Raw genomic sequence first — 71,610 nt, forward strand, 5'->3', positions numbered from 1 at the left:
CTTTTACATATGCCAAAACAAATTTACAAACACTGGGTACCCAAGCACTTGTAAATTTGTTTTTGCTTTCGTTGTAAATTTGTTTTTGTTTTTTTGTAATTTTGTTTTCTGAAATGTAAATTTGTTTTGCACTTCTTGGCCACCGTACTATAGTGTTGTCCCATGAAAAGATATAATGAAATATTTGCAGAAATGTGAGGGGTGTACTCACTTTTGTGATACACTGTAACATTAAAACCACCTCCTTATTTCTACACTCACTGTTCATTTTATCAGCTCCACTTACCATACAGAAGCACTTAAAAGTTCTACTATTATTGACTGTAGTCCATCTGTTTCTCTACATACTGTTTTAGCCTGCTTTCACCCTGTTCTTCAATGGTCAGGACCCCCACAGGACCACCACAGAGCAGGTATTATTTAGGTGGTGGATCATTCTCAGCACTGCAGTGACAATGACATGGTGGTGTGTTAGTGTGTGTTGTGCTGGTATGAGTAGATCAGACACAGCAGCACTGCTGGAGTTTTTAAACACTGTGTCCACTCACTGTCCACTCTATTAGACACTCCTACCTAGTTGGTCCACCTTGTAGATGTAAAGTCAGAGACGATCGCTCATCTATTGCTGCTGTTTGAGTTGGTCATCTTCTAGACCTTCATCTGTGGTCACAGGACGCTGCCCACGGGGCGCTGTTGGCTGAATATAGTTTTGGTTGGTAGACTATTCTCAGTCCAGCAGTAACAGTGGCAAGTTGTAGCCTGGTGGTTAAGGTACTGGACTAGTAAGCAGAAGGTTGCTGGTTCAAACCTTACCACTGCCAGATTGCCACTGTTGTGCCCTTGAGCAAGGCCCTTAACCCTCAATTGCTTAGACTGTGTAAGTCGCTTTGGATAAAAGCGTCTGCTAAATGCTGAAAATGTAAATGTAATGTGTTTAAAAAAACTCCATCAGCATTGCTGTGTCTTATCCACTCATACGAGCACAACACACTAACACACCACCACCATGTCAGTGTCACTACAGTGCTGAGAATGACCCACCACCCTAATAATATCTACTCTGTACTGGTTCTGGGAGAGTCCTGACCATTAAAGAACAGTATGAAAGGGGGCTAACAAAGCATGCAGAGAAACAGATGGACTACAGTCAGTAATTGTAGAACTACAAAATGCTTCTATGTGGTAAGTGGAGCTGATAAAATGGACAGAGTGTAGAAACAAGGAGGTGGGTTTTAATGTTATGGGTGATCGGTGTATTATACAAAAGCAGTTGCATGAGACAAGTATTAAGAGAAGTATGTTATGGGGGTAGGAGATATGGACCTCGAAGTTTGATGCTACTCTATAGCGCCACTGTCAGGCCAATCAGGCTGAGCTCGAGTGCCTGAGTAGCGTGGAGGACTACTACCTGTTAACCAAGGCTCATGTCCGTACAGCTGGGTCTGTCCGCTACGTTTTATCTAATAATAATAATAATAATAATAATATCAGGAAGAAGAAGAAAAAGAACCCTAACGAAAACAATAGGATTCCAGCACTTTCGTTGCTTGGTCCCCTAATAATAATAATAATAATAATAATAGTAAAAAGCTTTACTTACAGAAGAGAATCCGGAAACTGGACGGAACTCACAGAGCTGAACAAAGCCAGCGCTATAAATATAACTGCTTGGAGTTTGTGCGCCTCCATAACGTCCTCAAGTTAAAAACCTTTCTCCCCTGATCAAGCCCACAGATCGTCCTGTGTGGTACTAATGAAAGCCACCCATCGCCATCAGGAGTTTAGAAAGCAGTTACCGATGTTTAGTCCTTTGTGGTAAGTTGTTGTTCTGTAGTTCCGACTGATAAATATTATCCGAATGCAGTTGGTGTGGAGATTGAGACGGTGTTGGGGGTGTGTTAATGAAACGCTACACTAGTCCGACAGTATGAGGGGAGCGACTATGCGAGCGCACCCTGCTCTCACATCACATCAGATCGCTTATCTGAAGTCAACCCCCCGCCTCCATCTGCCACACATCACCAGCTCTGCTCTGCCCTGATCTGCTCTTCCACCATACAAGGAGCTCTGAGACCTCTCTCACACACACACACACACAAATACACTAGGCTTGATTTGTCCCCTAGTGTGTATGTGATGAATCAGCTGGATTGTCTTTTTTTATTTCCATATTAGATATTGTTTTTAAGAGCCACACATAAATTATGCTCTTAATCGTTGACTGTAGTTGTCTGGGGTGAGTTGTCTTGTAGTGGACTGTGGTGATAAATTAAGCTCTGTTATCTATTCATAGAAACTTGTGGTGATCAGGGATGTTGGGTTGCTGTCGTTCTGCCTCTCCTGTCCGATCACAGTTTGGGTAGGGGAGGTGGGCGCTGATGTCCTGTGAAAGCCTTCATGACCTTGTTACCTGCTCGCTCTCCCGTTTAGTTATGCTGTAATAATTAGGGCTGCCGGAGTCTAAAACTCTCTGTAAAACTGTTTTACTTAACTAGCATTGTACATTATTAACTACATTCTCTATTGTTTTACCACAAGGGCATTCTGATGGAAACCTCTTTACCCGCCAAGGTTAAGGATTAAAGTCGAGACTGCAGTGCCAACGATGCTGCTTCTGCCAGATGTGACGGGTTGGGAATAACTGCACCAAGATTGACAAGAACTAACTACAGACTTTATTAAAGACTAGACCGAATAATAACTCTATTATTATTTATTTCTTTATTTATTGCCAGTTATAACTTTTAGTTCATTTAATTCTGTGTTTGTATGATTTGTGTAAATCCTATTTATTTAAACTTTCCTCCAGACCACCCAAGAAGGATAGGCCCTGCTAAGTCTGGTTCCTCTCAAGGTTTCTTCCTGTAATTTTCAGGGAGTTTTTCCTTGCCACAGTCGCCCTCGGCTTGCTCAACAGGAGGTTTTGTATCTGTTGGTCCTGGATTTTGTAACGTTGCTTTGAGACAATGTCTATTGTAAAAAGCGATATATAAATAAAGTTGACTTGACTTGACTATTCATTCATTGTCTGTTTTAGATAGAAAGATAGATAGATAGATAGATAGATAGATAGATAGATAGATAGATAGATAGATAGATAGATAGATGGATGGATGGATGGATGGATGGATGGATGGATGGGTGGGTGGGTTTGTGGGTGGATGGATGGATGGATGGATGGATGGATGGATGGATGGATGGATAGATAGATAGATAGATAGATAGATAGATAGATAGATAGATAGATAGATAGATAGATAGATGGATGGATGGATGGATGGATGGATGGATGGATGGATGGATGGATGGATGGATGGATGGATGGATGGATGGATGGATAGATAGATAGATAGATAGATAGATAGATAGATAGATAGATAGATAGATAGATAGATAGATAGATACTTTATTGATCCTGAAGGAAATTAAAGCCCCAGTAGCATTATATAACAAAGAATTAACAGTACAGTACAAAACAAAAGCAAACAGAAAAACTAGAACTCAGTAGTTCTTGTACTTTACATATAATGGATAACTGGTAACTCTAATGACTATGCAGGAGGTATAGTTTCAGTATAAAGTTAAGACTTAATAGTAATTAAATTAAATTATTAAATAGTAAAGTGACATGTGACAAACATTGCACAATGAGTTGGGCCAATATAGTCATATACACGATCAGCCATTACATTAAAACCACCTACATTAAAAACACCTCCACCTTGTAGATGTAAAGTCAGAGACAATCACTCATCTATTGCTGCTGTTTGAGTTGGTCATCTTCTAGACCGTCATCAGTGGTCACAGGACTCTCACAAGGCGCTGTTGGCTGGATATATTTTTGGTTGGCGGACTATTCTCAGTCCAGCAGTGACAGTGAGGTGTTTAAAAACTCCATCAGTGCTGCTGTGTCTTTTAGAGAGCCGGTTCTTTTGGCTCGGCTCACTAAAAAGAGCCGGCTCTTTCGGCTCCCAAATGGCTCCTTAGATTTTTTTGTTGCTTAAATTAATTTATTACCAAATTACATGTAAAATGAATTACTAATGTAAAAAAAAACATTGTATTAAATGTTTATTATTTAAATTGCTTTATTTATATACTCAACATGGAACAGAGACCTCCAACAATAAATTATAAAATACAAAAACAAAGACCCATCTCAATTAGACAAAAAGATCAGATTGTGTATATTATTTGTACATTTGCATCTAGAGTGGGACGGCATGGTGGCTAAGTGGGTAGCACTGTCGCCTGACGGCAAGAAGGTCCTGGGTTCGATCCCCAGGTGAAGAGCCTGGGTCCTTTCTGTGTGGAGTTTGCATGTCTTTCCCATGTCCGTGTGGGTTTCCTCCGGGTGCTCCGGTTTCCTCCCACAGTCCAAAGACATGCAAGTGAGGTGAATGTTCCTGTCATGAATGTAACCAAAGTGTAAAACGTGACGTTAAAATCCTAATAAACAAACAAAACAATAAACAAGCATCTAGAGTGAAACAACACAACATCAACGAAGCATCACTCACACTCAACAAAATATAAATGAAAATGTGCAAAACAAAAAGAAGATAGTTTAGTTAAGATTAGCATTCAGAAAAACCAAGGAGCTCATCTTTGATGGGTTGAACCTGTTTCTCTTTTCTGTTATGATCTGCCCTGTTAAAATAGATTCTCTCTGAGGGGACAGATACACAGTCTATGTGCCATCACATGTATAAGATGTGGGTAGACTGAACACTTGGTCTCCCACCAGTGGGCCTGCACTTCTCTGTAAAAGGGGCTCCTCGAGTCCAAACTTTACTATGTTTCCTCTCACTCATTTTCCTCACCTTTCCAGCGTGTAATGTCTGGCTGTGTAAGTTAATGTGTATATTTTTTGTAATTAATGTGTATTGGAACTGTGAGAGACTGAGCACCTAAGCATTTCACTCACCTTTCACACCTGTGTTAATGTGACGTGACAATAAAGTGATTTGATTTGATTTGTGTAAAGCGCTGAGTTCTCTCTCTCTCTCTCTCTCTCTCTCTCTCTCTCTCCCTCCTGTTCATGTGCACGCTGTCTGTGTGTGTGTGTAACCCCGCCCCTCCTGTTCAGTGTAAACACACAAACGCCACCACGCATCTTGACCAATCACGTGCGGCTTTGACAGAAAAAAAAAATGGAAAAAAACGAATCGGCTCCCAATCAGGAGCCGGATCCCGTCGTTCACTTTAAAGAGCCGGCTCTTAGAGCCTATTGTCTAGGGCAAGAAAGGTGAGGCTTATGACCAGAAATATCTATCCCCTTGGTCAAGCATGGAGGTGGGTCAGTGAGATTGTGGAAAAGACACTGATCCCAAGCACACTTTCAAATCAACAAAAACTTGGTCAAAGAATCAGTCCTGGAATAACCTGGCGTATCTTTCTCAGTGTCCAGATTTAAGTCTCGTAGAAAATCTTCTTTGAAAGCAATTTCAACATGATAGCCATTCAACCTCATTCATCTGAGGGATATTGCTCAAGATGAATGGGAGAAGATTCCACAAGTGAGGTGTCAGAAGCTTGTTAGCACTTAATAATCGCTTATTATTGGTGATTAAGGCAATAGGACGTTCCACCAGATACTGAGGCTTGGGTTTTAATATATAGTAAATCAGTGGCCTAATCCTATGCCATTTGTTCTATCCTTATCCTCATACTATTTGTCCTTATCCTTGTAGCCATAAAGTGGGCAACATGCTTTATAGGAGGCATTTCACACAGCACACCAGCTCAATTGGTTGCAGCTGTCATACCTTCGAGAGCCAAAATAGGCTTCAGCACATTTTAAGCACGACAAAACTGTCTGGAGTTTAATTTCCTCTTTAAATGCCTTTTTTAATTAGTTTTTTTTATTATTATTATTATTTTTCTTCTTAAGAAAATACAGAACTATTCAGAGGTAAACACCACAGTTATGACAGTAAACATTAAAAGCACATATTGTGCTTTTTAGAAAGTGCCTGATGATGTGCTATGGTACTTACAGTGGGGCCAAAAAGTATTTAGTCAACCACTGATTGTGCAAGTTCTCCTACTTAGAAAGATAAGAGAGGTCTGTAATTTTCATCATAGGTACACTTCAACTATGAGAGACAAAATGAGAAAAAAAAAATCCAGGAAATCACATTGTAGGATTTTTAAAGAATTTATTTGTAAATTATGGTGGAAAATAAGTATTTGGTCACCCACAAACAAGCAAGATTTCTGGCTCTCACAGACCTGTAACTTCTTCTTTAAGAAGCTCTTCTGTCCTCCACTCATTACCTGTATTAATGGCACCTGTTTGACCTCGTTATCTGTATAAAAGACACCTGTCCACAGCCTCAAACAGTCAGACTCCAAACTCAACCATGGCCAAGACCAAAGAGCTGTCGAAGGACACCAGGAAGAAAATTGTAGACCTGCACCAGGCTGGGAAGAGTGAATCTACAATAGGCAAGCAGGTTGGTGTGAATAAATCAACTGTGGGAGCAATTGTAAGAAAATGGAAGACATACAAGACCATTGATAATCTCCCTCGATCTAGGGCCCCACGCAAGATCTCATCCCGTGGGGTCAAAATGATCATGAGAACGGTGAGCAAAAATCCCAGAACTACACGGAGGGACCTGATGAATGACCTGCAGAGAGCTGGGACCAAAGTAACAAAGGCTACCATCAGTAACACACTACGCCGAGAGGGACTCAAATCCTGCAGTGCCAGGCGTGTCCCCCTGCTTAAGCCAGTACATGTCCAGGCCCGTCTGAAGTTTGCCAGAGAGCATATGGATGATCCAGAAGAGGATTGGGAGAATATCATGTGGTCAGATGAAACCAAAATGGAACTTTTTGGTAAAAACTCAACTCGTCATGTTTGGAGGAAGAAGAATGCTGAGTTGCATCCCAAGAACACCATACCTACTGTGAAGCATGGGGGTGGAAACATCATGCTTTGGGGCTGTTTTTCTGCAAAGGGGACAGGACTACTGATCCGTGTTAAGGGAATAATGAACGGGGCCATGTATCGTGAGATTTTAAGCCAAAACCTCCTTCCATTAGTGAGAGCATTGAAGATGGAACGTGGCTGGGTCTTCCAGCATGATAATGATCCCAAACACACCGCTCGGGCAATGACGGAGTGGCTCCGTAAAAAGCATTTCAAGGTCCTGGAGTGGCCTAGCCAGTCTCCAGACCTCAACCCCATAGAAAATTTGTGGAGGGAGTTGAAAGTCCGTGTTGCCCAGCGACAGCCCCAAAACATCACTGCTCTAGAGGAGATCTGCATGGAGGAATGGGCCAAAATACCAGCTACAGTGTGTGCAAACCTGGTGAAGACTTACAGGAAACGTTTGACCTCTGTCATTGCCAACAAAGGTTATGTTACAAAGTATTGAGTTGAACTTTTGTTATTGACCAATAGTTGAAATCTCATAGTTGAAGTGTACCTATGATGAAAATTACAGACCTCTCTCATCTTTCTAAGTAGGAAAACTTGCACAATCAGTGGCTGACTAAATACTTTTTGGCCCCACTGTATATATTTTCAGAGGGCCAAGTAATAAAAAATTTCTGGAGGGGCTTTGATGCTTACTTATTCAAAGCAAAATGGTTAGTGTACATGCAATAGTGATTTATTTCATATAAAATTTGGCAAGATTAACACACTGTGCTTGGGAAAAGAAAATAGCTCTAGTCTCTAGCTGTACACTTAAAGTTCACACAATAGGCCATTAAGTTTAAACAGTATTTCAAAATCATAATAACACTGCTGCACCTGATACACTTACAACAAATACAACACACACCACCATGTCATTACTACATTAGTTTCATTGCAGTGCCCTGGTTTACTGTTACCTCCCGAAAACTATAGGAAATGGTTTGGTTAATTTACAGTATTTAATAGTGTTATTTTTTAACAGCCCTTGGTGTTAAGAGTGTCTTGCACTGTGATGGACTGGTGTCCTAGCAAGGGAATATAATTGCGCCATGTGTGTCTGGGACATGCTTCAGCTATTAAAAATGGAATGCTAGCTCTTTAGCAAGAATATAATATACACAAGGATTACCTGATAATCTATCTTAGAACCCGCTTGTGTATCATGGAAATTGTATGCCCATTACTATACTACTTTTTCACTAGGGGTTAAACATACAAAGAAAGCTCGTTCGGAAATGATGTGGCAGTTTAGACTGTAAAACAGTAAGCCAGCACTCAAATAAGAGAGATAATCCTTTATCAGTCCCAAAATAAATGAGCAGACTTAAAGAATCCATCTTTTCTCATTGCCATCAAGTTTGTGGTCTGCTGAGCATGTTCAAGGGTAAGTGGGACTTTACGTGTCTGCTGTTTGGGGATTTGCTGCTTTCAGCTGTCGCCTAGCAACACTTGAGCAACTCCTCACAACTGCATGAACCGCCCATGTGTCAGTTGTCACACACAAAGGCACACACAACCACACACAGACACATGCACCCACACCAGAGGTTTGAAGATGTAATTAAGCAAAAACAAGCAGTACAGAGAAGCAACATGTTATTTCTGTTTTTTTAATCATGGAGAGGAAATGTCAATAATACTATAATAATTATCACTGCAACTAAGCCAGCATGAACTCTTAATAGAACTGGTATACTCAAGTTACACCGTGTTACCTTATCTGAACTGACAGCCATGCAGGTGTGGTGTAGGTGCATTAGGCAAAAATGAGTAAAGAGTGTACTACAATAGCATAATTGGTAGAGATGAGAGCAGGTTCACACTAAGCACATGAGACAGAAGTGAAAGAGTCTGGAGACAACATGGTGAATGGTATGCTGCCTGCAACATCATTCAACATGACCAGTTTGGCTGTGAGTCAGGGGAGGTATATCCTTGGTGGGTCACACAAACCTCTATGTGATAGCCAACAGAACCCCAAACTTTGCAATTCCAGTTTACCAAACCAATTGTACTGACAATGATGTTTAAACAGGTTGCTACATACACTCACTGTCTTAACCGCTTGGGGGGATGGGGGGACTGGTCCATGGTGTTGTTGTGTGCCTTGCGCCCATTGCGCCTTTCAATGGGTGCAAGGCACACAGCAACACCCTGGACCACTCCATCGCAGGACAGACACACACACATACACACACCCATTCACCTACAGGGCAATTCAGTGTCTCCAATTAACTTGACTGTATGTTTTTGGACTGTGGGAGGAAACCGGAGCTCCCGGAGGAAACCCACGCAGACATGCAAACTCCGCACAGAAAGGACCCGGACTGCCCCCATGGGGATCGAACCCAGCACCTTCTTGCTGTGAGGCGACAGTGCTACCCAACTGCGTTTCACTGTGTAGAGTTATTATGTGTGGATACATGCACTGGAAGTGCACTGGCATAAAATAACTAAGCTAAAAGTGGTTAACTACTTGCTTACACACACTGTAGATTCTACGTATACTACAGCTAACACTGTACTTCAGAAGACAGTGAACAAAACTATTGACCCAAGATTCTTTTAGGACTAAACTTTTCTATCTTGTGTTATGAATAAGCTTGTGTGATGGTGACAGATGGTCGAGGGCTTCAGTAATAGCTGCTAGAAATAAACTGGTGGGGATTTCAGGGTCTCTGCAGGTGGAAATCGAGATGTGATCTATCATGTTGGACTGCCAAGCTGCTAAAAAGAGACACTAACACATTAATACATATGTCATGGTACAGCAAAGCCACAGCGAGACAAGAGTCCAAGCAGTCCCCTAATTCTCTAAAATTAACTGCCTGTAATTTTGTACTATGATCAAACTAAAGCTCTTATTTTGGCCACATTATGTGTAACAGGCCCACTTGCCTTGAAGATCAAGATCTATTGAAACACTTGAACTACCAGTCTACAGAATATTATCCCAAAAGTCTTGGAGGTCCGTGTTTTGGCAAGTACCTGCCAAAGTCTTTGTGTTCTTTTTGATCAGCAGTGGACTGCCCCTCTCAACTCTCCCATGAATGCTGTTTTTGCTTAGTTCTTTTCTTATGGTGAAATTGTGTAAATTGACTGTAACTGTTGCAAGTGAGGCCTGCAGTTCATTAAAAGTAGTTTGATGATCAGAAACATGAAATATGATAGATATGCAAAAATACAAGGAATTGGAAAGGGGGAATACTTTTTACAGCACTGTATATGTATAATATATGGCATTTGTGTGGACATTGTCTGGCAAGTGAAATCTGTATTACTTCTGTAAACATGTTGTGTCTATGGTGTGAATAAGATTGCCACAGGCAACATTTCAGTGTTACTATAAGAGGTTGTAGCACCAAAAACAGATACAATATATGCAAATTAATAATACACTGATATGGGGCAGCACGGTGGCACAGCTGGTGGACTGAGTGCCAAACAGCAACATGGGTCCTGAGAACCCGGGTTTAATTCTTACCACTGTCTATATATAGTTTGATTCTCATCCCCTGTCAATATGTGACACCTGTAAAACTTACAGATGACTTAGGTGTAAGTCAAGGAGAGTTTGGTGCATAACCACCCCAAATGCTAATGACTGGTCAAGACGGGAAGTGGTATCTCAAAAGAGCAGACCCAAGACATCGGCCAGAGCAGCACTGATAAAACTCCCTATTGCTCCAGAGTCCATGAAAGCCTGTAGGGTCATCTCTTGCTGGGCAAACAAGAACCACCCTTGAGAAAAATACCTAATGTGTAACTTTTTTCTTCTGACTGAGTGATCAAATGTCAGCCGTAACTTAGTGGCAAACCAACTAAGGCACAGACGTAGGTCCAGCCAGTTTGCCCATATATTTGTGGCACATTTCTGGGCCCGACCGTAAACAGTACAACAATATGGGCAACCTTCAGGGGTTCCTTGATTGAAGCAGCTGAACGATTCTAAGGAGTTGATTGATTCCAAGGAACCCTTGAAGGTTGGCCATATTGCTTTACTTGTTTCCATAAAAATATTATTATCCATGCGTAAATAAATTACGCTTGTACACAGTGAAAATTCATGTGTATTCATGTGCTGGCATCTTATGGCTAATCATAAAACTCATACCTGAAAATATCTGCCTGCCATTAATGGACCTGGACAAAATGTGATATGGTATTCCATAATAATTAGATTCTTTTACTGCTCGCAATGCAGTGTCAATGCACCTTGACATACCGGCCTATGTTGCCATACATCATTTGAACAAAATGATATGTACTGATTTCAGAACTACAACATCATAATCATGTGACCGTGACCTACGCTCTGTGTCATGGTCTATTTTTCACATGAACTTGTCTAATATTGTATGAAAGTATAATGCTGAATGATATGCATAAATCCAGTGAAAACCAGGTCTGCTACGTCTAAGAGCAGTTCTTCAAGATATTCTAAGAACTACATTTTTACCAAATTAATATGACCAAGCTTTGTCTGAAGGATAGGTATTAGACAAGCCATAAATAAGTAAAATATTCTCTAGCACTGTCCTGAAAATCTATTTGCATAGTTTTTGCAACCCCAGTTTGTGTTGAAAGAATTTAAGAGGCTTTACTATCATTTCAGCTATATAGGAGTGCACAAAGTCAAAATGTTCCTTTAGGACCACGGTTCAACACAAAACGCACGAATATTCCAGTTTGTACACAGAAAAGAGACTTGTTAGTAAACATTGCCACCTAATGGTGACATACTGCCGCTACACCTTTTTACAGCGTAGAATCTACAGCGAGCACAGGTCAAAATCTGTACACGCAAAAACAACGTATTTTATGTGTTAACACATTTTATAGTATTTTTACATTTCCAAGCAAACGCTTCTGAAACGTTTTGGTCCCGATATTGTACCAAACATCATGAAAATGTTGCCTTAAGCACACAAACTATTATGGAGAGGATGAGTGCATCGTCTCAGGTTTATTGATGATAAGTCACTTGTCTGTCTGTCTGTCTGTCTGTCTGTCTGTGTTTATTAGCGGTTGGCAGATCAGCTTAAGGGTGCTTTACCATCACCCGGCTGAATTGGAGTGTGGAACAGGAGATTCATTGCCTGTTTTTACACAGATTTATCTTATTTAGGGTCACGGTGTGTCCGGTTAATTGGGCGAAAGTTAGGAAGCACCCTGAACAGGTCGCCAGTCCATCACAGGCCCAACACACATGCACATCTAGATCTAACCTGACTGCATGTCTTTGGCTGTGGGAGGAAAGTGGAGCATCCGGAGGAAACCTACGCAGACACGAGGAGAACATGCAAACTCCACAAGGAAAGAAGAACCCAGACTGCTCCACCTGGGAATTGAACCCACACACACTCACTCACATCTAGATCTAATCTGACTGCATGTCTTTGGGCTGTGGGAGGAAACGGGAGCATCCGGAGAAAACCTACGCAGACACAAGGAGAACATGCAAACTCCACAAGGAAAGAAGGACCCAGACTGCTCCACCTGGGAATCGAACCCAGGACCTTTTTGCTGTGAGGTGACAGTGCTACTCACTGAGCCACCATGCTACCCAGAATATGAAATCATGCAGGAAAGCTAAGCCCATTTATATTAAGAATTCTTTAACAGTATAATATTGTATCTTACCTACTGCTTTTCCTAAGAGCCCTGACAAAAGGTCAGTTCTGTTAATACTATATCCTTTACAATAAAGTATTATGTGCTTAACTGTTTCTGGCTGGTTACAGGGTATTTATATTCCAGTTGGTTGCCTGCCTATTTTGCATAATAGCCCTGTGTGGCCTATGTTAAATGGGTGATGATCATTTCCTCCATCTGTTTAAAATGTGGTACCCTTTCAGCATTGTAAGTCACATTTACCTCACCACCTTCTTTTAATGACCACCTGTGTGTGAATATATTGGTGATACTGTGTTGCAGAGTGTATTTTTTTAACACATGCACACTTGCATTGAAGGTGCATTGACTTAAAAAACACTAAACAACTAAAACAATGTATGCCATTAAGATAGTAAGATGTGTACATTTCTAAAAACAGTTACACTCTTGTTAAACACACAACCACCCCATTATCAAATAACAACCACAAAAATAACAACAAAATAACCACAAAATAAAATAAAAATAAAATAAATATAAAAAATAAAATACAAAAATAACATCCACCCCATTAAATAACAACCACAAAATAACAACCACAAAATAACAACCACAAAATAACAACCACAAAATAAAATAAAAAAAATTTAATTAAATAAAAATAAAAAACAAAATAACAACCACAAAACAACAATAAAACAACCACAAATAATAACTGAATAAAATAAAGAAAAATAATAATAACAACCACAAAATAACAACCACCCCATTATCAAACAACAACCACAAAATAACAACCACAAAAATAACAACAAAATAACCACAAAATAACAACCACAAAATAACAACCACCCCATCACCAAATAACAACCACAAAAATAACGACAAAATAACCACAAAATAACAACCACACCATCATCAAATAACAACCACAAAAATAACCACAAAAGAAAATAAAAATAATCAAATAAAATAAATATAAAAAAATAAAATAAAAAACAAAATAACAACCACCCCATCATCAAATAACAAGCACAGAATAACAACCACAAAATAAAATAAAAATAATAAAATAAAATAAAAATAAAAAACAAAATAACAACCATCCAATCATCAAATAACAATTACAAAACAACAACAAAATAACCACAAAAAATAATTAAATTAAATCAAATAAAATTAAAAAACAAAATAACAACCACCCACTCATCAAATAACAACCACAAAATAACAACCACAAAATAAAATAAAAATAATTAAATAAAATAAAATAAAACAAAATAACAACCACCCAATCATCAAATAACAACCACAATACAACAACAAAATAACCACAAAAAATAATTAAATTAAATAAAATTAAAAAACAACAAAATAACAACCACCCCAACATCAAATAACGTTACGAGTTATCAAATGCCGCTACGAATTTTTTCCCTCTGAAATCTTAAAAAGTAAATTTTTTTACAGGTCATGCGGTATAGCTTTATATAGTTTAAATAGCTTTACAAAAAAATCCAGTAAAAACTACAACTAAAACCACAAAAACTACAACAGGGCGTTGAAAGGGCGGAAAGTGGGTGGTTTGTTTAAAAAAGTATTCTTGGCTGTACTCTGTTCGCTGAGGATTTTAACTGTTCACTTCTGATTGGATTTGATTCGCGTCAGGAATGTTTACTGGACTCTAATTGGCTGCCTTTTCTGTCAGTCTTACGTATTCTCGTCCTACACGTCAGAGCTTTTCTGGTTTGTGCTAAAGGTCCGGACAGACGTCTGTGTTTATTTAAGAAATAGTTTTGATACAGTTCAGCTCCATTGTAAAATAATAACTATAGTTATATTACTATAAATGTGTGAAACAATAGCGTGTGTGAATTAGGATACAGCTAAAATATTAGAAAACGCTTGTTTAAATTCAGACAAACTTTTAACACTATTTCCCCACCCCCAAATTCCTCGTTGTTTGAGAAAAGAAGGCGTCATAAACTTGAGTTAAAAAAAAAAGTAAATCTCGAGTTCAACTACGTGTTAAACGCCATTGCTGAACAGTAGCTTTTTTAGTGCTTATTATTAACACAAAGTTACTGACAGGAATTTTTAATCCGGCGGCGGATTTTCCGAAGGAGTAGCCTTCATTGGCTACAGTACTGTCAGTCCTGTTTATCGAGGTTCTGGTGAGAATAAGGCGGTCCGTACAGCCAAGGCACAAAGTTTTCCTCTTATTCAGGTTATTGGGATTTATTTTGTGAAATAAACTGCTTTGGAGACGACATGGAGATAATGGATAGCAGTGAAACGTTTTTACATTGGGACCGAAGTCTCAGCGAAATGTCGTGCGATAACGATAATGTTCTGTACAGCACGGTGAGTACAATATTAAGTGACTAGCCAATGTATCTAGCTAATGCATTCATGTATATATGTAATGTTCTCTATCTGCCAACAACATAAAGCTAACATTTCTACAGCAGGATTGTTTATAGGCTACAAATGTCTGACATTATCAGGAAATTGTTTAAGGTGCTTGTACAAATCTCTTGGCTTTAGGACAGTATAGTTAAACTGGTGCAGGAGGTGCTGGTTGGCAGAGCTGGTAATAAGGGCTCAGCATGGAGCTCACACACACATGCTTATTTTTTCTTGATGATGGTCTCAGTTATCCTCTTTATTTAGGAGAAGTATAATCTTTATAAGTAAAAACGTTCCAAATAATATGTGAAAATAGTACTAATCCATTATTTCATAATGACCTCTTGTGTAGTGTTTAAAGTATGCACTAGCCTGAAAAAAACTAATGTTCAAGCAATATAAGTTAATCCTGTAATACAATTTACAAGACAGACCTATTCATTATTATCCTTGCATTTGTAATGATGTTACAACATGATTTTAAATAAGCTATGCTGTATTAAAAAGACCTACACACATATCTCTACATGTATGGGACTGTTGTGGCCTAGTGGTTAAGATACTGGACTAGTAATCCAAAGGTTGCTGGTTCAAGCCCCACTAATGCCAGTTTGCCACTGTAGGGCCCTTAAGCAAGGCCCTTAACCCTCAATTGCTTAGAATGTATACTGCCACAGTACTGTAAGTCACTTTTCTGCTAAATGCAGAAATTGTAAATTGAAATGTATGGCCACTGTTTTATTCCAACACAGGCACACTTCATTCTCCTGATTAAACCACTTGTATCAAATTGTATTTTAAGAACAGTATTAAAAAAACACGACCCTCTTGCAATAAGACAAGCAAAAGATAAAAATGACTCTCCACTTACAGAGATGGCCAGCAATTCATTTGAATGTCACTCAACAACCATAGGATTACACTCTTGTTAACACACAGTTACACTCTTGTTAAACACACAACCACCCCACAAAATAACATCCACCTCATCAACAAATAACAACCACAAAATAAAATAAAAATAATAAAATAAAATAAAAAAACAAAATAACAACCACAAAATAACAACCACAAAAATAACAACAAAATAACCACAAAAAACAACCACAAAATAACAACCACCCTATCACCAAATAACAACCACAAAATAGGATGACATAAAATGATCTACAAATAGAGCATAGTGAGGACATTTCGAAACGGTCCAGATTACATGGCCCAAAACTTGTTTTGTTTAATGGTTAGATGTTTGTTTGTTCATAAGGGTTTTAATATCATGTTTTGCACTTTGGTCACATTCATGACAGGACATGTAGTTTAGGGCTGCAACTAACGATTATTTTAGTAGTCGACTAATCTGACGATTATTTTTCCGATTAGTCGACTAGTCAACGATTATTTATGTCATACCCTCCATCTCTGCCTTAACATAACAAAACTCTGTTATGTTATTTAAATTCCAATATCAAATTAAAATAATGACCCATGAAACATGAATATGAAACTTAAGCTTGATAGTTTAATTAAATATATTTGAAACATTAATACACAATCACAATAAAAAAATTCTATTAAATAAGAAAGCTTTGGACAGCATTACAAACTGTTATGTTTCAGAAGTTATCACTCTGGAAGTCAAAAACATATATAACATGTCATTGAGAAACATGTGAATGCTGTCTGTGAAGACCTCAGCCATTTGAGGGGTGCATGAACCTCTTCTCTTCTCATCCACACTCCATTGCTTAGTTCTATTAATAGAAAGAGCAAAAGAGAAAGCTGTATTAACTATCACAAACTGAAGGCTATGTATCATAGTTTATTACAAGTAGTGTACTGGCTATGCCAACTAAACCATAACAGGTTAAATATCTTAACTGAATTATCTGCTGAGCTAACCAGCTATCATTAAGTGGAGGAGGCTTATTATTTAGAATGAATGCTCTCATTAACGAGAGCAAAAAATATGGAAGATGAGACAGGGTAACGTTAGGCTATAATGTTAAGTTATATAACGTTACTTCTATAAATTACTGATTACCTATTGCATTTAATGCGTTAGCTAGCTAACAAACCTGAAAAAGAGCGATCTCTTAGGAAGTTTTCCGACAGGTACTCTAGCATTAACAAACATTAACTACGTTGGTTAAAGCACAAAGCGGTGTAAAAACTTACCTGTCCGGAATAATGCTGGTCATCACGGCTGCAGGGTGCTTGCGTTTCACCGTAGTGCTGGTGTGAAACCACAACTCTGCTTTGTAGTGTCTGCGTTCAGCTCGTTTCTTTGGGTTATTTTGGCTGAAATGCTCCTGAAATACTTTACAAAGTTTCGGCCTCTCTATCTTTGCCTCTCTGTCTTCATAAACTCCCCGCTGCGCCATGGAGGCGATGCTGCGCCCTTTGCAGTTCCTTTAGTGCGTTGCAAAAATAACGACGCGTCGACAATGAAATTCCACGTCGACAAATTTTTATAGTCGACGTTATCGATTATGTCGACTAATCGTTGCAGCCCTAATGTAGTTACAGGTTACTTATGATTCATCCCTTCAAGTTCAGTGTCAAACACAGTCACAGGCAATTTTGTATCTCCAGTTCACCTCACTTGAACAAAATGGCTTGAGGACAGCAGAAGGTAAAGGAATAGCCCTCACAAAGTCCTGAACTCAGACCCATGTAAAATGTATGGGCAAAACTGAAATAGTACATGTGAGCAAGGAGGCCTATATAAACCTGACTTGGCCAAAAAATAGGCCAGAATTACATCTACTTGTTGTGAGAAGCTTGTGGAAGGCTACCCAAACGATTGACCCAAAATATGTACAAAATAATAAAATATAAGAGAAAAATATTAAGATAGAATAAAGTTTAACCAGATAACCACATGTAAAATATAAAACTATATAAAGAGACATAAAAAATTATAAAATACAGCACAAACAATATGATGCAAGTTAATACAATGAAATCAAAGAACATACACTAGTCACAACAATTCTTATTTCAGCCACACTCGTATGCCAAGAGAAAAAAGATTAGCTTTAAGACCAGATGTAAATTGTGTGATGTTAGAGCGGCCCTCTTTGATTGGTAGATCGTTCCACAGTCTGGGAGTTAATATTGAGTTTTAATTGAGACCTTGGGACTGTAAGCAGTAATTTGTTTAAGGATCTAAGGGATCTCCCAAAAGAGTATGGGCAGAGCAAGTCGCAGATGTACTGTGGTGCCAGACCAGTGTTGAAATTCGCCTCAGCTGATTAAAATTACTCTTTACTACCCTGTTGAAATTACTACCCTGATATTGTACACACTCTTATATTTAGGAATGTGGCTGTGTCCAGAATAAACCAATTATATTCAAACTCATGGTAAATAGTATTTAGTATCTCAGAGTATTTAGACTCTGATTCATCCAATGCAAAGTTCATCTGTTCTAGTTGGATTTTCCTGACATATAGATGGATATTAGAGTATACAACGTGTCAAAAAGATCTCAGTGTTGAATGCTATCAGTCACTAGAAGGGTACAAAAAAAATTCAGTACATTACATGCGCAGTCATGAGAAAGTGGATAAAATATGGAACATCACTAACATTACCAAGAACTTTACATTCCTTCAAAAAAAGACAAGACTGAAAGGGTTGGTGTGGGAGGCTGCCAAGAAGCCTACAGAAGCATTAAATGAGCTGCAGGAATTTCTTGCAAGTACTGCTTGTGTGCTACAAGTGACAACAATGTTCTGTATTCATCATATGTCTGGGCTTTGGGGTGGGGTGGGGTGGGGTGGCAAGAAAAACAGCCAAGCCCGGCTACATTTTGCAGAAACCTACATCAAGTCTGCTAAAGCATGTCTGAATATGTAGTCTGATTAGACTGAGGTTTAACTTTTTGGCCATAATTCCAAAAGGTACATTTGGTGCATCACCAAAGTTCGCCATATCCACAGGTAAGCATGGTGGTGGCAGCATTATGATATAGGTCTGTTTTCAGAACTAGGGCAACTTTAGTCAAGGAACAGCTTTAAATATCACTCAGTCATATCAGAAGAATTTCTTCTTTCAGCATGGCAGCAACTCATAGCATACCTCCACCTCAACGAAAGAATGGCTTCACCAGAAGTTCAAAGGTTTGGAATTAGCCCACACAGAGCCCAGACCTGAATATAATTGAAAATGTGCCGGGTGGTCTTTGGTGACCTGTAGAGGCCTGTGTAAAGGAGATGTACTCACAATCTGATAGATTTGGAGTGCTTTTTCAAAAGGGAGGGTTCAGATAATGCCAAATTAAGATGTACCATGCTGCTAGACCCTTACCCAAAAAGTCATTAAATCAAAAGGTGATTGACAAAGTGTTAGTTTAAGGGTGAGCATAGTTGATCAAGTTCTGAAATACTTCATCTTGGTCTTACTTTCGCACATCACAGAAACCTGGCAATGTAACAGGAATTTCTTTCATGTCAGTTAATAACTTCTTGCACTGATCACACACTGAAAGCTTCCATTTTTCTGGTGTGTGACACTAAACTTCTTAAATGATGCAGTAGTCCACAGAGCTTTGGGATTGTCTAACTTAAGTAATGAGTCTGTGATTACTGCACTCATTCTTTTTTACCCATTTGGCCCTGCTAAGAAGGGTAGCCAGATAATAATATCATAATAAATGATCTCATATGCTTTTGGATAAGAAATGAATGGTTGGCTGTTGCTTTGTTGCTCAGTAGTGTAAATGTAGGGTTAGCCTACGATATCATTGCATATCTTCAATTAAACGATGATGTAATGACACTGATGATTAATGAGACAGTGTCTCCAAAGGATTTCAGTGGTAAATGGGTAGTGTAACTATTTCCATACAGCATGCCCTCTACATTTGTTGCTGGATACACGAAAGACTGATTCACTATTAAAAAATGTCTATTCACTTTTGTTTTTTCCTTTAATTTACTTTTATTTTTCCAAAAAAGATGGAAATGCATCATTGTACAAACAATGCTGTTGGTTTTAACAGCTGTTAATGTAATATAACAACTGGTTAGTAAACTAACAACTGATTAGTTTTATTAGAGATGGAAAGTGTTGATGTCTACAGAGTAAAAGTGCTGACTGGACACAGCCGCATTGTGACCCTAACTTTCTATGCATTTTTATTATTTAAATAGGATTTATTATTATATTATTCTTTTGTTTTTATCAATGTAGAACTCTGCTTATTATCTAACTGCACTAATGTTGTCAGAAAGAACTTAACAGCTGCATTTCTATTTTTATTAGAATGCTACTTAGCGCTTGTAATGAACTTTGTTCACTCACTCACTTTCTTAACCGCTTATCCAATTACGGTCGCTGGGGGTGGGGGTTGGGTTGAGGCACACACAGTAACACCCTGGATGGGGTGCCAGTCCATCGTAGGGCAGATACACACACACACACCCATACACCCATTCAGTGTCTCCAATTAACCTGACTCCATGTTTTTAGACTGTGGGAGGAAACCGGAGCTCCCGGAGGAAACCCATGCAGACACAGGGAGAACATGCAAACTCAAATGCACAGTAAGGACCCGGACCACCCCACTTGGGGATCCAACAAAGGACCTTTCTGTGAGGCGACAGTGCTACCCACCGAGCCACTGTGCCGCCCCATGAACTTTATCATCTCTCTTTAAAATCTTTATTAAGAATGCTGAACTGTTTCTTTATACTGGGTGCGTTCATTTTACTGTTCTACTGTGCTCCCACATTTACTACTTTACTTTGTGTTTCAATTAATTAATAAAGCAAAAAGACTTGTTGATATGAAACTCTATGATGTGTTTAATATTTTAATCGGACACTATATGCCAGTTGGTTATTGGATAACCATTGACTAATTATTGTTAGTTGTTTGCTTAAAGACCACTAGTTGTATTTTGTTGTCATAATAGGGGTATTTTACATAATTTATTCAACTCCATCTTTTTCCCTGTAGCACTTCACTGAGTTCCTTGATGACCTGTCTCAGGAGGCCCTGCTGGGCCAACTTCTCAGCGATCCTTTCCTTTCAGAGAGGAGAGAGGTTATGGATGAAGACGAGGAGCTTAGCTTGTCCTCTTCACCACATCCACACATCCAGGCTGAGCACAGTTACTCTCTGAGCGGAGACTCTCAGCCTCAGCCCCCAATCTCCCACTTGGCCGCAAAGACGACCACTGACCAGGGTGAGTGTAGGAAAATCTGACTGACTCACATCCTCTGCTGCTACATTGCTTAATCAGCAGTTTGTCATAGTCTACTGTTGGTTTGGATTTGTTTTAGTTTGTAGCCTTTCTAAAGTTCTTTTTTAGATTGGATATGTTTAGCTATCTGTTTTGAATGGACTCTCTTATTACATACTGGTGGACATTTACTGGTAATTATCATACTTTGTGACATTCTTGGATTGCACAGATTTACTAAGTAAGCCTAATTACACACAGTGCTGTTAACATGTAAACTGGATTTGATAAACCTGTGTCCTCTCTTCATGCAACAGTCTCTAAGTCAGGGGTCACCAACCTTTTCGAGACCGAGAGCTACTTCAAGGCTACTGAATAATACGAAGGGCTACTTGGTGATACAAACTTCCTGAATAACAGTTGCACGGTTCACCTTTAATGATATTATTATTATTAATATTATTATTATTATCAATATTCATATATTTGAAGAGACTGTTTGATCATATGTTAATGTTAATGATTCCTCAGAATAATTATTAACAACAACTTACCATGGTAGGAAACATATATTGTTATATGTAACATTATTTATCTCTATTAACCTAAATCTGTCAGAGCTATCACATCTTTGATATTTTTGTAAATATCTTTCTTGACAGTTTTGTATGAATGAGCACATATGTAGCATTTTGATCAAAATCACACAATTTTTTTTTTTTACAAATGATCATCACACTTATTATGGATTTACTGATCTTTTTATTATTTAAAACAAGGTTTGTAGGAGGTAAGGGACATTAATTTTGTATATAAAAAATAGTTTGACTTTAATTCATGAAATGATACAAGATTTTAATAGATTTATTTATTTGCACAATAAAATTATTATAAAATAAATATAAAAATTTATTTGAAAACAAGGTTTTTAGTAGGTGAGGAAGATTGTATATAAAAATGCTAAAAAATTTCTTGAAAACTTTATAGATTTATTAATCTTCATTATAAATGATATAAATTTATGATTATATATAAATATGATTATAAATTTTTTTTCATACTTTATTGATACTTTAATGAAAAATAAATACAAACATTATTTTTTTTTAAATATGGTTTGTAGTATTTAATGTGTTTGTATAAAAAATAGTTTGACATTAATCCATCAAATCATTACAAGACTTTAATGGATTTATTTGTCTGTAATAAGTGCAGAGTAAATGTTTCTCTGTAAGTTTGATGATGCTCCCTAACTCGTTAGATGACGAGAGAGCTCGTTCAGCGGTTTCATTATAACCTTTCTGTAAATAAATACATGTAATCCTAAAATTACCATAAACTAGTTTTTGTAGTATGTTGCCAAATTTATCTGTGTAAGAAATCATAAATAAAGTGAGTGTTAGGTGTTTTTTCAACCATTTATATAGATCAAAATGATCGAATGTCAAACGAATGTTGAATATTAAACTAACTTTACCGCAGTCAAATACCATCCTGTTTGTACTTATCACTACCTTTGCAACATTTTACAACAAATCATGTTTTATCAGTTATGTACGATTTAAAAAAAAAAAATCTGCAATGTACAGGAAAGTTTTAGTTACACGTACTGAAGTGTCTCTCCACATTTCTCCCAATCATTGTAAAAAAAAAAAAAAAAAAAAAGGTTTTTTTCGCTTTTCTTGTGTTTTTTTTTATTATTATTTTTTCATGGTAAAACCCGCATCTCGCAACGCAGCTGCGCATGCGTAGCTCGCTTGTCTCAGCTTTATGCGCACGTTTTAAAACTCCGCGACCAGATCAGAGCTCATATAAACATCAAACATTGTTTTTTAAATGTTATATTCATTATTGTCATTTTCAAATCTACATCAATGCAAGTGTTATTGATTCAAAAAGAACAGCAACACAAATCAAATTTTTAGATGGAGCTCTATAGTCACTAGTGCTATTTTGGAACATGCCCTGCGGGCGACTCACGTGGTCCCTGCGGGCGACCAGGTGCCCGCGGGCACCGTGTTGGTGACCCCTGCTCTAAGTTATGAGTGGTTGATTGGCTGCTAATAAGTAAATTATTTGAAGAAAAAGTTTAGGATTTGTTTATATTGCTGGTCATACATACCCAACTATCCCCATGCTGCAAAGTCTCTATATGAGCCCCGACAGCCTCCAAAATTGCAATTCAACTGCTAAGGTCAGTAAATATCATGCCTGCCAGATCAGTGAACCAGCCTACACGGAGACTTGCAGTATCCTGACATTACACAGCCATTTGATTAAACTGTGACACATCCCAGGATGGATTGGGATGTAAAAATGAAGGTGATAGTCTATGGTTCCCGCACACCTAAAAAGAATTAACATATGCATTCAGGAAAAGTTTTTGTCATTAAAGTGGGCAATTTGTGAACACTTTCGTGACTATCTTTTCTTTGCTTCATTTTGTGTTGTACTGACAACAGTCCTCTGATGTTCATTTTCATCTTTGCAAAATTCACTGCCTTGGGGCACATGTGGCTAGCCCAAATAGCAGACTTAATTTTTCGTCATTAGATATTGCCCTGGGAAAAGCAATGCAGAGGGAGACATGTAGAGACATGCAAACAAGGATATGAAAACACCCAAGTCATAATGAGTAATTTCACCCATTTGCACAGGACTGCACAACCAAAAACAAATCTGCAAAAAACTGTGGCTGACAATATTTTCAATTATTTTTGCACTGAAATTTGGGTTCACCAGCAAGCTACAACATGAACTTGGCAAGGAATTTGAAAACAAACTAGTTGCCATGCTGAAGTAAATAGGTGGTGTTTGTGGTTTACACACAATGCCTTACCACCCATTGGGAACGGGCAAGTTGAAAGATTTAATGGAACATTACTGTTCATGATTCGCACCCAAATCATGGAAGTACTCAGCAAAGTGGAAGTACTCAGTGGCAAAGGTTATGCATTCATACAACTGCATTTGGAGCGAGACAACTAGGTTTTCACCCTATTACCTTCTATTTGGTAAATCTCATCACCTCCCTATTGATCTTCTCTTCAACCCAAAAACAGATGAGACAAATGTCACATACCGAGACTGTGACTGGCTGGTTGGAGAGAATGCTAGAGGCTTATTGAATTGGCTCAGTGGTTAGCACTGTCGCCTCACAGCAAGAAGGTCCAGGGTTCAATCCCCAGATGGGGCGGTCCGGGTCCCTTCTGTGTGGAGTTTGTATGTTCTCCCTGTGTCTGCGTGTTTTTTCTCCGGGAGCGCCGGTTTCCTCCCACAATCCAAAGACATGCAAGTGAGGTGAATTGGAGATACAAAATTGTCCAGGACTGTGTTCGATATAACCTTGTGAACTGATGAACCTTGTGTAATGAGTAACTACCGTTCCTGTCATGAGTGTAACCAAAGTGTAAAACATGATGTTAAAATCCTAATAAACAAATAATCTTACTCCAAGAGGTGGTCCTGTTTTTACTGGAAGTATAGTGTACTTTGTGAGAGAAAGAAAAAGTAATAATGGTCCTGTGTACAGGATCATACAAGACAATGGAACAATAAAGCAGCACATTATCCACAGAAAACTTCTCCTTAAATGCTATTTTCTTTCTCTTGAGATGCCAGCTGATTCTGCACCCTAGCCGAAGACTCACCTGACGGTTCACGAAAAAAAAGTTCAGGGCAAGTTTATGAAAAGTCCAAAGTCTCTGAGTGGCTCAAACAAAACCCAGTTTTAAACACTTATCCAACATCTGTGCAGAGACGTTAAGATAGCAGTTCAGACTGTCTCTATTTAATCTAAAGGAGCTTGAGAGTATCTGCTTTACAGAATGGGGTAAACTCGAGTCGAATAAACATACTGATTGTCTGTAAGGTTAAGGTGAAGACCTGATTACTTTTGTTTGGTTTAGTAATGAAATTGTAGTTTTATTTGATTGATGTATTAGGTCTTCCTTTCCTCTATTGGTGGTGATACCAAGGGCATGATACTAATGCAAAGTTTGAGGAAAAAGTGGCAGGGTTTAAATAAACTTCTATAATAGTGTTCCAGAAGTGTTCAACCCCTTACAAACGTAACTAATATAGGGCTTAGATAATCATAATAATGATTCTGAATAATAATGATTGTAATGACACTGCAGGGTAGAATACTAATGGGACTGATGTTTTGGTTCTTTCAGCAAAAGAATCAGACAGTGAGAACTGGCCTATTGAACTGGAGGAAAAGCACCTAAAAATTACAGCCGAGCCACTTCTCTGTGATTCTCCAGTCCTGCTTCCTACACTGACTCTTTCTCTAACTGCTGAGCAAGTGACCACAGATGCCCTCTCGCACACCACACAGGTCAGCATTTTCTGTTGGGGCGCACAAACCTTTTTTTTGTATACATTTTTTATTAATAAAATGCCTTAATTCATTAAATGACTTCATTTAATGAATTTATGTAATCATTTATTTTACCATAACATTTTGTTGTTTCTAAAAACAGTGAATTAAAATTTAAAGCTTTTGTTAATTAATTGACCATTTATTGATACTTTCACCCTGTGTCCAGTTGCTTGCCCTCTGGAGAATGAACATGCATGTATTTTGATTTTATGTGTTTCATCCAATCATTATTGTTTGTTTTGTACTGATATGTGGTCTTTATGCTGTCTTTGCAGATAGAAAAGGATGAAAGTTTTAGCCCACAGATTAAGCTGGAGCCACATGAGGTTGATCAGTTCCTGAATCTTTCTCCTAAAGGTAATTTGATCACTAGGGCATGCTGTAAGCAATTCATTTATAAAAGCCTTGTTTAGTGTATAGTTTTAACAGTGTAAGTAAATATATTTTTCCTATGAAAAAGAGTATTTGTATATGGGCCCCCAAGGGGACTCTGTTAGAATAGGTCCCCAGCACTTTCCCCCTTTGCTGATAGTAAGAGGCTACAAATGGGGGCATTTCATTTGCTGTGAACTGCGAGTTGTAATAGGGAAGAAAGAGATCCTGGTGCTACTGGTATGGGATAGACTTATGGCTATCTCAGTTCCAATACAGTATTTTGGCTTCTGTTTCCATAAGGCAGGCAGAAAATCCCAGTAAATATACCAAACCCACTCAGGTACTGTGCCAAAAATACTGCTTTATTTGCCAAAAATATGTCTCAGCCAACTGGAGTAACTGATAATATTGATCGTCAGTGTATGCCATAAAGAAAGCCTACGTAGCTTATATGGCAGTAAAAGCAAATAACTAACTAGGTATTTGTAAATGTCTGTTTCATAAGCTTTACATAACCTTTTGTGTGTTTGTTCAGAGTCTGAGGCTCTTCAGATGCCCCCCACTCCTCCTAGCTCACATGGTAGTGACACAGAGGGCAGCCAGAGCCCTGTGCATGCTTGTAACCCTGCCAGTCCTATGCAGAGCCCAGCAGTCCTTAAGATGGCCTCACGAACGCCTACCGTACTTTCCAGTTCACTCTCTAACTCACCACTGCTTACTGCTCCCCACGTAAGTATAAGGAATCACATGTACTTCGTTAATCAGGCAGCGTAATGTGATTTTAATATTATTTTCTTACTATTTCCATCTCTTTCCAAAAACACAGATTAGCCTCAACATTAAAACCATTGACTATTGGTTAACTGAATAAAACTGACTGTCATTACATCTCATTACAACAGCAACTGTCAGTGTGCTGATATTCCTTCTTTCTTTTCAAGTCAAGTCAAATGAATCTGTATAATGCTATTTACAATAAACATTGTTTGGCAAGGAAAAACTCTCTTAAAATTACAGGAAGAAGCCTTGAGAGGAACCAGAATTAGCAGGGAAGCATCCTTCTTGGGTGGCCTGGAGAATAATTTGAATGAATTGGAGCTAAACAAACCATACATACACTAAAATATGTGAACTAAAAAAAATAGTCATTTATTATTTAGTCCAGTCTGTGTTAAAGTTTAATAGTGAGTTCTGGACTTTTTGAGTGCAGACACGGCAGATTTCCATCATATCCAGCTGAAGCGACATTGTTCGTTGGCATGGCAGTCTCAAACATTGCAGGCTTCAAATGGGTTCCTGTCAAAATCACCTTGAAGTAAAAAAACAGAAGATGTTCAAATGTAATATGAAATTACTAATAGTAAGATGTTAGTTTTGCAAAGAAAAACATGAGATTTTGACACCCCTTATTATTATAGCATAACTAAAAGAGAAAGCTAGGAGGTAAAACAGCTATAAGGGCTTTCACAGGACATTCACGCCCACCTTCCGAGTGATCATACAAGAGAAGCAGAACAGCAACCCAACATCCCTGATCACTGCAGATCTCTATGACCTAGAACCCCTAAGCTCTGCACCTTTGTCTGTAGTTGGGGTGGGCAGTTGTGCTCCTTGGGGTCAGCACAGCCAGAAGCCAAAACTTTGTATCGGCCAGCAAAAGCAACAAGGCATTAGAGCACCAGACTGTCTACACCCCCAGGATCAGAGACATACATCCCTTGTTTTTTTTTTTTTATTCTAGGAACTATAAGTAACACTGTACCCTGGGAACGAAGTAAACATGCTCGGTTTTAGTGTTCAATAAGTTCACTCAAATACTGTGGAGCCAGACCATGTTGCTCTTTATAGATTAGTAAAAGTATTTTCTAATTAATGCAGAGCTTAATATGCAGCAAGTACAGAGATAATAGAACGGGACTAATATGATCAAACTTTCTAGTTCTAGGTAGCACTTAGTATGAAGAGCATTGCAACAATCTAACCTTAAAGTTTTAAATGCGTGATCTTTTCTCTCCTCAACCTTTGCTTCTTTTTACTTCATCTTAATCTTTGCTATATATATAACTTTTCTAACTTCTACTCTGACAGAAACTGCAAGGCTCAGGACCACTCATGTTGACTGAAGAGGAAAGGCGCACCCTGATTGCAGAAGGATACCCTGTTCCCACTAAGCTTCCTCTGTCAAAATCTGAGGAAAAAGCCCTAAAAAAGATCCGCAGGAAGATCAAGAACAAAGTACGTGTGCCTAAAGCTTTAATAATGCATGCATGTTTACCCTGACATTAACTATCAATTTACTAAATAGGCATTATGTGTGAGAGCACCCCAGAGATTAAATTGAACGCAAATTTAGGAATTGAAACCTACATTAAATGGTAGTATTTACCAGGCTGGATTATGTGTAAACAATAGCTGATGCCTCACCACTTACCAAGTACTATTATTTATTTGAATTAAAACATTAGGATAGTAAGAATACAGGAACACTAATTTAAATTGGCACAAATCTGGGCTTGATTATATTTATTTTTCGGTTTTCTCTATTAGAATAGAAATAGATTTGGATTGTTACAATGCTAAAAAATAAAACCATTCCCAATCAGGCACTTTTCATAGGGAACGGCATGATGAAATAAAACCTGTAAGAGAGCCAGGTTCCTGCTATTGCTCAAGTGTAAGGGAAGGTTACACTAAATACTTACCACTGTTGCAACAAATACAGTTTTTATTGTTTATTTAATATTTACTTCACTGTACAACTTGACCACAGGTCTGTTGTAGAAAAGTGAATGATTTTAAATATCTCTGCTACCAGTTCGCTTATAACAGTGGTTTAGTAAGTGACCTAAAGTATTCTCGCCCTGCAAGACATACCTGGAATCCATCGTTTTAATTATCGACTGTATATAGAGGGTTATATAATTTGCTGCCTACTGAAGTCTACAGCTGTTGTATTAACTGTGCTACGGTATGGCGGTATTTGAAAAATCCATACGGTATGAGGAATCAAAGACGGTATACCGAATGCATCATCATACCGCCCAGTCGTAATTTGCACAGTACTGTATGGTAAAACCTTTTAAGGAATGCTAACTAGGGGCATATTAAAGGCTTGTTCTTTGCTCAATAAAGTATGATTTAGACATGTATTCATGATTTATTCACTATGCATTCAACTTTATTCAGTATCACCTTTATTAGTACATAATTGGGGGTCTAATAATAACTACAACAATTGCATAGTTAAGACGGTATACAAATTATTAATTATAAATGAAAGCATTTATAAATTTGATGCACCTGGCCACAGTATGTGCCATAAGACAGGGTCTGAACTTTCATGAAATTTTAACTTTTATTAGTTTTTGACAGTATCTAAAAACGTGTTCACGAGTGTAAATTAATTTGCAAAAAATCCAGTTATAACACTTTATATCCCAAAGATAATACAGTATTAGGGGTCTAAATATGTTCCGAATCCACTTTGGAGGGTCATACTTTTAAGGATAGCACTGTTTCAAAATAGGTAAATTTCAGCAGCTGATAAAATATAAATTAAACTATGTGGTGTTGTAATATGCTTAATTTTGTGTTTGTTTTTTGGTTGCATATGTGCATGCTTATTTGTCAAGAAAACAGCCCTTTGTGTTGATAATAGAATTACATTGGTAAAATTATCTTGCTAAGCTTTGTATTATCTTTCTCAGATTTCTGCTCAGGAAAGTCGCAGAAAGAAGAAAGAGTACATGGATGCCCTTGAGAAAAAGTATGTAGTTTTATTTGCAGTAGAATATTGTAATTTGGCCTTTAAAAGATGTAATGCATATGTATTGAAAAAGAAGACATGATGGACAGATTTATATTTTAGCATGCTACACAGACACTACAAGATTAAACATTTTTTTTTTGCTGCATAGTCCCTTTCTGTTTTAGTTTCCAGTTTTCCAAAGTTTGTCATTTTTGTATTCTTAAATTATCAGCAAGTTAGTGTGATTGGTCAGTCAGTTAGATTGTTTAAAACGTATATGTTTATCTTTGTATGAATTGTCTGTCTTGGTATTTTATTGGTCTTGGTCTGTTATTTTAATAAATGCTACTGATAAACTAATAAGACAATGTTTTGATGTTTTGATCTGATGCCACAGTCTAAGTATTCCTTTTATAGAATCTTGCTCAATCCATTATCTCTATACCAATGTATCCAGCTAAAATAATCTGATTTCTTGAAAAATATGTTAAGTTAAACTGAATTAGCAGACCTTTCAGTGTGCATTTGTTTATTTTCTCACCACAGGGTGGAAACATGTTTCACTGAGAACAGTGAGTTGCGTAAAAAAGTGGAGACCCTTGAAGGTACCAACAAGTAAGGCAACCAAATTCTTTATCTTCTCTCCAAATAAACATGACAAATTTAGAATTCAGGTGGTCAAAATTGCCTTGTAGTTGTTGATTATTATTAGGTCTTTATCTCAAGTCATTGCAAATTGTACACATCTCTCTTCTTTTTAGAACTTTGCTGCAGCAGCTGCACTCATTGCAGGTGATGGTGACTGGAAAGGTCCCTCATTCATGCAAAATAGCCACCACTCAGACCTCCACATGCCTTATGGTAGGTACACTATCCTTACTTGGTTACTTGTGGATGTGTGTGATATAACACTTTTTCCATTTGTATGTTCTAGCTATTGTAAAATGTTTTTGAGCTGTATTAAAAAATAATAATAATAAAATGTTTTATCTCATCAAAACTTTAAAATCTATGATGTGCTCTGAAAGTGTTGCCCCCTCCTTATTTCTTTTATTTTTGTTTAAAATATATTTTTTGCCATCTATTACTTAGGTAAGAAGTAAATGTTTCTCTAAACTTTCTTAAGTCTGGTCTTTACATGGGCAACTTTAAAACCTTAATACTGCTTATGTTAAGCCATTTAGAGGTATACTTGCTCTTTATGCTTCAGGGTGTTTTTTCCTGTTGCATTACCCAGTTGCTCTTGAGCTTTAGATAGTGCTTTCCCCAAAATTTTCCATTGGAGAGCAGAGTTCATGGTTTTGCCAACTGAAGTAATTTGCCCAGGCCCTAAAGCAGTAATGCATTTCACACCAGCATATCACCTCCACCTTGTTGGACTGTTGGTATGATGTTCTTACTATGCAAAGCTATGTTTTTTTTTTTTGCCAGATGCAACAGAAGCCATGTCTTCCAAAAAGTTCCACTTTTTAGTTTAGTCCACAGATATTCATTCAAAAAGGCTTAAGGTCGGTCTTTATTTGCAGATAATGTGGTCCTAGAGAACCCAATTATTGATAAATGTGGTTTATCCAGGTATCACATCAAGGGTTGTACTCTGTTGTAGCCACATGCTAATATCTGGTTGTACAGTACCCCAATATTTAACACTCACATTAGCTCACATTAGTTCGTGTAGAATGCCAAATCACTCCCATGGTTACATTTATTTAGCTTTGATAAGACACATTATTTAGCTAACTATGGTATATTTTGGTACAACAGAATAGAATGGGTCTTTGTCTTAATATATTACTTAATATCAGCTCATCTAGTCTTTTTTTCCTCAACAGGTGGTGATGCTGTGCTTTGCTGTGTTCCTGGGTAGTTTCTACCAGGGGCTCAGCCCCTGCACCTCCATCACAAAGACAGAGATATCCAAAGATCTTACAATACAGGAATCTTACACTGCAACAGGTATCACACACATATGCACACACATACACATACACTAAATAAAATGAAATAACTAGTTGTAATTAAACACATGTTGATGAATTCTGTTCACCAGTAAAATCAAGGAACCTGCTTAACTTTGGGGGAAATGGGGGAGGTGAAGAGTCCCGCCCTTCCGGTCTAGGGGGGGAATATCCAGAGTGGAACACACAGACCACCATCATGGCCACGTGGCCTCAAGAGCAGCAGCAGCACAGGCACAAACAGGCAGAGTCTCAACCCTCTGAACCCCATTCACCTGCTTTTCAAAACAACGGAACAGACACACAAAAATCCCTCACTGATCAGCAAGCACACAGGTAATGTGCCTACTACTGGTAAAAAGATTGTTTTTATGTTATAGTGAATAAACCATTGAATATATATTAGCAAGATTTAATATTTGAAGTTTTTTCTGTTGCTAAAAGGATCAGGGGTTGTTTAACTGGTTTACATTTGGTCAGCAAGTTTAGTTCAAGTTGTCATTATATTTATATATATATATAAATATATATATATATATATATATAAAATTTTTAATCTAACTTTTTATTTGGCATATACATGTGTGTCTCTGTGGTAATTATCTGTATTTCAGATGAATTAGGATGTAAAGCACATGAACTGTCCGATGATAAACTACTTTTAGCGGTTTTCACTTTTTTTACGTGTTGATGAAAAGATGAATGAAACCACGCGATCTCTGTAACGAGTATTTCCATTGGCTGCTAGAGCTGTCCATCAAAACCGCGTAGCTCCGCCTCCTCCCCCTCCGGTAAAAAGTGAAACTCTGCGTGATGTTTCATCTCTACAGTTTATTCAGCTTATTCTATCACATGGTTATAAACATGATTTATATTTGTGATGTTTGTAGTTTTCTAAAAACACATTCGTATCTGATATTTATATGGACTAAGCGTTTACATGGACTGTTTTAATTAACACTTTTTTTTATATAGCTACAGTCAATTACTTATAGATAATGTCTGCTTCAGGTATTTATAGATGTTTAAATGGTAATTTAGAACAGTATTTCCCAGTATTCTTTCTGCACAAACACCGTATTAAAGGGTTTTCTTAATAGATCTATGAAATAATCATATCTGTGCTTTGATGCTTTATTAGATCAAAACATTATGATTGGTGCACCTGTTTTCAGTGTCAGGGTCATGAACAGGAAAAGATCCTCACTTTTGTCAGATAATGTGCTTTCTACAATGAATTTAGATTTAATAATTCTATCAAAAGTTCAAAAAAATAAAGTTCATTATTTTCCATAATGTAATGATAAAAATTAAACTTTCATATATTTTAGATTCATTGCACACCAACTGAAATATTTCAGGTCTTTTATTGTTTTAATACTGATGATTTTGGCATACAGCTCATGAAAACCCAAAAAATCTCAAAAAATTAGCATATTTCATCCGACCAATAAAAGAAAAGTGTTTTTAATACAAAAAAAGTCAACCTTCAAATAATTATGTTCAGTTATGCACTCAATACTTGGTCGGGAATCCTTTTGCAGAAATGACTGCTTCAATGCGGCGTGGCATGGAGGCAATCAGCCTGTGGCACTGCTGAGGTGTTATGGAGGCCCAGGATGCTTCGATAGCGGCCTTAAGCTCATCCAGAGTGTTGGGTCTTGTGTCTCTCAACTTTCTCTTCACAATATCCCACAGATTCTCTATGGGGTTCAGGTCAGGAGAGTTGGCAGGCCAATTGAGCACAGTAATACCATGGTCAGTAAACCATTCACCAGTGGTTTTGGCACTGTGAGCAGGTGCCAGGTCGTGCTGAAAAATGAAATCTTCATCTCCATAAAGCTTTTCAGCAGATGGAAGCATGAAGTGCTCCAAAATCTCCTGATAGCTAGCTGCATTGACCCTGCCCTTGATAAAACACAGTGGACCAACACCAGCAGCTGACATGGCACCCCAGACCATCACTGACTGTGGGTACTTGACACTGGACTTCAGGCATTTTGGCATTTCCTTCTCCCCAGTCTTCCTCCAGACTCTGGCACCTTGATTTCCGAAAACAGTACTTTGGACCACTGAGCAACAGTCCAGTGCTGCTTCTCTGTAGCCCAGGTCAGGCGCTTCTGCCGCTGTTTCTGGTTCAAAAGTGGCTTGACCTGGGGAATGCGGCACCTGTAGCCCATTTCCTGCACACGCCTGTGCACGGTGGCTCTGGATGTTTCTACTCCAGACTCAGTCCACTGCTTCCGCAGGTCCCCCAAGGTCTGGAATCGGCCCTTCTCCACAATCTTCCTCAGGGTCCGGTCACCTCTTCTCGTTGTGCAGCGTTTTCTGCCACACTTTTTCCTTCCCACAGACTTCCCACTGAGGTGCCTTGATACAGCACTCTGGGAACAGCCTATTCGTTCAGAAATTTCTTTCTGTGTCTTACCCTCTTGCTTGAGGGTGTCAATGATGGCCTTCTGGACAGCAGTCAGGTCGGCAGTCTTACCCATGATTGCAGTTTTGAGTAATGAACCAGGCTGGGAGTTTTTAAAAGCCTCAGGAATCTTTTGCAGGTGTTTAGAGTTAATTCGTTGATTCAGATGATTAGGTTAATAGCTCGTTTAGAGAACCTTTTCATGATATGCTAATTTTTTGAGATAGGAATTTTGGGTTTTCATGAGCTGTATGCCAAAATCATCAGTATTAAAACAATAAAAGACCTGAAATATTTCAGTTGGTGTGCAATGAATCTAAAATATATGAAAGTTTAATTTTTATCATTACATTATGGAAAATAATGAACTTTATCACAATATGCTAATTTTTTGAGAAGGACCTGTATATATATATATATATATATATATATATATATATATACATACTGTATATATATACTGTATATATACAGGGTGGGCCATTTATATGGATGCACCTAAATAAAATGGGAATGGTTGGTGATATTAACTTCCTGTTTGTGGCACATTAGTATATGGGAGGGGGAAAACTTTTCAAGATGGGTGGTGACCATGGTGGCCATTTTGAAGTCGGCCATTTTGGATCCAACTTTAGTTTTTTCAATGGGAAGAGGGTCATGTGACACAACTTATTGAGAATTTCACAAGAAAAACAATGGTGTGCTTGGTTTTAACGTAACTTTATTCTTTCATGAGTTATTTACAAGCTTCTCTTTGTTTACAGCCATTGACATGTCGCAGAGGTTAACACGTGAGGAGCGGATAGAAATTGTGTTGATGTCTGGTGAACGCAGTACCCGGGTCATTGCAGCAGATTTCAATGCAAGACACCCTACGAGACCACCCATCTCCCATGCTACAGTTAGCAAACTGCTTGCCAAGTTTCGTGAAACTGGTTCAGTGTTGGATTTGCCAAAATGTGGACGCATGAAAACTGTCACTAATGAAGAAACATTAGTGGCTGTCCTAGCTTCATTCAGCAAGAGCCCACAGCGTAGCACTCGCCGCATGTCACTGGAGAGTGGCATCAGTCGAACATCCCTTCGGCGGATATTAGCTACTCACAAATGGCACCCTTACAAACTCCAGCTGCTGCAGCATCTCAACGAGGATGACCCAGATCGGCGCACTGAATTTGCAGAATGGGCAAAACAAAAATTGGAACAGGACCCTCAGTTTACACAGAACATTTTGTTCAGTGATGAGGCAAACTTTTATGTGAATGGTGAAGTTAACAAACAAAACCACCGCTATTGGTCTGACACTAACCCACATTGGATAGATCCCTCCAAGACTGTTGGAACACAAAAATTGATGGTATGGTTTGGTATATGGGGTACAAAGATAGTGGGGCCATTCTTCAGCAATGGAAACCTCAAGGCCACTGGATATTTGAAATTGCTACATGATGATGTGTTTCCCTCTTTATGCACTGAAGCTGGCACGTTCCCTGAGTTTTTCCAGCAAGATGGTGCACCACCACATTATGGGTGTCAGGTCCGAGCATTCCTAGATGAACAGTTTCCTGGAAAGTGGATTGGTCGTCGTGGGCCAGTTGAATGGCCCCCAAGGTCTCCCGATCTGACCCCCTTAGACTTTTATCTTTGGGGTCATCTGAAGGCAATTGTCTATGCTGTGAAGATACGAGATGTGCAGCACCTGAAACTACGGATACTGGAAGCCTGTGCTAGCATTTCTTCTGCGGTGTTGCTATCAGTGTGTGAAGAGTGGGAGAAGAGGGTTGCATTGACAATCCAACACAATGGGCAGCACTTTGAACACATTTTATAAGTGGTCAGAAACTTGTAAATAACTCATGAAAGAATAAAGTTACGTTAAAACCAAGCACATTGTTTTTTTTGTGAAATTCTCAATAAGTTTGATGTGTCACATGACCCTCTTCCCATTGAAAAAACTAAAGTTGGATCCAAAATGGCCGACTTCAAAATGGCCACCATGGTCACCACCCATCTTGAAAAGTTTTCCCCCTCCCATATACTAATGTGCCACAAACAGGAAGTTAATATCACCAACCATTCCCATTTTATTTAGGTGTATCCATATAAATGGCCCACCCTGTATATATAGTATATATACAGTGCCTTGCAAAAGTATTCAGCCCCCTTGAACTTTTCAACCTTTTGCCACATTTCAGGCTTCAAACATAACGATATGAAATTGTAATTTTTTGTGAAGAATCAACAACAAGTGGGACACAATCGTGAAGTGGAACGAAATTTATTGGATATTTTAAACTTTTTTTAGAAATAAAAAACTGAAAAGTGGGGCGTGCAATATTATTCAGCCCCCTTGCGTTAATACTTTGTAGCGCCACCTTTTGCTGCGATTACAGCTGCAAGTCGCTTGGGGTATGTCTCTATCAATTTTGCACATCGAGAGACAGAAATTTTTGCCCATTCTTTCTTGCAAAACAGCTCGAGCTCAGTGAGGTTGGATGGAGAGCGTTTGTGAACAGCAGTTTTCAGCTCTTTCCACAGATTCTCGATGGGATTCAGGTCTGGACTTTGACTTGGCCATTCTAACACCTGGATACGTTTATTTGTGAACCATTCCATTGTAGATTTTGCTTTATGTTTTGGATCATTGTCTTGTTGGAAGATAAATCTCCATCCCAGTCTCAGGTCTTTTGCAGACTGCAACAGGTTTTCTTCCAGAATGGTCCTGTATTTGGCTCCATCCATCTTCCCATCAATTTTAACCATCTTCCCTGTCCCTGCTGAAGAAAAGCAGGCCCAAACCATGATGCTGCCACCACCATGTTTGACAGTGGGGATGGTGTGTTCAGGGTGATGAGCTGTGTTGCTTTTACGCCAAACATAACGTTTTGCATTGTGGCCAAAAAGTTCGATTTTGGTTTCATCTGACCAGATCACCTTCTTCCACATGTTTGGTGTGTCTCCCAGGTGACTTTTTATAGATATCTTTGAGAAATGGCTTTCTTCTTGCCACTCTTCCATAAAGGCCAGATTTGTGCAGTGTACGACTGATTGTGTCCTATGGACAGAGTCTCCCACCTCAGCTGTAGATCTCTGCAGTTCATTCAGAGTGATCATGGGCCTCTTGGCTGCATCTCTGATCAGTCTTCTCCTTGTTTGAGCTGAAAGTTTAGAGGGACGGCCGGGTCTTGGTAGATTTGCAGTGGTCTGATACTCCTTCCATTTCAATATGATCGCTTGCACAGTGCTCCTTGAGATGTTTAAAGCTTGGGAAATCTTTTTGTATCCAAATCCGGCTTTAAACTTCTCCACAACAGTATCTCGGACCTGCCTGGTGTGTTTCTTGGTCTTCATGATGCTCTCTGCGCTTTAAACAGAACTCTGAGACTGTCACAGAGCAGGTGCATTTATACGGAGACTTGATTACACACAGGTGGATTCTATTTATCACCATCAGTCATTTAGGTCAACATTGGATCATTCAGAGATCCTCACTGAACTTCTGGAGTGAGTTTGCTGCACTGAAAGTAAAGGGGCTGAATAATATTGCACGCCCCACTTTTTAGTTTTTTATTTCTAAAAAAAGTTTAAAATATCCAATAAATTTCGTTCTACTTCACGATTGTGTCCCACTTGTTGTTGATTCTTCACAAAAAATTACAATTTCATATCGTTATGTTTGAAGCCTGAAATGTGGCAAAAGGTTGAAAAGTTCAAGGGGGCTGAATACTTTTGCAAGGCACTGTATACAGTGTATCACAAAAGTGAGTACACCCCTCAAATTTCTGCAGATATTTAAGTATATCTTTTCATGGGACAACACTGACAAAATGACACTTTGACACAATGAAAAGTAGTCTGTGTGCAGCTTATATAACAGTGTAAATTTATTCTTCCCTCAAAATAACTCAATATACAGCCATTAATGTCTAAACCACCGGCAACAAAAGTGAGTACACCCCTAAGAGACTACACCCCTAAATGTCCAAATTGAGCACTGCTTGTCATTTTCCCTCCAAAATGTCATGTGATTTGTTAGTGTTACTAGGTCTCAGGTGTGCATAGGGAGCAGGTGTGTTCAATTTAGTAGTACAGTTCTCACACTCTCATACTGGTCACTGAAAGTTCCAACATGGCACCTCATGGCAAAGAACTCTCTGAGGATCTTAAAAGACGAATTGTTGCGCTACATGAAGATGGCCAAGGCTACAAGAAGATTGCCAACACCCTGAAACTGAGCTGCAGCACAGTGGCCAAGATCATCCAGCGTTTTAAAAGAGCAGGGTCCACTCAGAACAGACCTCGCGTTGGTCGTCCAAAGAAGCTGAGTGCACGTGCTCAGCGTCACATCCAACTGCTGTCTTTGAAAGATAGGCGCAGGAGTGCTGTCAGCATTGCTGCAGAGATTGAAAAGGTGGGGGGTCAGCCTGTCAGTGCTCAGACCATACGCCGCACACTACATCAAATTGGTCTGCATGGCTGTCACCCCAGAAGGAAGCCTCTTCTGAAGTCTCTACACAAGAAAGCCCACAAACAGTTTGCTGAAGACATGTCAACAAAGGACATGGATTACTGGAACCATGTCCTATGGTCTGATGAGACCAAGATTAATTTGTTTGGTTCAGATGGTCTCAAGCATGTGTGGCGGCAATCAGGTGAGGAGTACAAAGATAAGTGTGTCATGCCTACAGTCAAGCATGGTGGTGGGAATGCCATGGTCTGGGGCTGCATGAGTGCAGCAGGTGTTGGGGAGTTACATTTCATTGAGGGACACATGAACTCCAATATGTACTGTGAAATACTGAAGCAGAGCATGATCCCCCTCCCTCCGGAAACTGGGACGCAGGGCAGTGTTCCAGCATGATAATGACCCCAAACACACCTCTAAGACGACCACTGCTTTATTGAAGAGGCTGAGGGTAAAGGTGATGGACTGGCCAAGCATGTCTCCAGACCTAAACCCAATAGAACATCTTTGGGGCTTCCTCAAGCGGAAGGTGGAGGAGCGCAAAGTCTTGAATATCCGCCAGCTCCGTGATGTCGTCATGGAGGAGTGGAAAAGCATTCCAGTGGCAACCTGTGAAGCTCTGGTAAACTCCATGCCCAGGAGAGTTAAGGCAGTTCTGTGAAATAATGGTGGCCACATAAAATATTGACACTTCAGGAACTTTCACTAAGGGGTGTACTCACTTTTGTTGCCGGTGGTTTAGACATTAATGGCTGTATATTGAGTTATTTTGAGGAAAGAATAAATTTACACTGTTATATAAGCTGCACACAGACTACTTTTCATTGGTGCCAAAGTGTCATTTTATCAGTGTTGTCCCATGAAAAGATATACTTAAATATCTGCAGAAATGTGAGGGGTGTACTCACTTTTGTGATACACTGTGTGTATATATATATATATATATATATATATATATATATATATATATATATATATATATATATATATATATAGGGAGGGTGGGGGATAAGGGACAACCCAACCTCACTCCTCTGCTCTGGGGTGATGCTGTATTTCGCAGTAGTATTAAGGACAGGCGACCAAGTTTTATGAAAAGTTTGTAGTGAACCCAACCTGTAAGCATGCAGCTTCACCAGTTTGATGTTGCCCAAAAGTTTCTGGAGCCACCAGTTGTGTGTAGGCGGAGAGGGGAGCTTCCATCTCAGAAGAATGGCATGTCTGGCCAGTAGGGTGTTAAAAGCTATTACCCGCTGTTTCGTAGCTGGAAACTGACGATCCAAAGAAACCCCGAACAGTGCAGCAACAGGACACAGGTCTAAAGTAATCTCTAGGGCCTGGTTAAGCGTTCATTATATATTTTTAATATCTTTAGTGATTACTTTATTCCAGGTAGAATATTTGAAGGCTTTGTCAGTGGTTTAAACAAAAGACCAGCACTCCCCAGATAAAGCTGTTGTCAATTTTTTAGAAGAGTTTTATTATGTTAGCAATGTTGAGCTAAACAATGTGTGTCAAGTAGCTCACTAATGCCTACGCGATTCTTGCCCTGATTTTCGCTCACCGACTGTTCAGCTCTAGATTTGCCGGCTCTGGAGCAACTCGCCGTTCGCTCTGCAATCGAAACTCGGCTCTCAATCGCTGTGTGAACTACTCAACAACTTGATCCAAGCGGCTCGCTGAGCATTGAAGCAAAAATTCTAACTTGCCAGATATCTGAATCTGAGTTGCCTGACTGGCAATGAGTGCTATGTCGAACAGCCAATGACAACGCAAGATACGGGGTGAGGGGAAACGCAGGCGAGGAGTGTAAAAAGGTGGGACAGGGGCATAATATAGTTTAAATCAGAATACATCGGCAAACATGTTTTACAGTATTGTTGACTCTATCTTTCTCTACAAAACACCAACGTTGCATTGCAAAAATATTTATTAACCTCCAACTCACTATAGAACAATCCATGCTGCTTGCGTAGCCCAATCCACAAACTTTGATCGCTCGCTACTTGTTGACGTGCATTTTTGGACATGGTATCATTAAACCCCTCGTCACTTCTTGCGTTTGTTTTTGTGACAAAACGTAGTTTGGGAGACCAGAGAAGCTCACCTTCGATTTCAGTTGGTGATAGATCGTGTAGTGTGAAAGCCACACCGACTTGAAAGACTCCCGATTACAAGAGATCCAGTCATGTAGTGTGAACTGTACAGCGACCTGACGACTTGGAAAGTCGTGTAGTGTGAACTTGGCATAAAGCAACTGCTAATAAGAGAGAAAAGTGGTTGATATAATAGGATTGTATTATGTCTCATTTTGCTACAATCAGAAGTCAATTCTTTGTTTGTTTTTGTTCTTTAGGTCAGTAAAGTCGTCATCACATGAAAGCCCAAAAGTCATTTAACTGGAGGGAACACTGAACAGGCTGTTGTGAGAGGGTTGAAGAACAGTCAGTCATGCTTTGTATTTAATGAACTCAAGTATCATTTCCTTTACAGTTTCCTTTCTTTTTAAGGAAAAAACTAAATAAACAAAAAAAGAAATATTTTTTATTTTAGTGCTATATATATTAGATTTTTATACTATATTTTATGCATCTATATTACTCGTTCGTGTTCTCTAAACTGTACATGGCTGTTCTAATGCAACTTTTCTTTTGCATTGTTTACCCCATGCTACTAAAATGTGTTTTTTTTTTTTTTTTTATACTCTGCACCAATCTGTCTTGTAATTATAAATATGATGTCAACATTTTAAATAACTAAACTTTTAAGCTTAGTGCACAATACATCTGACCAGACTTATTTTTAAGCAATTGTGTAGTGGGAGTTGTTTAACACACTCCCAATCCATTTGTCTTAGCATAAAGTGACAGTATGGGAGACCAATTTCATGAAGAATTTAGTAGGCGAGTTACACAGTCAAGTCACATTATTATGACCGCTTTCTACTTTCGACAACAGCAGTGCATAGCTCATGAAGGAAGTCATGTTTCGTGAGCTGGCTTGGTGGGTATTTTAGTTGTGCGATAGACTGTCTGCACATATATCTCTCATTGCTGTAATGGGTAAAAGTACCATGAGTAAAATTGTCTTCTTTAGAGTGTATGGGATCTTCCAGAAATGTCACACGGCTAGAAATGTCCAACATTGGTTGGAAGAGCATGACCAAGACTTCCAGGTACTACCCTGGCCCCCTAATTCCCCAGACTTGAACTCAATTGAGCATCTGTGGGACCACCTCGATCATCATGTTTGCTCCAGGAGCTGTGGGATGCACTGCAGTCAGCATGGCTCCAGATACCTGTGACAACTACCCGGACCTTATTGAGTCACTTTTAGCCTGTCTAGATGTTGTCTGTACTGCATTCGGTGGTTACTCTGAATATAAGCTGGTGGTCATAATAATGTGACTCTACTGTGAATAGTAGTTATTGTTATTTAATCATAATAAATAACAATGAAATAGAAGGCCATGCCACAACGGTAAATTACATTAAAAATTTTGTTGTTTTTTCAGAAAACACATAATAACTAATAAAACAATATTTTTAAGTCTTTTGTTTTTTAAATAAATGTTAAAAATTGAAAGACTGTCATGATATACACTATATGGTCAAATGTATGTGGATACCCCTCTTAATGACTGAGTTTATGTGTTTAAGTCACACCCTTTGCTGACAGAAGTATAATCCTATGAAAACAGGGTAAACTGCCAGTTCTTGTTCCAGAAACACTGCCTCTGTGCACAAAGTAGGATCCATTAAGAAATGGTTTGATGAGTTTGGTGTTTTAGTGGCGTATACAAAGACCTGACCTCAAGCCTATTGAATACAATCAGGATGAGTTGATTACCTGACCTGACAAATGTTCCCCTGAATGGATACAAATCCCCATAGACATAAAATATTGTGGAAAGCCTATACACAGAATATGAGGCTGGTTTTGCTGCAATTTGGCATTCTGTCCATGGCTTGCTATTTAATGTACTACAAATGTATGTAAAAAAAATTTTTTTTTATATTATTGTATCTATTGTTCACATTCATTTTTAATACACTGTGTTCTTTTATGTGGCTAATGTTGATAAATCACCCTGCTTCTAATCGTGCAGTGTGAACTACTCTTTGTTTACAAGAAGACTGAATGAATTTATGGCAAATTAATTTCCTTAGTTCACTGTTTTCACTTTTTTTTCATACTTTATTTTTATATTATGCAAAAGTCTTTCCTGAAACCTGAAGATTGTGTTTGATGGGACACAGTTTGCACAGAATCCTGAATTCTGTTTACTTGGGTTGCTTTTTATATCTTTGTTAAATGACCTTTATGCGTTACAAAATTAGTTAACAAGGATCTGATCTTTTGTGAATCAATATTGTGGCATTTTGATAGTATTTTAGTACAGGAATCTGGTGGTAATTCATATACAAATATCAGTAATTGTAAAATGGTGTTAGTGGCTATAAAGGAACAATGAAATGTCATTATCCCTGGCATGTCAGTAATTATAAGCTAAGCAGTTAGGATAACTGACTGGTCACAGGAAGATCGCTGGCTCAAGCCCCACCACTTCCAAGTTTCCTCTTTTCCTTTTACTTCATAAGTAATTCCCTTATCCCTTAACTTTTGGATCAATTAAGTCACATTTATAATTCAGATTAGATAAATGTGTCTGTCAAGTGCAATAAATGTCAGTTATTTATTATTGTAACAGTCATTCTTCAGGAATGGAAAGTGACTTGAACTACGAGTTGGTTAATGTGATTTACTAAATCCAGTGTTTCTTAATCCTGGCTCTCATAATAACCCATCTAATAAGTTTAGTTTCCTCATTTACATTAGCTAATAAACAAACACGAACTGTAGAGCAATAAAATTTGGCAATTCTACAACAGAACAATAACTGAGACGGTCCTAAACAGTTAATTGAAAGATTAAAAATAAAGCCATTAATATTATATGCAACAGATGAAGATCTTTAAGCTGGGTTAGTGATGTTTTGGGGAAATTTTTTGGATGCTTTCCTATACTATATTTTGCAGTACATGCAGAAACTTATATTAGCTATATTCTTTTACCAAAGATTTTAAAAATACATAATTATTTTCCAATTGTGTGCACATCTGTATTTAAAAATGTTCAAATAATTGCACCGATGTATTTAGTCTACGTTTTACTGTTTTCGGTAGTTCATTTATGTGATTTTATTGATTTTGTTTTATTTACCTGCTTAAGGCTGTCACATTGTAATGTTACCTCTTTTTGTAAAAGACACTTGCTGTTTTGTCTTCTTACAACATTAACCTCAAAACCCAGTCTGTTAACTTTAAATAAAGGGAAATGCACATGTGTGAGTTTTAGTAGTTTAGGATGTACAGTAAGTTTAATGTGGCATTAAGAACAATACAGCTAAATTGTATGCATGTTAATTGGCCATTTTATATTACCCAAACTTATTAATGTTACTTTAGTGTTCCAGTCTTGTTTGAAGTCAAATACTTTTTTAAGTGTCGCACACACCTTTGTTGTTTTGTTTTAAAACTTTCTTTAAAATCCACCCTTTTTAATCCAATGATTAAAAGAAGGGGAAAAAATCCTGATCCTGGCAGATGATCTGAAACCCTTCCTTGGTGCAGATTCTCTTCAGATCCTTTTGATTCCAGATTTCACACTTCTGGACTCCTTTTTTGCTTATACCACTGTTTTTCTATAGTGTTTGGTTAAGGGACTGTGATGACTGGCAAATCATAAATTCTGTGGTTAGTGAACCATTTTTGTTACTTTATGAGTTCAATTTATCTAAACAAGCTGTCCAGGTTCTTTGGAAGATAAACAATTTCACAGTGCTTAACAGTGGGTATGAGGTATTTTGGCAGCAAACATAGGTGAGTTTTATTTTGGTCTCATCTTACAATACAACATGGTCCAACTGCAAATCAACTCTGGTCATGGAGGTAAGAAAGAACCCAATGGTCATTTCAAAAGAGCTCCAGAAGTTTTGCGCAGTGATATTAGAATCTGAGATAACCATCCCTGTAGCACATCAGAAATCAGACCATTAGGACAGAGTGGCAAGATGGAAGCTTCTGTTGAGTCACAGCCTGTTTTGAGTTTGCTGAACTGCATGGAAAGGAAAAAGACTGATCTCTTTGGGCAGAACAGTGAGCACTGTACATTACCTGGCTATTACCTTGCCTATGGTAAAACGTGGAAGAAGTGTTATGCTGTGGGAATGCTTCTGAGCATCAGGGAGAGGGTGCCATAAGAATTACAGGAAGAATGAATATAACCAAATTCAGAAACTTTCTTGAAAAAAATTCTACAAAGCATATGCATGTTCGACTTGGTCAACACTTTACCTTTCTACATGTCAGTGACCTGACCTGGGGGAAGTCTGTGAATGTGGCCCCAGTCCAAAGACATGCATGTGAGGTGAATTGGAGATACAAAATTGTCCATGACTGTTTTTTTACATTAAACTTGTGAAGTAATGAACCTTGTGTAATGAGTAACTTATTTGCAGTGATGGCAGTTAAGCTGCTGGACTAGTCAGACAGTTGCCGGTTCAAGCCCTTCCACTGTCAAGTTGCCACTGTTGCTTAAACTGTTTTCAGTCAAAATTTAAGTTGCTTTGAATAAAAAGCCTTTGCTAAATGCTGCAAATGTAAATGTTAATGATAAGTGCAAAAGGACAAGGGATCTAAATACTTTCTGAATTCACTGTATGGAAAAAAATGTTTTGCTAAAAAATGTATATATTTTGTTTGTTATATAGTAATTTGCTAATAATTGCTGTTTTTTAACTTTATTAAATAACTTTATCTAACTGACACAACTAAAAAGAAAGGACTTCCAATGTTTTAACTAACCAATTTAATTGTATCTTGTAATTATACAGTTTCCAATGCATTCTTGAAGTCTATTCAGTTCCCACCCAGAACTAAAATATTGTCTGTGTCTATGGATTTTAAAACATTATCTAATTTATAAATAAGGTATCCTCCTCATCTAAGTTTTAGCATATCGTGTAACAGACCCACCTGCTGTTGAGACTTGCAGTGGGCTCAGATTACAAAATAATGTCCATCTGCCCTACCACTAATGGCTGGCAGGTGGCATAGAGGAGCAGATGACTGACTGTCTCGATGTCTCATCAGTGGTAATGCACTACACCTACGTAGAAGATCTTTTTAAAAAACATTCTCATTGGAGTTTGCTTGCTGGCGCATTGGTTTTACTTTGTACACGGTCTATGTCTTACTTGCACCTGCATACTCTGTGAGACTTGAATCTTTGGTTTCCGATTGCACAAATATTATAAGCATGCTTTGATCTTTTTTTGAGGAACTTAGTGATCAACCTGGACAGGCAAGGTCTAGTAGGGTCTGTTAAGGTCTAATAGGGTCTAGTAGGGTCTATTAAGCTCTAGCAGGGTCTTTTAAAGTCTAGTAAGGTCTGTTAAGGTCTAGTAGGGTCTGATAAGGTCTAGTGGGGTCTGTTAAGGTCTTTTAGGGTCTGGTAAAGTCAGGTAGGGTCTGTTATTCTCTTGTAAAGTCTGTTAAGGTCTAGTAAGGTCTGTTAAGGTGTTTTAAGGTGTAGTAGGGTCTTTTATGGTCTAGAAAGGTCTGTTAAGGTCTTGTATGGTCTAGAAGGGTCTTTTAAGGTCTAGTAATAACCAGTGGGGTCTGTTAAGGTCTAATAGAGTCTAGCAGCGGTATGGTAAAGTCTAGATAGGTACTTTAGGGTCTGTTAAGGTCTTGTAATGTCTTGTAAGTTCTGTAAAGGTCTAATAGGGTCTGTTAAGGTCCATTAAGGTTTATTAGGGTCTGTTAAAATCTGTTAGAGTCCAGTAAAGCTTGGTAAGGTCTAGTGAGGTCTTTTAGGGTCTGTTAAGGTCTATTAAGGTCTAGTAGGGTCTTTTAAAATCTAGTAGATTCTAGAAGGGCCTGGTAAGGTCTGATGAGGTCTAGTATGGTCTTTAAAGGTCTAGTAATGTCTTTAAATGTCTAGTTAGGTCTGTTAAGGTCTAGTAGGTTCTGTTAAGGTCCAGTAAGGTCTGTTACGGTCTAGTAAGGTTTAATAGGGTCTTTTAGGTCTCTAGTAAGGTCTTGTAGTGTCTGTTAAGGTGTAGTAGGGTCTGTTAATAATAATAATAATAGGTCTGTTAAGATCTTGTAGGGTCTTTTTACAAGTTTTGTAAAGTCTGTGAAGGTCTAGTAAGGTATTTTAGGGTCTAGTTTGGTCTATTAAAGTCTATTAGGGCCTGTTAAGGTTGAGTAGGGTCAGTTAAGGACTAGTAAGGTCTGTTAAGGTGTGTTTAGGTCTTGTACGGTCTGTTAAAGTCTAATAGGGTCTGTTAGGGTCTATTATGGTCTAGTAGGGTCTGTTAAGGTCTAGTAAGTTCTTGTAGGGTCTGTAAAGGTCTAGTAGGGTCTGTTAAGGTCTAGTAAATTTTAGTAGGGTCTTTTAAGGTCTAGTAGGGTCTATTATGGTCTAGTAAGGTCTAGTAGGGTCTTTTAAGGACTTGTAAGGTCTGTTAAGGTCTAGTATTGTCTGTTATGGTCTAGTAGGGTCTTTTAAGTTATATTAAGCTCTTGTAGGGTCTGTTATTGTCTAGTAATGTCTAGTAGGGTCTGTTAAGGTCTAGTAAGTTCTTTTAGGGTCTTTTAAGGTGTAGTAGGGTCTGTTAATGTCAAGTAAGATCTAGTAGGGTCTGTTAAGATCTTGTCATAATAGTAGTTGTCTTGTCATGTAGTAATGTCTTTTAGGGTTTGTTATGGTCTAGTAAGTTTTAGTAGGGTCTGGTAAGGTCTAGTAGGGTCTTTTAAAGTTTAGTGAGGTCTGGTAGGGTCTGTTAAGGTTTAGTATGGTCTGTTAAGGTCCAGTAGGGTCTTTTTAGGTCTATTAGGGTCTGTTAAGGTCTAGTAATGTCTAGTAGGGTCTGTTAAGGTCTAGTAGAGTTTATTAGGGCCTGGTAAGGTCTGGTGAGGTCTTACAGGGTCTCTTAAGGTCTGTTAAGGTCTAGTAGGGTCTGTTAAGGTCTAGTAAGGTTTAGTAGGGTGTGTTAAGATCTTTTAAGGTCTAGCAGGGTCTGTTAAGGTTTAATAGGGTCTGTTAAGGTCTTCTAGGTTTCTGATACGATCTAGTAGGGTCTTTTAGAATCTATCTAGGTCTAGTAGGGTCTGTTATGGTCTAGTAATTTCTAATAGGGTCTGTTAAAGTCTATATAGGTCTTGTAGGGCCTGTTAAAGTCTAGTAGGGTATGTTATGGTCTTGTAGGGTCTGTTAAGGTCAAGTAAGGTTTAGTAGGGTGTGTTAAGATCTATTAAGGTCTAGTAGGGTGTGTTAAGATCTATTAAGGTCTAGCAGGGTCTGTTAAGGTTTAATAGGGTCTGTTAAGGTCTCTTAGGTTTCTGATACGATCTAGGGTCTTTTAGAATCTATCTAGGTCTAGTAGGGTCTGTTATGGTCTAGTAATTTCTAATAGGGTCTGTTAAAGTCTAGATAGGTCTTCTAGGGCCTGTTAAAGTTTAGTAGGGTATGTTATGGTCTTGTAGGGTCTGTTAAGGTCAAGTAGGGTCTGTTAAGGTCTAATAGGGTCTGTTAAGGTCTACTAATGTCTAGTAGGTTTTTTTATGGTCTGGTAATGTCTAGTAAGGTCTTTTAGGTTATGTTATGCTCTAATAAGGTCTAGTAGGGTCTGTTAAGTTCTAGTAGGGTCTAGTAGGCTATGTTAAGGTTCAGTGGGGTTTGTTATAGTCTAGTGGGGTTGTTTAAGGTTTAGTAGGGTCTGTTAAGGTCTAGTAAGGTTTAGTATTGTCTGTTAAGGTCTATTAGAGTCTAGTAGGGCTTGGTAAGGTTTGGTGAGGTCTAGTAGGGTCTGTTAAGTTCTAGTAAGTTCTAGTAGGGTCTGTTAAGGTCTAGTGAGGTCTTTTTTTTAAGTCTAGTAGAGGCTGTTAAGGTCTAGTAGGTACTGTTAAAGTCTAGTAAGGTCTAATAGGTTCTGTTTTGGTCTAATAAGGTTTATTAGGGTCTGTTTAGGTCTTGTTAGGTCTAGTTGCGTCTATTATCGTCTAGAAAGGTTTTTTAGGGTATTTTAAAGTTTAGTAGGGTCTGTTAAGGTCTTTTAAGATCTTGTAGGGTCTTTTTACAAGTTTTGTTAAGTCTATGAAGGTCTAGTAAGGTATTTTAGGGTCTAGTTTGGTCTATTGAAGTCTAGTAGGGTCTGTTAATGTTTAGTAGGGTCTTTTAAGGTCTAGTAAGGTCTGTTAAGGTCTAGTAAAATCTAGTAGGGTCTATTAAGGTCTCGTAAGGTCTGGTATGGTCTGTTAAGGTCTAGTTGGGTCTGTTAAGGTTCAGTATTGTTTGTAAAGTTCTAGTAGGTAGGTCTGGTAAGATTAAGTATGGTCTCTTCAGGTCTAGAAAGGTCTAGTAAGGTCTTGTAAGATCTATTAAGGTCTAATAGAGTCTTTTAAGGTCTTGTAGTGTCTGTTAAGGTCTAGTATTGTCTTTTAAGGTCTTTTAAGGTCGTGTAGGGTCTGTTAAGGTCTTGTATGGTTTGTTAATGTTTAGTAAGATCTAGTAGGGTCTTTTAAGGTCCAGTAGGGTTTTTTAAGGTCTAGTAATGTCTTGTAGGGTTTTGTATGGTGTAGTAAGGTCTAGTAGGGTCTGTTTAGGTCTAGTAAGGTCTTGTAGGGTCTGATAAGGTTTTGTAATGTCTAGTAGGGTCTGTTAAGGTTTAGTAGGGTCTTGTAGGGTCTGATAAGGTTTTGTAATGTCTAGTAGGGTCTGTTAAGGTTTAGTAGGGTCTGTTAAGGCCTAGTAGGGTCTTTTCTGGTTTATTAGGGTCTGTAAAAGTCTAGTACGGTCTTTTAAGGTCTATTATGGTCTTCTAAGGTCTAGTAAGGTCTGTTAAAGTCTTGTATGGTCTCGTATTGTCTAGTAGGGTTCTTTTAGGTTCTTGTAGAGTCTAATAGGATCTTTTTAGGTTTAGTAGGGTCTTTTAAGGTTCATTATGGTCTTCTAAGGTCAAGTATCAACTTTTAAGGTCTAGAAGAGCCTGTTAAGGTCTTTTAAGGTCTAGTAGGGTCTGCTAAGGTCTATCAAGGTCTAATAGGGTCTGTTAAGGTCTAGCAGGGTCTGATAAGTTACAGTAAGGTTTGTTAAAATCTAGTAGGGTCTGTTAAGCTCTAATAAGATCTAGTGGGGTCTGTTAAAGTCTAGAAAGGTCTAGTGGGGTCTGTTATGGCCTAGTAAAATCTAGTAGGGTCTGTCAAGGTCTAGTTTGGTCTGTTAAGGTTCAGTATGTTCTGTTAAGGTCTAGTAGTATTGTATGTTAAGGTCTATTAGGGCATGTTAAGGTCTAGAAAGGTTTACTATAGTCTGTTAAGGTCTAGTAAGTTCTTGTAGGGTCTGCTATGGTCTAGAATGTCTATTAGGGTCTTTTAAGGTCTAGTAGGTTCTTTTAAAGTCTAGTATGGTTCGTTAAGGTCTAGTAGGGTCTGTTAAGATTCAGTATGGTCTGTTAAGGTCTAGTATGGTCTGTTAAGGTCTAGTAGATTCTGTTAAGGTCTACTAAGGTCTAGTACGGTCTTTTAAGGTCTAGTAGAGTCTAGTAGGGTCTTTTAAGGTCTTGTAGATTTTAGTAGGGCCTGGTAAGTCCTTTTGAGGTCTTGTAGGGACTTTTAAGTTCTAGTAAGGTCTGTTAAGGTCTAGTAGGGTCTGTTAAGGTCTAGTAGGGTCTGTTATGGTCCAGTAAATTTTATTAGGGTCTGTTAAGGTCTAGTAGGGTTTGGTAAGGTCTGGTGAGCTTTAGTAGGGTCTGTTAAGGTCTAGTTGGGTCTGTTCAGGTCTAGTTAGGACTCGTCGGGTCTTTTATGGTCTAGTAATGTTTAGTAAGGTCTTTTAAAGCCTAGTAAGGTCCTGTAGGTTCTTTTAAGGTCTCTTAGAGTCTGTTAAGGTCTTGCTGGGTCGTTAAGGTTTAGTTAAGTCTAGTAGGGTCTGTTAAGTTCTAGTAAGGTCTGTCACAGCCTTGTAGGGTCTGTTAAGGTCTATTATGGTCTGTAAAGGCTTTCTAAGGTCTAGTAGGGACTTTTTAGGTCTAGTAGGGTCTGTTAAGGTCTAGCAAGGTCTTGTAAGGTCCATTAGAGTCTGTTAATGTATAGTATGGTCTGTTAAGTTCTATTAAGGTATTGTAGGGTCTTATATAGTCTATTAAGATCTAGTAGGGTCTGTTAGTAAAATCTGTTAAGGTCTTGTAGGGTCTGTTAAGGTCTAGCTTTGTTTGTTAAGGTCTGGTAGGGTCTTTTAAGATCTTGTATGGTCTGTTAAGGTCTAGTAGGGTCTGCTAAAATTCAGTATGGTCTGTTCAGTTCTAGTAGGGTCTGTTAATATGTAAAAGCGTTTTTTAAGGTCTTATAGGTTTTTTTAAGATCTAGTAAGGTCTCGTAGCGTCTGTTAAGCTCTTGAAGGGTCTGTTAAGGTCTAGTAGGGTCTGTTAAGATCTAATAACATGTAATAGGGTCTGTTAAGGTCTATTTAGGTCTTGTAGGGTCTGTTAAGTTCCAGTAGGGTCTGTTAAAATCTAGTAGGGTCTTTTAAGGTCTTGTAAGGTCTAGGAGGTTTTTTATGGTCTACTAAGGTCTTGTTGGGTCTGTTTAGTTCTAGTAGGGTCTGTTAAGTTGTAGTAGTTTCTTTTAAGTTTTAGTAAAGACTAGTAAGGTCTATTATGGTCTTATAAGGTCTAGTAGGTTCTGTTAAGGTCTAGTAAATTCTAGTAGTTTTTCTTATAATCTAATCTAGGTCTAAGTTAAAGTCTAGTATGGCCTTGTAGGGTCGCTTAAGGTCTAGTAGGGTCTTTTATGGTCTAGTAAGGTGTAGTTGGGTCTGTTTTGCTCTTGTAAGGTCTAGTAAAGTCTTGTAAGGTCTAGTAAACTCTGTTAAGGTCTAGTAGGGTCTTTTAAGGTCTAGTAAGGTCTAGTAGGGTCTGTTATAGTCCACTGGGGTCTGTTAAGGTCTTGTATGGTCTTTTAAGGTCTAGTATCATCTGTTGTGGTGTAGTAAGGTCTTGTAGGGTCTGTTAAGGTCTAGTAAGGTCTTTTAAAGTTTATTAGGGTCTGTTAAGGTCTATTAGGGTCTGCTAAGGTCTAGTAGTTTCTGTTCAGGTCTAGTAAATTCTAGTAGGGTCTGATATGGTCTAGTAAGGTCTAGTAGGGTCTTTTAAGGTCTAGTAAGGTCTGTTAAAGTTTAGTATTGTCTGTTAAGGTCTACTAGTGTTTTTTAAGGTCTACTAAGGTCTGTTAAAGTCTAGGATTGACTTGTAGGGTCTTTAAAGGTCTGTTGATGTCTGTTAAGGTCTAGTAAGGTCTAGTAGGGTCTGTTCCGGTCTTGTAAGGTCTTGTAAGGTCTGTTAAGGTCTAGAAGGGTCTGTTAGGGTCTAGTAGGGTAGTTTAAGGTCTATTACGGTTTTATGTTTGTTTGGTATTGTTTAGTAACATCTAATATGATCTGTTCAGGTCTAGTAAGGTCTAGTAGGGTCTTTTAAGGTCTTGTAGGGTCTGTTAAGGTCTATTTGGGTCTGTTAAAGAGTAGTAGGGTTTGTTAATGTCCAGTAGTGTCTGTTAAGGTCTAGTAGGTTCTTTTAAGGTCTAGTTAGGTCTAGTATGGTTTGTAATTGTCGAGTAAGGTCTAGTAGGGTCTGTTAAAGTCTAGTAAGGTTTAGTAGGGTCTAGTAAAATCTAATAGGGTCTTTTTTGTTCTAGTAAGGTCTAGTAGGGTCTTGTTAGGTATTGTTAGGTCAAGTAGGGTCTGTTATGGTCTAATTGGGTCTGATAAGGTGTAGTAGGGTCTGTTAAGTTCTTGTATGGTTTGTTAAAGGCTTTTAGGTTCTATTAGGGTCTGTTAAGGTCTATTAGGGTCTTTTAAGGTTTAGTAGCAATTGTTATGGTCTAGTAAGGTCTAGTAGGGTCTGTTAAGTTCTAGTAGGTTCTGTTAAGGTCTTGTTGGGTATTTTAAGGTCTAGTAATGTCTGTTAAGGTCTAATAAGGTCTTGTAAGGTCTGTTAAGGTCTAGTAGGGTTTGTTAATGTCTTAAGTTCTTTTAGGGTCTGTTAAGGTCTAGAAAGGTCTACTAGGGTCTGTAAATGTCTATTAAGGTCTAATAGGGTCTGTTAATGTCTAGAAAGTTCTACTAGGGTCTTAAGGTTTAGTATAGTTTAGTAGGGTCTATTAAAGTCTTGTAGGGTCTCTTAAGGTTTTTTAAAGTCTAGTAGGGTCTGCTATTGTCTAGAAAGGTCTAGTAGGGTCTGTTAAAGTTTAGTAATGTTTTGTAGGCTCTTTTAACGTCTAGTAGGGTTTGTTAAGGTCTTGTAGAGTCTGTTATGGTCTAGTAGGTTCAAAAAAAGTTTGTTAAGGTCTAGTAGTTTCTTTCATGGTCTAGTAGGGTCTGTTAAGGTCTAGTAAGGTCTGTTAATTTCTAGTAGGGTCTTTTAATGATTTTTAGGGTTTGTTATGGTCTAGTAAGTTCTAGTAGGGTCCGTTAAGGTCTAGTAGTTTCTTTCATGGTCTAGTAGGGTCTGTTAAGGTCTAGTAGGGTCTGTTAAGGTCTAGTAACGTCTGTTAATTTCTAGTAGGGTCTTTTAATATCTATTAGGGTTTTTTATGGACTAGTAAGTTCTAGTAGGGTCCGTTAAGGTCTAGAAAGGTCTTTTAGTGTCTTTTAAGATCTATTAAGGTCTAGTAGGGTCTTTTAAGACTTTGTAAGCTCTAGTAGGGTCTGTTAAAGTCCAGTAAGATTTACTAGGGTCTGTTAAAGTCTAGTAGGGTCTGTTAAGGTCTAGTAGGGTATGTTAAGGTCTAGCAGGGTCTTTTAAAATCTAGAAAGGTCTGTTAGGGTCTTATAAGGTCTGTTAAGTTCTACTAAGGTCAAGTAGCATCTGTTCAGGTCTAGTAAGGTCTAGTTGGGTCTGTTATGGTCTTAAAAGGTCTAATAGGGTCTGTTAAGGTCTAGTAAGGTCTAGTAGGGTCTGTTAAGGTCTAGAAGGTTTAGTAGGGACTGTTAAGGTCATGTAAGGTCTAGTAGGGTCTAGTAAAGTCTAGTAGGGTCTGTTAAAGTCTTTTAAGGTCTAGTAGGGCCTTTATAGTTTAGTAAGGTCTATTAGGGTCTGTTAAGGTCTATTAAGGTCTAGTTGGGTCTATTATGGTCTGTTAAGGGTTAGTAGTTTATGTTAAGGCCTAGTAGGGTCTGTTATGGTCTAGTAAGGTCTGTTAAGGTGTTCTAAGGTCTCAGAGCTTAAAAGACTAGTTAAGGTCTAGTAAGGTCTGTTATGGTCTTGTAGGGACTGTTAAAGTTTAGTAAGGTTTTGTAAGATCCTTTAAGGTCTAGTAGTTTCTGTTAAGGTTTTGTAGGGTCTGTTAAGTTCTAGTAAGATCTAGTAGTGACTGTTAAGGTTCAATATGGTCTGTTAATGTCTAGTACGCTCTGTAAAGGTGTAGTGGCGTCTGGTAAGGTCTTGTATGGTTTGCTATTGTCAAGTTAGAACTAGTAGGGTCTGTTAAGGTCTGGTAAGGTTTACTAGAGTCTGTTAGGGTCTAGTTAGGTCTTTTAAGGTGTAGTAGGGTCTTTTAAGGTCTAGTAAGGTCTAGTAGGGTCTAGTAAGGTCTAGTAGGGTCTAGTAGGGTCTGTAAAGGTCTTGTAGGTCTGTTATGGTCTAGTAGGGTATTTTAAGGTCTAGTAAGGTCTAGTTCGGTCTTTTAAGGTCTAGTAAAGGCTGTTAAGGTGTAGTATGGTCTTTTAAGGTTTATTAAGGTCTAGTGGGGTTTGTTGAGGTCTAGTGGGTCTCTGATGGTCTAGTAGGGTCTGTAATGGTCAAGTAAGGTCTACTAGGGTCTTTAAAAGTTTTATAGGGTCTGTTAGGTTTTTTTTTTTAGCTCTGTTTAGGTCTAGTAGGGTCTAGTAAGTTCTGTTAAGAACTAGTAGGGTTTGTTAAGGTCTATTAGGCTTTGGTAGGGTCTGTTGAGGTTTATTGAGGACCAGTAGGGTCTGTTAAGGTTTAGTAAGGTCTGTTAAGGTCTATTAGGGTCTTTAAGGGTCTTTAAAGATCTAGTAGAGTTTTTTATAGTCTAGTGAGGTCTTTTAGGGTCTGTTAAAATCTATAAGGGTTTGTTAAGGTCTAGTAAGGTCTGTTAAAGTCTAGTAAGGTCTTGTAGGATTTTTTTAAGGCCTATTAGTGTCTGTTAAGGTCTTGTATTGTCTTTTAGGGTCTAGCAAGGTCTATTAGGGTTAAGTAGGGTCTGTTAAGGTCCAGCAGGGTCTGTCAATGCATAGTAGGGTCTGTTAAGGTCTAGAAGTGTCTATTAAAGGCTAGCATGGCTTGTTATGGTCGAGTAAGGTCTAGTAGGGTCTTTTAAAGTCTAGTAAGGTTTAGTAGAGTCTGTTAGGGTCTTATTAGGTCTAGTAGGTTCTTTAAAGGTCTAGTAACGTTTAGTAGGGTCTTTTATGGTCTAGTAAGGTCTAGACGGGTCTAGTAAAGTCTGTTAAGGACCAGTAGGGTTTGTTAAGGTTTGGTAAAGTCTTGTAAGGTATTTTAAGGTCTAGTAAGGTCTAGTAGGGTCTGTTAAGGTCTAGTAGGGTCTTTTAAGGTCTAGTAAGGTGTAGTACGGTCTGTTAAGGTCTAGTATGGTCTAGAAGGGTCTGTTTAGGTTTAGTAGGGTCTGTTTAGGTTTAGTAGGGTCTGTTAACGTCTAGAAGGGTCTGTTAAGGTCTTGTAATGTCTAGTTGTGTCTATTAAGGTCTAGTAAGGTCCTGTAGGGTCTTTTAAGGTCTAGTAGGGTCTGGTAGAGTCTGTTAAGGTCTTGTTGTGTCTGTTTAGGTCTTGTAAGGTCTAGTAGTATCTGTTAAGGTCTAGTTTGGTCCAGTGGGGTCTTTTAAGGTCCAGTAGGGTCTGTAAAGGTCTAGTGGCGTCTAGTAAGGTCTTTTATTGTTTGTTATAGTCAAGTAAGGTCTAGTAGGGTCTTTTAAGGTCTGGTAAGGTTTACTAGAGTCTGTTAGGGTCTATTTAGGTCTAGTAGGGTCTTTTAAGGTCTGGTAATGTCTAGTAGGGTCTTTTATGGTTTAATAAGGTCTAGTAAAGTCTAGTAATGTCTTTGAAGGTCTATTAAGGTCTTTGGAGGTCTAGTAGGGTTTGTTATGGTCTAAAAAGCTGTAGTATGGTCTGTTAATATCTATTAAGGGTCTAGTAGGGTCTAGTAAGGTCTTTTAAGGTCTAGTATGGTCTTTTAAGGTCTAGTTCTGTCTGTTAAGGTTTAGTACAGTCTGCTACGGACTAGTAGTGTTTGGTAATGTATTTTGAGGTCTAGTAGTGTCTTTTAAGGTCTAGTAGGGTCTGTAAAATTCTAGTAAGGTCTAGTAGGGTCTGTTTAGGTCTGTTTAGGTCTGTTAAGGTCTAGTAGGGTCTGTTGAGGTCTAGAAAGGTCCTGTAGGGTCTCTTAAGATCTTGTAGGGTCTGTTAAGGACTAGTATGGTCTTTTAAGGTCTAGTAAGGTCTGTTAAGGTGTAGTAGGGTCTTTTAAGGTCTAGTAAGGTCTAGTAGTGTCTGTAAAGGTCTTGTAGGTCTGTTATGGTCTATTAGGGTAATTTAAGGTCTAGTAATGTCTAAATCGGTCTGGTAAGGTCTAGTAAGGGCTGTGAAGGTCTAGTAGGTCTACAGTGTATCACAAAAGTGAGTACACCCCTCACATTTCTGCAAATATTTCATTATATCTTTTCATGGGAAAACACTATAGACATGAAACTTGGATATAACTTAGAGTAGTCAGTATACAGCTTGTATAGCAGTGTAGATTTACTGTCTTCTGAAAATAACTCAACACACAGCCATTAATGTCTAAATAGCTGGCAACATAAGTGAGTACACCCCACAGTGAACATGTCCAAATTGTGCCCAAATGTGTCGTTGTCCCTCCCTGGTGTCATGTGTCAAGGTCCCAGGTGTAAATGGGGAGCAGGGCTGTTAAATTTGGTGTTTTGGGTACAATTCTCTCATACTGGCCACTGGATATTCAACATGGCACCTCATGGCAAAGAACTCTCTGAGGATGTGAGAAATAGTATTGTTGCTCTCCACAAAGATGGCCTGGGCTATAAGAAGATTGCTAACACCCTGAAACTGAGCTACAGCATGGTGGCCAAGGTCATACAGCGGTTTTCTAGGACAGGTTCCACTCGGAACAGGCTTCGCCAGGGTTGACCAAAGAAGTTGAGTCCACGTGTTCGGCGTCATATCCAGAGGTTGGCTTTAAAAAATAGACACATGAGTGCTGCCAGCATTGCTGCAGAGGTTGAAGACGTGGGAGGTCAGCCTGTCAGTGCTCAGACCATACGCCGCACACTGCATCAACTCGGTCTGCAGGGTCGTCATCCCAGAAGGAAGCTGACGCACAAGAAAGCCCGCAAACAGTTTGCTGAAGACAAGCAGTCCAAGAACATGGATTACTGGAATGCCCTGTGGTCTGACGAGACCAAGATAAACTTGTTTGGCTCAGATGGTGTCCAGCATGTGTGGCGGCGCCCTGGTGAGAAGTACCAAGACAACTGTATCTTGCCTACAGTCAAGCATGGTGGTGGTAGCATCATGGTCTTGGGCTGCATGAGTGTTGCTGGCACTGGGGAGCTGCAGTTCATTGAGGGAAACATGAATTCCAACATGTACTGTGACATTCTGAAACAGAGCATGATCCCCTCCCTTCAAAAACTGGGCCTCATGGCAGTTTTCCAACAGGATAACGACCCCAAACACAACCTCCAAGATGACAACTGCCTTGCTGAGGAAGCTGAAGGTAAAGGTGATGGACTAAACCCAATTGAGCACCTGTGGCGCATCCTCAAGTGGAAGGTGAAGGAGTTCAAGGTGTCTAACATCCACCAGCTCCGTGATGTCATCATGGAGGAGTGGAAGAGGATTCCAGTAGCAACCTGTGCAGCTCTGGTGAATTCCATGCCCAGGAGGGTTAAGGCAGTGCTGGATAATAATGGTGGTCACACAAAATATTGACACTTTGGGCACAATTTGGACATGTTCACTGTGGGGTGTACTCACTTATGTTGCCAGCCATTTAGACATTAATGGCTGTGTGTTGAGTTATTTTCAGAAGACAGTAAATCTACACTGCTATACAAGTTGTACACTGACTACTCTAAGTTATATCCAAGTTTCATGTCTATAGTGTTTTCCCATGAAAAGATATAATAAAATATTTGCAGAAATGTGAGGGGTGTACTCACTTTTGTGATACACTGTAGGTCTTTTAAGGTTTAGTAAGATCTAGTGGGGTCTGTTTAAGTCTAGTAGGTCTGTTTAGGTCTAGTAGGGTCTGTAATGGTGAAGTAAGGTCTACTGGGGTCTTTAAAGGTCTTTTAGGGTCTATTAAGGTCTATTCAGCTCTGTTAAGGTCTAGTAGGGTCTAGTAAGTTCTGTTAAGTTATAGTAGGGTCTTTTATGGTCTAGCAGGGTCTGTTAAGCTCTAGTTAGGTCTACTAGGGTCTGTTAAGGTCTAGAAGGGTCTGTTTTGTCTAGTAAGGCTCAGTATGGTCTGTTAAGGTCTTTTAAAGTCTAGTAGCGTCTGTTAAGAACTAGTAGGGTTTGTTAAGGTCTATTAGAGTTTAGTAGGGTCTGTTAAGCTCTAGTTAGGTCTACTAGGGTCTGTTAAGGTCTAGAAGGGTCTGTTTTGTCTAGTAAGGCTCAGTATGGTCTGTTAAGGTCTTTTAAAGTCTAGTAGCGTCTGTTAAGAACTAGTAGGGTTTGTTAAGGTCTATTGGAGTTTAGTAGGGTCTGTTAAGTTTTAGTAGGGTCTGTTAAGGTCTAATAGGGTCTTTTAAGGTCTATTAAGGTCTAGTAGAGTTTTTTATAGTCTAGTGAGGTCTTGTAGGGTCTGTTAAAATCTAGAAGGGTTTGTTAAGGTCTAATAAGGTCTGTTAAAAACTAGTAAGGTCTTGTAGGATCTTTTAAGGTCTATTAGTACCTGTTAAGGTCTTGTATGGTCTTTTAAGGTCTAACAAGGTCTATTAGGGTTTAGTAGGGTCTGTTAAGGTCCAGTAGGGTCTTTCAATGCATAGTGGGGTCTATTAAGGTCTAGAAGGGTCTATTAATGGTTTGCATGGCGTGTTATGGTCGAGTAAGGTCTACTAGGGTCTTTTAAGGTCTAGTAAGGTTTAGTAGAGTCTGTTAAAGTCTTATTAGGTCTAGTAACGTCTAGTAGGGTCTTTTATGGTCTAGTAAAGTCTAGTCGGGTCTAGTAGAGTCTGTTAAGGACTATTAGGGTTTGTTAGGATTTGTTAAGGTCTAGTAAGGTCTTTAAAGGTCTTTTTGGTTCTGTTAAAGTCTTGTAAGGTCTAGTAGGGCCTGTTATGGTCTAGTAAGGTCTAGTAAAGTCTTTTAACGTCCAGTAGGGTCTATTAAGGTCTAGTAAGATCTTTTATGGTCTAGTAAGGTCTAGTAGGGTCTGTTAAGGTCCAGTAGGGTCTTTTAAGGTCTAGTAAGGTGTAGTACAGTCTGTTAAGCCAGTGATAGCTCAGTGGTTAAGGTACTGGACAAGTAAACAGAAGGTTGCCGGTTCAAGCCCCGCCACCACCAAGTTGCCACTGTTGGGTTCCTGAGCAAGGCCCTTAAACCTCAATTGCTCATCGTGTTCTGCTCATTGTGTAAGTCGCTTTGGATAAAAGCGTCTGCTAAATGCTGAAAATGTAAATGTTAAGGTCTAGTATGGTCTACAAGGGTCTGTTAAGGTTTAGTTGGGTCTGTTAACGTCTAGAAGGGTCTGTTAAGGTCTTGTAATGTCTAGTTGTGTCTATTAAGGTCTAGTAGGGTCTGGAAGGGTCTTTTAAGGTCTCGTTGTGTCTGTTAAGGTCTAGTTTTGTCCAGTAGGGTCTGTTAAGGTCTAGTAGGGTCTTTTAAGTTCTAGTAAGGTCTAGTATGGTCTCTTAAAGTCTAGTATGATGTAGTAGGGTCTTTAATGGTTTAGAAAGTTCTAGTATGGTCTGTTAGGGTCTAGTAAGAACTAGAAGGGTCTGTTAAGGTCTAGTAGGGTCTGTTAAGGTCTAGGTCTAGGTCTTTTTAGGTGTATTTGGGTCTTTTAAGTTATGGTAGGGTCTTGTATGGTCCAATTGGGTCTTTTTTTGTGTATTAGGGTCTTTTATGGTCTAGTAAAGTCTGTTGAGGTCTAGTAGGGTCTGTTAAAGTCTAGTAAGGTTTAGTATGGTCTGTTAAGAGTCTAGTAGGGACTAGGAAAGTCTTTTGATGTCTAGTAGGGACTTTTAAGATCTTAAAAGGTCTGTTAGATTCTAGTAGGGTCTCTTAAGGTCTAGTATGGTCTTTTATGGGCTAAGAGGCTCTGTTAAGGTCTTGTAGAGTATTTTAAGGTCTGGTCAGGTGTAGTAGGGTCTGTTAACGTCCACTAATTTCTTCTAAGGTCTTTTAAGGTTTAGTAGGGTCTTTTAGAGTCTAGTAGGGTCTAGTAAGGTCTAGTATGGTCTGTTAAGGTCTAGAAGGGTCTGGTTTGGTCTAGTAGGTTCTGTAATGGTCTAGTATGGTCTAGTAGGGTCTGTTAAGGTCTAGTAGGGTCTTCTATGGTCTTTTAAGGTCTTGTAAAGTCTAGTAGGGTGCAGTAAGGTGTAGTAGGGTTTTTTATGGTGTAATAAAGTCTAGTAAGGTCTTTTAAGGTCTAGTAGGGTCTTTTAAGGTCCAGTAAGGTCTAGTAGGGTCTGTTATGGTCTTGTAGGGTCTTATAAGGTCTTGTAGGGTTTGTTACGGTTTAGTTGTGTCTTTTAAGTTCTAGTAGAATCTGTTAAGGACTATTATGGTCTGTTAAAGGCTAGTAGGCTCTGTTAAGGTCTAGTAAGGTCTGTTAAGGTGTAGTAGTGTCTGTCAAGTTCTAGAAAGGTCCTGTAGGGTCTCTTAAGGTTTGGTATGGTTTGTTAAAGACTAATATGGTCTGTTAAGGTCTAGTATGGTCTGTTAAGATGTAGTAGGATCTTTTAAGGTCTAGTAAGGTCTATTTGGGTCTGTTAAGATCTAGTAGGGTCTAATAGGGTCTCTTAATGTCTTGTAAGGTCTGTTACGGTCTAGTAGGGTCTGTTAAGTTCTAGTAGGTTCTATTAAGGTTTATTATGGTCAGTTAAGGGCTAATTGGTTTTTTTAAGGTGTAATAAGTTCTGTTGAGGTCTGGTAGGGTCTAATAGGGTCTCTTAATGTCTTGTAAGGTCTTGTTGGGTCTGTTACGGTCTAGTAGGGTCTGTTAAGTTCTAGTAGGTTCTGTTAAGGTCTACTATGGTCAGTTAAGGGCTAATTGTTTTTTTTAAGGTGTAATAAGTTCTGTTAAGGTCTAGTAGGGTCTGTTAAGGTGAAGTAAGGTCTAGTAGGGTCTGTTAAGGTCCAGTAAGGTTTAGTAGGGTGTGTTAAGGTCTAGTAAAGACTAGTAGGGTCTGTTAAAGTCTAGTAGGGTCTGTTAAGGTCTAGTTTGGTCTGTTAATGTCTAGTAGGGTCTGTTAGAGTTTTGTAAGGTCTAGTAAGGTCTAGTATGGTCTGTTAAGGTCTAGTATGATGTAGTAGGGTCTTTAATGATTTAGAAAGTTCTAGTATTGTTTGTTTGGGTTTAGTAAGGTTTATAAGGGTCTGTTAAGGTCTAGTAGGGTCTGTTAAGGTCTACTAGGGTTTTTTTTAATGTCCAGTATTTTTTTTTTAGGTGTATTAGGGTCTTTTAAGTTATGGTAGGGTCTTTTATGGTCCAGTTGGGTCTTTTTATGTGTATTAGGGATTTTTAAGGTCTATTAAGGTCTAGTAAAGTCTGTTAAGGTCTAGTAGGGTCTGTTAAGGTCTAGTAAGGTCTAGTATGTTCTGTTAAGGTTTAAATAGAGTCTAGTAGGGACTTGTAAAGTCTTTTGAGGTTTAGTAGGGACTTTTTAAGATCTTAAAAGGTCTGTTAGATTCTAGTAGAGTCTATTAAGGTCTAGTATGGTCTTTTAAGGGCTAAGAGGCTCTTTCAAGGTCTAGTAGGGTCTTTTCAGAGTCAGAGTCAGAGAGGTTTTATTGTCATTTCAGCTACATACAAGTACATATTGAAACGAAACAGTGTTCCTCTGAGATCTCGGTGTAACACGGTACAAAAAGTGCAAGACAAAACAGAGTAAATACCTTTTAAGGTCTTGTAAGGTGTAGTAGGGTCTGTTAACGTCCACTAATGTCTTCTAAGGTCTAGTAAGGTCTAGTATGGTCTGTTAAGGTCTAGAAGGGTCTGGTAAGGTCTAGTAGGTTCTGTAATGGTCTAGTATGGTCTAGTAGGGTCTGTTAAGGTCTAGTAGGGTTTTTTAAGGTCCAGTAAGATCTAGTCGGGTCTGTTATGGTCTTGTAGGGTTTTGTAAGGTCTTGTAGTGTCTGTTACGGTCTAGTAGGGTCTTTTAAGTTCTAGTAGGTTCTGTTAAAGACTATTATGGTCTGTTAAAGGCTAGTTGGCTCTGTTAAGATCTAGTAAGGTCTTTTAGGGTCTGTTAAGGTCTAGTAGGGTCTGTTAAGGTCTAGTAAGGTCTGTTAAGGTCTAGTAGGGTCTGTTAAGGTCTAGAAAGGTCCTATAGGATCTCTTAAGGTTTACTATGGTCTGTTAAAGACTAATATGGTCTGTTAAGGTCTAGTAAGGTCTGTTAAGATGTAGTAGGGTCTTTTAAGGTATAGTAGAGTCTGTTAAGATCTAGTAAGTCTCTTAAAGTCTAGTAGGGTCTGTTAAGGTCTAGGTCTAGGTCTTTTTAGGTGTATTTGGGTCTTTTAAGTTATGGTAGGGTCTTGTATGGTCCAATTGGGTCTTTTTTTGTGTATTAGGGTCTTTTATGGTCTAGTAAAGTCTGTTGAGGTCTAGTAGGGTCTGTTAAAGTCTAGTAAGGTTTAGTATGGTCTGTTAAGAGTCTAGTAGGGACTAGGAAAGTCTTTTGATGTCTAGTAGGGACTTTTAAGATCTTAAAAGGTCTGTTAGATTCTAGTAGGGTCTCTTAAGGTCTAGTATGGTCTTTTATGGGCTAAGAGGCTCTGTTAAGGTCTTGTAGAGTATTTTAAGGTCTGGTCAGGTGTAGTAGGGTCTGTTAACGTCCACTAATTTCTTCTAAGGTCTTTTAAGGTTTAGTAGGGTCTTTTAGAGTCTAGTAGGGTCTAGTAAGGTCTAGTATGGTCTGTTAAGGTCTAGAAGGGTCTGGTTTGGTCTAGTAGGTTCTGTAATGGTCTAGTATGGTCTAGTAGGGTCTGTTAAGGTCTAGTAGGGTCTTCTATGGTCTTTTAAGGTCTTGTAAAGTCTAGTAGGGTGCAGTAAGGTGTAGTAGGGTTTTTTATGGTGTAATAAAGTCTAGTAAGGTCTTTTAAGGTCTAGTAGGGTCTTTTAAGGTCCAGTAAGGTCTAGTAGGGTCTGTTATGGTCTTGTAGGGTCTTATAAGGTCTTGTAGGGTTTGTTACGGTTTAGTTGTGTCTTTTAAGTTCTAGTAGAATCTGTTAAGGACTATTATGGTCTGTTAAAGGCTAGTAGGCTCTGTTAAGGTCTAGTAAGGTCTGTTAAGGTGTAGTAGTGTCTGTCAAGTTCTAGAAAGGTCCTGTAGGGTCTCTTAAGGTTTGGTATGGTTTGTTAAAGACTAATATGGTCTGTTAAGGTCTAGTATGGTCTGTTAAGATGTAGTAGGATCTTTTAAGGTCTAGTAAGGTCTATTTGGGTCTGTTAAGATCTAGTAGGGTCTAATAGGGTCTCTTAATGTCTTGTAAGGTCTGTTACGGTCTAGTAGGGTCTGTTAAGTTCTAGTAGGTTCTATTAAGGTTTATTATGGTCAGTTAAGGGCTAATTGGTTTTTTTAAGGTGTAATAAGTTCTGTTGAGGTCTGGTAGGGTCTAATAGGGTCTCTTAATGTCTTGTAAGGTCTTGTTGGGTCTGTTACGGTCTAGTAGGGTCTGTTAAGTTCTAGTAGGTTCTGTTAAGGTCTACTATGGTCAGTTAAGGGCTAATTGTTTTTTTTAAGGTGTAATAAGTTCTGTTAAGGTCTAGTAGGGTCTGTTAAGGTGAAGTAAGGTCTAGTAGGGTCTGTTAAGGTCCAGTAAGGTTTAGTAGGGTGTGTTAAGGTCTAGTAAAGACTAGTAGGGTCTGTTAAAGTCTAGTAGGGTCTGTTAAGGTCTAGTTTGGTCTGTTAATGTCTAGTAGGGTCTGTTAGAGTTTTGTAAGGTCTAGTAAGGTCTAGTATGGTCTGTTAAGGTCTAGTATGATGTAGTAGGGTCTTTAATGATTTAGAAAGTTCTAGTATTGTTTGTTTGGGTTTAGTAAGGTTTATAAGGGTCTGTTAAGGTCTAGTAGGGTCTGTTAAGGTCTACTAGGGTTTTTTTTAATGTCCAGTATTTTTTTTTTAGGTGTATTAGGGTCTTTTAAGTTATGGTAGGGTCTTTTATGGTCCAGTTGGGTCTTTTTATGTGTATTAGGGATTTTTAAGGTCTATTAAGGTCTAGTAAAGTCTGTTAAGGTCTAGTAGGGTCTGTTAAGGTCTAGTAAGGTCTAGTATGTTCTGTTAAGGTTTAAATAGAGTCTAGTAGGGACTTGTAAAGTCTTTTGAGGTTTAGTAGGGACTTTTTAAGATCTTAAAAGGTCTGTTAGATTCTAGTAGAGTCTATTAAGGTCTAGTATGGTCTTTTAAGGGCTAAGAGGCTCTTTCAAGGTCTAGTAGGGTCTTTTCAGAGTCAGAGTCAGAGAGGTTTTATTGTCATTTCAGCTACATACAAGTACATATTGAAACGAAACAGTGTTCCTCTGAGATCTCGGTGTAACACGGTACAAAAAGTGCAAGACAAAACAGAGTAAATACCTTTTAAGGTCTTGTAAGGTGTAGTAGGGTCTGTTAACGTCCACTAATGTCTTCTAAGGTCTAGTAAGGTCTAGTATGGTCTGTTAAGGTCTAGAAGGGTCTGGTAAGGTCTAGTAGGTTCTGTAATGGTCTAGTATGGTCTAGTAGGGTCTGTTAAGGTCTAGTAGGGTTTTTTAAGGTCCAGTAAGATCTAGTCGGGTCTGTTATGGTCTTGTAGGGTTTTGTAAGGTCTTGTAGTGTCTGTTACGGTCTAGTAGGGTCTTTTAAGTTCTAGTAGGTTCTGTTAAAGACTATTATGGTCTGTTAAAGGCTAGTTGGCTCTGTTAAGATCTAGTAAGGTCTTTTAGGGTCTGTTAAGGTCTAGTAGGGTCTGTTAAGGTCTAGTAAGGTCTGTTAAGGTCTAGTAGGGTCTGTTAAGGTCTAGAAAGGTCCTATAGGATCTCTTAAGGTTTACTATGGTCTGTTAAAGACTAATATGGTCTGTTAAGGTCTAGTAAGGTCTGTTAAGATGTAGTAGGGTCTTTTAAGGTATAGTAGAGTCTGTTAAGATCTAGTAAGTCTCTTAAAGTCTAGTAGGGTCTGTTAAGGTCTAGTAAGGTCTGTTAAGGTCTAGTAGGGTCTTTTAATGTCTTGTAAGGTCTTGTAGGGTCTGTTACGGTCTAGTAGGGTCTGTTAAGTTCTAGTAGGTTCTGTTAAGGTTTATTATGGTCAGTTAAGGGCTAATTGGCTCTTTTAAGGTGTAATAAGTTCTGTTGAGTTCTAGTAGGGTCTGTTTAGGTCTAGTAAGGTCTAGTAGGGTCTGTTAAGGTCTAGTAAGGTCTAGTAGGGTCTGTTAAGGTCTAGTAGGGTCTGTCAAGGTCTAGTAGGGTCTGTCAAAGTCTAGTATGGTCTGTTTATTTCTAATAAGGTCTGTTAAGATGTATTAGGGTCTTTTAAGGTCTAGTAGGGTCTGCAAAGGTCTATGAGGGTCTGTCATTGTCTAGTAAGGTCTAGTAGGGTCTGTTAAGGTCTAGTAGGGTCCATTAATGTCTTTTAGGGTCTCTTAAGGTCTAGTTGTGTCTTTTAAGGTCTTGTAAGGTCTGGTAGGGGCTTGTAAGGTCTATTAAGTTTCTATAATGTCTGTTATGGACTAGTATTGTCTTTTAAGGTCTAGTAGGGTCTTGTATGGTCTTTTAAGGTCTACTAGGTTCTGTTAAGGTCTTGTATGGTTTGTTAAGGTCTAATAGGGTCTGTTAAGGTCTAATAAGTTCTGTTAAGGTCAAGTAAAGTCTATTAGGGTCTTTTAAGGTCCAGTAATGTCTAGTAGCGTCTTTAAACGTCTAGTAAGGTCTAGTAGGGTCTGTTAAGGTCTAGTAAGATTTCGTAGGGTCTGTTAAAGTGTAATATGGTCTGTTAATGTCTAGTAGGGTTTGTTAAGGTGTAGTAGGGTCTAGTAAGGTCTTGTACGATTTGTTATGGTCGAGTAAGTTCTTGTAGGGTCTGTTAAGGTCTAGTGAGGTTTAAGAGTCTGTTAAGTTCTTCTTAGGTCTAGTGAGGTCTTTTAAGGTCTAGTAGGGTCTTTTATTGTCTAGTAAGATCTAGTATTGTCTAGTAGGGTCTGTTATGGTATAGTAGTGTCTTTTATGGTTTAATAAGGTCTAGAATGCTCTGATAATGTATAGTAAGGTCTAGTAGGATCTTTTAAGGACTAGTAGGGTTTGGTAAGTTCTCTTAAGGTTTAGAAGGGTCTGTTAAGGTCTAGTAGGGTCTGTTAAAGTCTTGTAAGGTCTAGTAGGGTCTTAAGTTCTAGTAGAGTCTGTTAAGGTCTAGTAAAGTCTAAAAGAGTCTTTTAAGGACTAGTAGTTTTTGGTAAGGTCTCTTAATGTCTAGTAGGGTATGTTAAGGTCTAGTAGGGTCTGTTAAAGTCTTGTAAGTTCTAGTAAGGTCTGTTAAGGTTTTGTAGGGTCTGTTAAGGTCTAGTAGGGTCTGTTAAAGTCTAGTAAGGTCTTGTAGGATCTTTTAAGGTCTATTAGTGTCTGTTAAGGTCTTGTATGGTTTATTAAGGTTTTACAAGGTCTATTAGGGTTTAGTAGGGTCTTTCAAGGTTCAGTAGGGTCTGTAAATGCATAGTAAAATCTATTAGGGTAGATTAAGGTCTAGTATGGCTTGTTATGGTTGAGTAAGGTCTAGTAGGGTCTGCTCTGGTCTAATAATGTCTAGTAGTGTCTTTCATGGTCTAGTAAAGTCTTGTCGGGTCTAGTAGAGTCTGTTAAGGACTATTTGGGTTTGGTAAGGTTTGTTAAGGTCTGTTAAGGTCTGTTAAGGTCTAGTTTGGTCTGTTAAAGTCTTGTAAGGTCTAGTAGGGTATGCTATGGTCTAGTACGGTCTAGTAGGGTCTGTCAAGGTCTAATAGGGTCTTTTATGGTCTAGTAAGGTCTAGTAGGGTCTGTTAGGGTCTAGTAAGGTCTAGTATTGTCTGTAATAGTCTAGCAAGGTCTAGTAGGGTCTGTTAAAGTCTAGTAAGGTCTAGTAGGGTCTGTTAAAGTGCAGTACGGTCTGTTAAGGTCTAGTATGATCCAGTAGGGTCTTTTAAAGTTTAATAGGGTCTGTTAACGTCAAGAAAGGTCTGTTAAAGTCTTGTAATGTCTAGTTGTTTTTATTAAAGTCTAGTAAGGTTTAGTAGTGTCAATTAAGGTATAGAAAGGTCCTGTAGGGTCTGTTAAGGTCTTGTTGGGTCTGTTAAGGTCTAGTAGGGTCTGTTAAGGTGTAATAGGGTCTGGTAGGGTCTTTTAAGGTCTAGTTGTGTCTGTTAAGGTATAGTAAGGTCTAGTAGTTTCTGTTAAGGTCTAGTTAGGTCCTGTAGGGTCTGTTAAGGTCTAGTAAAGGCTGTTAAGGTGTAGTCGGGTTTAGTAGGGTCTGTTAAGGTTTTTAAAGTTCTGTTAAGGTCTAGTATGGTTTTTTAAGGTCTAGTAGGGTCTGTTAAGCTTTAGTAAGGTCTGTTAAGGTCTAGAAAGGTCTAGAAAGGTCTAGTATGGTCTGTTATGGTCTTGTAAGATCTATTAGGGTCTGTTAAGGTTTAGTAGGGTGTGGTAACGTTTAGTAAGGACTAGTAGGGTCTGTTAAAGTCTAGTAGGGTCTGTTAAGGTCTATTATGGTCTGTTAAGGTCTAGTACGGTCTGTTAGAGTTTTGTAAGTTCTAGTAAGGTCTAGTATGGTCTGTTAAGGTCTAGTACGATCTAGTAGGGTCTTTAATGGCCTAGAAAGGTCTATTATGGTATGTTAGGGTCTAGTAAGGTCTAGAAGGGTATGTTAAGGTCTAGTAGGGTCTGTTAAGGTCTACTAGGGTTTTTTAATGTCCATTTTTTTCTTTTTAGGTGTATTAGGGTCTTTTAAGGTATGGTAGGGTCTTTTATGGTCCAATTTGGTCTTTTTATTTGTATTAGGGTCTTTTAAGGTCTATTAAGGTCTAGTAAAGTCTGTTAAGGTCTAGTAGGGTTTGTTAAAATCTAGTAAGGTCTAGTTTAGTCTGTTAAGGTCTAGTAGAGTCTAGTAAGGACTAGTAAAGTCTTTTGAGGTCTTGTAGGGACTTTTAAAATCTAAAAAGGTCTGTTAAATTCTAGTTTGGTCTGTTAAGGTCTAGTAGGGTCTCTTAAGGTCCAGTAAGGTCTACTAGGGTCTTTTAAAGTCGAGTAGGGTTTGGTATGGTCTAGTGAGGTTTAGTAGGGTCTGTTAAAGTCTTGTTTGGTCTGTTAAGGTCTAGTAAGGTCTGTTATGGTGTAGTGATTTCTAATATTGTCTTTTAAAGTCTAGTAAGGTCTGTTAAGGTCTAATTAGATATTTAATGGTCTAATAGGGTCTAGTAGTGTCTTTTAAGGTCTATTAGGGTCTGTTATGTTCTCGTAAAGTCTTTTAAGGTCTATTAGGGTCTGTTATGTTCTCGTAAAGTCTTTTAAGGTCTAATAAGGTCTAGTATGGTCTGTTAAGCTCCAGAAAGATCTACTAGGGTTTTTAATGGTCTAGAAAAGTCTTGTAGGGTCTTTTAAGGTCTTCTAGGTTCTAGTAGGGTCTGTTAAAGTTTAGTAAGGTCTGATAAAGTCTAGTAGGGTCTGTTAATGTCTAGTAAGGTCTTGAAGGGTCTTTTTAGGTCTAGAAGGGTTCGTTAAGGTTTTGTAATGTCTACTAGGTTCTTTTAGGGTCTTTCAAAGTCTAGTAGGGTCTGTTAAGGTCTTTTAGGGTCTACTAGGGGTCTGTTAAGGTCTTTTAGGGTGTACTAGGGGTCTTTTAAGGACTTTTTGGTCTAGTTAGGTTTAGTAGAGTCTTTTACGGTTTAGTAGGGTCTAGTAGGGTCTGTTAAGGTCTAGTAGGGTCTGTTATGGTCTTGTAAGGTTTATTAGTGTCTTTTATGGTCTCGTAGGGTCTGATGAGGTCTAATAAGGTCTAGTATGGTCTATTAAGCTGTAGTAAGATCTACTAGGGTTTTTATTGGTCTAGAAAAGTTCTGTAGGGTCTTTTAAGGACTACTAGGTTGTAGTAGGGTCTGTTAAGGTTTAGTAGGGTCTGGTAATGTCTAGTAAGGTCTAGTGGGGTCTGTTTAGGTCTTGAATGGTCCATTAAGGTCTTGTAAAGTCTAGTGGAGTGTGTTAATGTCTACTAGGTTCTGTTAGTTTCTTTTAAGGTCTAGTAGGGTCTGTTAAGGTCTTTTAGGGTCTACTAGGGTCTGTTAAGGTCTTTTAGGGTCTTTTTGGTCTAGTAAGGTTTAGTAGAGTCTTTTACGGTCTAGTAGGGTCTAGTAGGGTCCAGTAGGGTCTGTTAAGGTCTAGTAGGGTCTTTTATGGTCTTGTAAGGTCTATTAGTGTCTGTTATGGTCTAATGAGGTTTAGTAGACTTTTTAAGGTTTTGTAAGGTCCTCTAGGGTCTGTTAAGGTCTAGTTTGGTCTGTTATGGTCTAATATGGACTAGTAGGGTATGTTTAGGTCTAGTAAGGTCTAGAAGGTTCTATTGTGGTCCTGTATGGTCTGTTTAGGTCTAGTATTGTCCATTAAGGTCTATTAAAGTCTAGTGGAGTCTGTTAATGTCTACTAGGGTCTGTTAAAGTCTAGTAGGGTCTGTTAAAGTCTTGTAAAGTCTAGTAAGGTCTAGTATGGTTTCTTAAGGGTTAGTAAGGTCTAGTAGGGTCTGTTAAGGTCTAGTAGGTTCTGTAAGGTCTAGTAGGGTCTGTTAAGGTATTGTAAAAACTGTTAAAGATCTTTTAAGGTCTATTATGGTCTTTTATGGTCTAGTAGGGTCTGTTAAGTTCTAGTAAGGTCTTGTAGGATCTTTTAAAGTCGATTAGGGTTTGGTATGGTCTAGTGAGGTTTAGTAGGGTCTGTTACGGTCTAGTTTGGTCTGTTAAGGTCTAGTAAGGTCTACTTAAGTCTGGTAAGGTTTATTAAGGTCTAGTAGGGTCTGTTATGGTGTAGTGATTTCTAATATTGTCTTTTAAAGTCTAGTAAGGTCTGTTAAGGTCTAATTAAATCTTTTATGGTCTAATAGGATCTAGTAGTGTCTTTTAAGGTCTATTAGGGTCTGTTACGGTCTCGTTAGGTCTTTAAAGGTCTAATAAGGTCTAGTATGGTCTTTTAAGCTCCAGAAAGATCTACTAGGGTTTTTAATGGTCTATGAAAGTCTTGTAGGGTCTTTTAAGGTCTACTAGGTTCTAGTAGGGTCTGTTAAAGTTTAGTAAGGTCTGATAAAGTCTAGTAGGGTCTGTTAATGTCTAGTAAGGTCTTGAATGGTCTTTTTGGGTCTAGAAGGGTCCGTTAAGGTTTTGTAAGGTCTAGTAGAGTCTGTTAATGTCTACTAGGTTTTTTAGGGTCTTTCAAGGTCTAGTAGGGTCTGGTAAAGTCTAGTAAGGTCTAGTAGGGTCTGTTAAGGTGCAGTACGGTCTGTTAAGGTCTAGTATGGTCCAGTAGGGTCTGTTAAGGTTTAGTAGGGTCTGTTAACGTCAAGAAAGGTCTGTTTAGGTCTTGTAATATCTAGTTTTGTCTATTAAAGTCTATTAAGGTTTAGTAGTGTCAGTTAAGGTATAGAAAGGTCCTGTAGGGTCTGTTAAAGTTTACACATGCATCTCTTACTCTATATACTTCATGTTCAATTCTATGTACTTTATATATATATATATATATATATATTAGGGCTGTCAAACGATTAAAAATTTTATGTTATAGAAAACAAGGATTTTTAAGTGAAATGTTACAATTAAAATGATGAACACATTTTATGCTAAATGTACTGATGTTAAAAACTGCTGGGACAAGAGAAAACTGTAAGGGAGTTTATTCACTCACATATTAGGCAGTAAATGTCAGATTGTAGGTTAGAATTTCTCCATCAGCAAACACTGTAGATCAGCGGTGCTTTAGGTGGGATAAGGCGTAGTTATTGTCACAGACTTTTCTGTGGTTGTATCGTGACAATGGTTTGATGGACGTTTCTACACGAAGTGAGTGTGTTTTGACCCTTTGGGGCTTCCATAGTTCATGAACTAACGTGCTTGACTCAGCTTTCCGGTATTCGGTACAGAAGAAGAAGTTAATTAAGTGTAATAAAGTGTTCTGCTCCCGACAATTTGTGAATATAGCGTGTATTTATTTCTTTATTAAGCAAGTGCATCACTACGACGATCGGTTACATTATGTTAACAAACCGCAAATGAAAAACGGTGGCAAGTCCGACATTAAAATGTTTGTTCTACCAGTCAAGTGTCAACATGAACTAGAATCTGCGTTAACGGCACTATTTTTTTTTAATCGCGTTAAATTGAGGTCGCGTTAATGCGTTATTATCGCGTTAACTTCGACAGCCCTAATATATATATATATATATATATATATATATATATATATATATATATATATATATATATATATATATACGGAGTGTCTATTTGCACCCGGATACACATAGCATTCCCCACACAGTACAGCTATTCGTACCCCAAAAAGAAAAAGAGCAAACAAACTCAACTGCGCATGCCTACCAACAATATAGCATTCCCCACACAGTACAGCTATTCGTACCCCAAAAAGAAAAAGAGCAAACAAACTCAACTGCGCATGTCTACCAACAATATATAAACACTATACATGGACATGCTAAAGGTCAAGGGATAGCAGTAAATTGATCATGAAGTGGCGATATCTGGGGACGGCTTGGAAATGCCCATATCTGTATAAGTTGTGTGGTATTATCTTGTGAGTAAGGCTGACCACTGGTGCTCATGGCAAGGCGATGC

At 38.5% G+C, this 71,610-nt stretch overlaps 2 protein-coding genes across 2 annotated transcripts in view; one reads left to right on the forward strand and one right to left on the reverse strand.

Moving 5' to 3' along the window:
* Positions 1–1,926, reverse strand: part of cacna2d1a (calcium channel, voltage-dependent, alpha 2/delta subunit 1a) — a 106,778-nt gene extending 104,852 nt beyond the window's left edge. Inside the window, exon 1 of the mRNA XM_062994659.1 lies at positions 1,601–1,926. Within this exon, the coding sequence (XP_062850729.1) occupies positions 1,601–1,689 (89 nt within the window). The 5' untranslated portion in view covers positions 1,690–1,926. The remainder of the gene's footprint in view (positions 1–1,600) is intronic.
* A 12,601-nt stretch (positions 1,927–14,527) lies between these two features.
* On the forward strand, positions 14,528–42,598 carry creb3l2 (cAMP responsive element binding protein 3-like 2). The gene is made up of 12 exons (XM_062994660.1): positions 14,528–14,914; positions 20,924–21,152; positions 25,328–25,491; positions 25,812–25,893; positions 26,447–26,640; positions 28,000–28,146; positions 29,619–29,677; positions 30,206–30,274; positions 30,421–30,520; positions 31,492–31,615; positions 31,710–31,953; positions 40,855–42,598. The coding sequence occupies exons 1-12, from the start codon at positions 14,822–14,824 to the stop codon at positions 40,895–40,897; spliced, it is 1,548 nt and encodes a 515-aa protein (XP_062850730.1). The 5' UTR covers positions 14,528–14,821; the 3' UTR covers positions 40,898–42,598.
* The last annotated feature ends 29,012 nt before the right edge of the window (positions 42,599–71,610 follow it).

Source organism: Trichomycterus rosablanca, chromosome 1 (genome assembly GCF_030014385.1).
Source record: "Trichomycterus rosablanca isolate fTriRos1 chromosome 1, fTriRos1.hap1, whole genome shotgun sequence".
Lineage (NCBI taxonomy): Eukaryota > Metazoa > Chordata > Actinopteri > Siluriformes > Trichomycteridae > Trichomycterus > Trichomycterus rosablanca.

Coding starts and splice junctions, on each gene's coding strand:
- creb3l2 (XM_062994660.1), top strand. CDS start 14,822: ATGGAGATAATGGATAGCAGTGAAACGTTTTTACATTGGGACCGAAGT. Junction 28,147..29,618: donor GCAGGAAGATCAAGAACAAA/GTACGTGTGCCT, acceptor TATCTTTCTCAG/ATTTCTGCTCAGGAAAGTCG. Junction 30,275..30,420: donor ACCCTTGAAGGTACCAACAA/GTAAGGCAACCA, acceptor TCTTCTTTTTAG/AACTTTGCTGCAGCAGCTGC.